Consider the following 72089-nt stretch of genomic DNA (forward strand, 5'->3'; position numbering starts at 1 on the left):
TTAAGATTGACTTCAATAAGTTCCTCCTAAACATTCTTTACGACATTATTCATAAACTCAGGGGCTTCCTTGATAGGTTCTTCAACCATGCACTCCCCTGCTGGCTGTTGAACGAGGCAAAAAGGGTTAGGCCCGCCATTCTCCCAACCCCCTTCCTTTAACCATTAGAATCCATAGATCACCTTGCCATTAGGCTTGGTGATCCTCCTGATCTTAGGAGGTCTCTTAGACTCTATGACTTCTCCATCGCCGCTTTCCTCCTACTCCAAAATTGTAGCATTGAAAGGAAGAACCTTGTTTTCTCCTTCAGGTTCAAATTCCTAATACAAGGCCGCCTTAGCATAGTGGAGCTCTGCCCTATCAAAAGGCATTTTAGTGGCTTCAATAGTCACTAGCCTTCCTCTCCAAACGGCCTTCACACATATTTGGAAGCTACTGCATGCATTGAGCCAAGGGTAGCCCAAAATAACATGATACGAGGTATCACCATCCATCACGTGCATGAGAGTGCGAGCCCTGATAGGTCCTACCCTCAAGTCCAAACACACATGTCCCAGGGTATGTTGCTACAGTGACCCTATCCCTACCACCTGGAGTGGTTCTCGAATAATCCTTTCTTGTGGAATACCCAATGCATCCAATGTCGGGAGGGGCAATATGTTGGTGGAAGCACCAGTGTCTACTAAAGCCCTCTTAATCTGAGAAGCTCCCAGGAAAGCAGTAACATATAAAGGCCTCTTGCCATCCACAGACCTGTTAGTTAAATCTCTGGGAGAGAAGGTCACTAACTCCCTAGTTTCTTGGTATGCCACCTGTAACTCACTTCCCTAGAAGGCAGCTACACCTTGTCTCCTCTCCATTACTCGAGTCAGGGCCTGAGCTACCTCTCTTCTGGCTAATGGCTTGAGACCCATCCCTTTAAGAAAGGCATGCACTTTGTCATCCTGTTGAATTCGTAGCGTCATTTCTTCATCCTGCAATGGCTCTAGTGCAACACTACTACTGGCCATATTCTCAGCTTCTTCCTTCATCAGGTCATCACATCCTATGAAGAAAGTCATTGCCACTTCAGGCCTGCACATTCTTTGATCTGTGCACTTTCCATTCTTGATGACCAAAATCACCCTTGGCCACCTTTTCATGGAATATGTTTTTCAAAGCATAACAGTCCATGGTGTGGTGGTCACTCCTCCTGTGATACTGACAATAAAGCGCTCCACGGTTTTCCTCTTCTGTTGGTTCACACTTACACTCAGGTAGGACCACCACGCCATCCTTCACCTAGGCTTCAAGGTTACTGTATGACTCATCTACTGAGACAAAAAAGGGAGGAGGAATACCACTTCTCTCTCTCTTTTTGCCTTCGGTGGTCTTTTTTAGCTCTTCCACCATAGCTACCTCCACCTTTTTGTTCTCCTGCTTCCAAGGTTGTCTAGGAGCACTTGTGGTTTGCAAAGTTGAGCCTTTAGATGGTCTCTTCACTAAAACACTAGTTCTCTTGATGCCTCTACCAACCTCGTAAAGCTTGGGATCTGTAAGTTCTCCAAGTAGGGCCAATATTCATGTAGTATGCTAGCAATACAAATGTCCTCCAATCTTTCTTCCTCTACAAGATCGTAGCACATCAAAGAGAGGTCTCTAAACCTACGGATGTAGTCCAGCAACCCTTTAAATATCCTTTGCCTTTCCTGCTACAGATCTGATAAGGTGAGCTTCTCATCTAATGCAAACTAGGTGGCCATATCATTCCAGCTTAGAACTGACCCTGGTGAAAGGCTAGTGTACCAAGTGAAAGCACAACCTTCCAAAGACTTAGAAAACTCCCTGAGCCTCAGCTCATGGTCATGGGAATGAGCTATCAAGGCATCCATGTACCTCCTAATATGCTCTCTGGCATTCCCCACCATGCCATCATACTTGGGGGAAATGGGAGGTGTGTAGTTGGTAGGGTAAGGCTTCCTAGACATATCTTCTAGATAAGGAGGCCTAGTATCAATGTAAGCAAAGCTCTCTGCTTTTCTAGCCTCTAGCGAGATGGCTGTGATATCTTCCCTAGTGAAGCTTGAGGTCCTTCGGGTTATGAAGGCACTCTTTGATTGAAAGGAGGCTCCAAATGTGACCTTTCGATCTCTTCTTGAGGTCCTTGGCCACCTTGTAGGGTCTGAGGGGTAGCTATCCTCTGGCGTAAGGATTGGATCTCCTCCCATATAGAGACCTGAGAAGGCTAGAGGTTCCTAATGGCTACCACGATATCTTTGTTATCTGGCTGTCTGACCTCTTCAAATGACTCTGAGCCCTCGGTATGCATAGAAACATGGTCTACACTCACTTCTGCTTGCTGGTTCTCTCCTAAACCAGCCTGAGCATCTGTGTTTTTCTACTTTGGAGGCATTGGATAGCTCAAAGAGAAGATGACTGAAAATAAGAATATAGGAGAACAGATGGTATACAACTAAAAGGAAGGATAACTAGAGATTCTACCCAGTGGAGTCACCAAATATGTATGTGCAAGTTAGATTTGTAAAACTCATATGGAACGTGTGTGAGATATCTAACAGTACATTTTGATGAAAAAGCTCAAAACAATAAAAATGGAAGCTTTAACACCATGATGTCAAGAAAAAAAGAAAGTAATGCAAGGAAAGTAAAGATGACAGTGGGATGTACGTGGAAAACCCTTTAAAAGGGAGAAAAAACCATGGGTGAGCAAGGATGAATATCTCTTGCTATGTCAAGCTTTGTGTTAGGTAAAAATGGAGGTTTCCTTTGTACAGTGGTGATATTCTCAATAAAGGAGGGATCTTTTCTCTACCTCACTTCCTTACAAACTTTCTACCCTTTTCCCTATTGTTTTACCCTGGTTTTTACCCTAATAGTCCAGCAACATGTTCCTCTTATAGTCTGAGGAATGTTTCTAGGTACAAGACAAATGTCACATTGTCATTCCCTCGTTTAAACCCTAATACAACTATTGTACTATGTAATGGCTGGAGGAGAGGAATGAGCATGCCGAGGCTAGTATAGCGACATGAAAAGTAACCCTAACACTATGTGGGGAGCAATCCTTGGACAAGGAAAGGGACATTAGGGGGCTTGAGAGCAACGCACATATCTCCAACAGTGGTCTAGCATAAGCACAGCCAATGGGAGGGAAGGATTTCACAACCTCTGACCAAAGAGAGTCACTATCCCCCTTTTTGTGAGTGCTGGGTGTCCATGTCAGGTGCAAATCTCACTTTCCTCAAGATGATCATGCTGCTGGCATGGACCAGAGATCCCTTATTTCAGCCAACGTACCTTTTCCCTACTCACAGCCATTCCACGTGTAGGGTCCAGATCCAGCCATGTCAACATTCTCCCATGCCTTGGCTAATGTACTGTACACTATCAATTTGGTTTGGTGTACAGGTTTGATGAACCCTACTTTTAATTGCTTTATGACCTCTTCTTTGATTTTAAGGAGCCATTGAGTTCTCATGCCTCTTAATTTCTACTTGACAAGAACCATGTGAGAAAGAGTATCAATGTAATACCATGCTATCTCGAGATCAATGCCAGGCATATCTTCATAAAACCATGCAAACACTTTTTGGAATTCAATAAGAAGTTCTTTGAGATCATTCCTTTCTTGTTCATTTAGTGTTGAGCCAATTTTAATTAAACGTGGATTCTTATCATTGCCCAAATTAAGAGTTTCAAAAGTTAGTTCCACAAGTTCAATTTTCTTTTCCAATTGTTTATTAATTTCATTTTCAAATTCATTGAAATCATTTAAGTGTAGAATTTCAATATTATGGGACACATCAAAATAAGCCAAATCAGAATTCATCTTATTAAAAATGTTGAAAAGTATATTGGAACTTGCATTACAAGGTATCTCCCCCATGTTATTAGAAAACCCAGCCAAGGTCCAATTGCTAAGGTGCCTATTAGTAGGCACGATGAATGTAGAAGGATCACTTGGCTCTTCATCGGTGATGGCGAGCACATCCCCCTCAACTTTCAACATTGCTTCCATTACTTCAGCATCCATGTAGTCCATCCAATCGACCTCTTCTCAAATCTCCTAAATTACCACATCAGGTTTCTCCTTGAAAATGAGCTTCTCCTCAAAGAAGATCTCCTAACCAGGATACACTTTTCCATCCTCGTTAAAGGTTGTGATGATGCTATGTATGACATTATGTATGACTTAATGTTGAAATTAATAAAATTGTTTTATTATTATCTAAAATAATGGTAACATGAATATTTGGGCATTATTATATAGTCCATGAGATGCATAGTATGTGATTTATATGATTTAGTTACAAAAGATATAAGTCACAAGTTCTTTATAAACTCAAAATTTTAGTTTGTAGTCAGTAATGAAATCGGGTGTTTCATCTGCGAAGACTATAACATATCAACTAAGATAATTTGTCTTCATCATGGAAGTGGAGACTTCTTGTTGGTATGTTGATATGTTTTAAGAGTTAAGACATATTGAACCGGATAACTGTGAGATTTATTATTCTCCTAACGGCTGTCAAATGAATAAAAAATCTCACGACTTCTATTTATATGAACTCTTAATCCTGAGAGAATAATGGACCTAATCATGAAGTGTAAGTTGCTTTGATATATCAGGAGTGAGATCTAAAGTCACGATCAAAACCTCAGTATGTTGGGCAGCCACATTTAGTGTTGATGAAACATATATTCTCAAAATGGAATTCATAATCTCTTAGCAGAAATATAAAATATTCCCTTGAGATAAGTTTAATGGGTTTGGTTATTCAGAGTGTTAGGTCTAACCACTTTAGTAAGGAGTTACTAAAGTATATATTTATAAAATTGGATTTCATAAATATATGATGAATAACTTAAAGGATTAAATCGGGTACTCAAGGATTAAGATGTAGTAATTTTCAAAGTGACAGTCAACATTCATGACTTTGTGTTACTACAAATATTTTATAAAGGGGTTGTATGTATAATAAAGTCTTGGGATATAATTTATTAATAAGACCTAGAGTGCAATTATATTTATATAGTGGTATTAAATATAATTAATGGTAACTTTGGACTTGTCAAGAGTTGACAGAAAAGCCCAAGGCCCATTGCAGCTAGTGTCTTATTTGTTCTCTTTTGGTCCCACTCCAAGCCACATACTAAAACCCAATTGGAATGGCCCAATAGGCTAGCCCAATTAGATAATTAGTTTTAAGGAGAGAAACATAAAGAATTCAAAAAAAAAAAAGAATGAAATGGTGTGTGTGTGAGTGTTGGACAATCTACTATTCTCCCTTGAACACATACATATAAACTGATTGAGAGACCACACTTCTTGGGCATAAGTGGAATTGAAGTGAAGATTAAGAGTGTTCCCAAGTTCTTCTAATCTTTGGTTTTGAATTTCACTGCACCAAGGTACACTCTCTTGTTCTTATATTTTGAACTTTGCATAGTACATGTTATCAATTACGAATGAAGAAGATCCATTAATTTTCCACTATGTATGTTTTGTATGCGATACAAACATGTGTTTTTCCAACAAATTCAGCCACCCCCTCTTATTTCTATCCCAAGACCCATACCAAGCATGTACCCCATATTCTTCATCATTGCAATCACCTCATGTCTACGATATGGGAGTTAATTCGTAGTGTACTTTAATTCGTAGTGTACTTATCATCCTTCTATCCATAATCAGCCATGTTCACAAATTCAAAGCCACTCATCTAAAGCTCATTATCATCTCCTTTAAGTCCACAAATAGGAGCTAGGATCTCACCATCTCCAAGTACCACAACAATTCCTCCCTTCCATTGAATTTTCATCTTTTAGTGCAGAGTAGAAGAAATAGCTCTAATGGGATGAAGCCATGCCTTTCCTAAAAGGAGGTTATAGTTAGGGGTGATGTCCATCACATGAAATTCCACAATTGTATTCAATGAACCAATTTTACGAGGAGCTTTGAAAGTTCCCATGACCTTCCTCAAGGTGTTATCAGATGCTCTAACAATCAAAGGAGAAGGGATGATTGTCTCCAAGTCTAGGCCAACCTTAAGAGCGATCCTAAATGGGCACACATTTAATGCAAATCCATTGGAACTTTAGCACCCATGCATTCAATAGTGATTTGCAAAGGTCTAGTATGAGTAGCTCCTTTAGGAGGAAGTTCTTCATCGGAAAAGGTAAGGAAAGGGTGAGTTGAGGCCTCAACCCCCATGAGAGATTGAACCTCTTAAGGCATAGTCTCTATAGGCACTTCTTTCCCATTCAAAGCTTTTAGGAGTGCGTTGTGATGCTTGTGAGAGGCCATTAGCAAGCCCCCAAACGGATAAGTGTGCTTGAGTTTTTTTTCAATTGGGTCGAGACCCTATCTTCTTCCTTTTCCTCCTTTCCATCAAGCCCAATAGGTTTTAACCCTTCCTCCAAATTCCTACCAAGGTGATCCTTCTCCAAAAAGGATGGTTTGTAATGCTTTCTACTCCTAGTGACATTTGCTACATCATCTTCTAGGATCCTCTTCTTCAACTCATACATTCCCTTAGGAACTATTCCGCACACGGCTATGGCACTTTTCAACTTCTCAGTTTCTTCGTCCCAAATTCCTTGGATTTCAACCATGTTAATCTCAACTACTTCTATCAATTGGGATCAATCCCTTCGAACTCAACAAAATTCTAAAATAGGGGGGGAGATCGGTGACAATTGAGCAAAGGATTCTTCCTAATGTTGGGCTTAGTGTTGATGTTTGGGTTTGACAAAGTTCCATTGTCTATCAAGTCTTGTATTTCATGCTTAAGGCAAAATCAATTGTCATTCTTATGGCCAAATTTCTTATGGAAGTGACAATACTCATTGAGTTTCCAAGTAGGAGGTACGGGTTTAGGCATTAGTGTGGGATTTAAAGGATTGAGAAATCACTAGGAAGTTAGGTTCTTATATGCTTGGGCAAGGGTCAGAAAATTCTTAGTGGGCTTTCTTTGTGAAGCTAGAGGTTTTTGGGGTATAATGGCACTCACATTCATGGGATTAAGTACTTTAGAAGTGGATACTCCTCCTCCATATGTCTTCTTCATTAAAGGCTTGTTTTCCCCTTTTTCCAATTGTACATTATTGATGGCATCCTCGATCCTAGTTCCACAATCACACAATTCCCCAAAAGAACTAATAGGTGATGACAAAAGCCTACTATTATATTCTGGAAGCAAGTTCTTGATAATCATGTTGATTTGGTCCTTCAAATTTGGCCTATTAACCATCTTGGAAGCTTTTCCCTTCCACCTTGTCATGTATTCGGAGAAAGTCTCCCTAACTCCTTGCTTAGTGATCTCCAAATCCCTTAAGGTTACATCAATCATGGTTTTTAAAATGAATTGATCCACAAACAATTCTACTAGCTCATTCCACACCTTGGTATTGCTTGGATCCAAGTTATAGTACCACCTTGATGCTCCGCCCATGAGTGACAGGGGAAATGCATGCAAGGTTTGCTTCTCATCCAACCTTTCATTTCGGCTATGCTTATGTACCTCCTAAAATGTTGCTTAGGGTCTCCAGTCCCATCAATCTTTTCCGCGTCAGAAATCTTGAACTTGGGAGGCAATGCAATAGAGCTTCAAAGTTTAGACCACCCATGTTGTAGAGACAATCATCCATCCCTTGAGCCTTGCGAAAGGCTAGTTGCATCTTTTCCTTCATAGCCACGATATCCATAGTAGGCTTCTCAAATTGTTTGTTCCTCTCATAATTAGCCTTATCCCTCTCAACCCATTCTTCCTTTTCTTCTTCCTCGTTTATCTCCACATGCATAGGCTTCTTGATCTTGCTCTCCCCTAGCTTAGAGAGACGACTTCCCATCTTTTTGAGAACCTCACTATGAACCTATAAAGCTTTGTATATCTTTTCCTCAAGTGAGTTATCAATTGGAGCAGCCATTTCTTCTCAAGGTATTTCTCCTTGAGGTATTTCTTCTTGAGGTACTTCTTCTTGAGGTATTTCTTCTTGAGGTATGATTTCAACCTTAACCAAGCACTTTTTGTTGAAAAGAAGTCCCATTTTTACTAAGCCCCCAATTAAAAGTTTCTTTTACTTAGATGTTCTTAGAAAGTCTTTAAGTCCAATTTAATGAAGGCTCAATTACAAAGTCACTCCCTTTCCTCTGATGAGCCTTGCCCTTTGTTTCATAGGGCTTGGTCTGTTTACAATAAAACTCTCATCTCACACTCATGGGCTTTCATTAGAAAGTGCTTAGAGATTTTCAACCCTTTGTCTCAAACATAGGCCACAATGTATTCGTCACCTTTGGGCTCCTCCCTTTTTTATATTCATTGTCAAATTTTTGAAGTAGCCTTCTAGCTAGAATATATTGTGGCCTTCCTCTCAAGGCTCATGAATCTCTCATCATTTTAAACCTTTACATGCAACAAGGACGCCCAAGATTAGGGAGATTCATATTGACTTTGTAGGATCTTGGACGCAGGTCCATAGCATATTTGTTACCTTTGGCCCAAGACTTTCTTTTTCAAGAAATCTTTTTATTTTGGGCTTATGATTGCAAAATAGGCTATGATCCTATGAACCTTTCAATTTAAGACATACCTTTGGATTTTGGGATAAGCCTCTTATATGTAAGAACTACTTTTCCTTTCATCCCAATATCTTAGGGTATACCAAAAACTTTTAAGTCATCCTTTTCAATTTTACATCTTTTATTTGTCTTTTAGAGGTAGGTGAACACATGATATAAGGTCGAACAAACAAGAGATATAAAGGGTACCCTCTTTAATAGGACCTAGGATCTCTTTATGTGTGAGTAAGCTCCTTAAAGCTAAAGGGATAAATCAATAGGTCACTCACAACTAGGTGGGCCATGATTCCAACCTTAGGCCTAAATTGACCATAATGGATTGGTGGCAAACCATTAATATACTCAAAGCCCATTATAGGCAATGGCACGGATTGGGAGTTGGTGGGATGAACTTCGGAAAGTCTTGGTCCGAATGGAGCCTCTACTGTCCCACTCATCACCAACCATGACAAAGGGACAAAAAAACCAAGTGAGAGTGTGTGCAAACAATACTAACAAGCCTTTATCAAAATTAGGAAAAAGAACACATTGGAGTCAAACTCTCTATCCCCAGTGGAGTCGCCACTGTGGGCGCAAGTGTCCACGACCACCTTCGTGGGAAGTACGCCTTAGCCTAGGGCGAACCATGGCAAAGGGTGTAAATGAAGTCGCCACCTAGATTAGGTCTAGGAACCATAAATATAGCGCCTTTGTGGAAGGATTTATCTTTACCAAAGTACGTGTCTGGAGTTTAGGTATGGGGATGGGAAGGTGTTAGGCACCCAACCCGACCTGACTTGTGGATCGACCTTCACTTATTGTGTTCCAAACCTTAATCTCGTTAAAGGTATATTTAACATGTTATTCTAATTCACACACAATCTAATATGCATCTAAAAGCAAACAACATGGCATAATCATCCCCAAGCCTAGCATTCATCTATCATGGTATTAAGCATACATTACCAAAGGCAGAAACATCGTAAAACATATTTGGATAAACATGTCTAAATAACCAAGCACCAGAACCATGGTATTCCACCAAGCATATTCATGTTCATCAACCATATCATGTTCATCATCCAAATCAAATGCATGTTCATGTAATTATGCATGACTTACCTCACTTACCTCGTTGCATCACAGCACCTATGCATCAATGCATGCTCATGGTATTCAAACAAACTAAAACCCTAATAAACATCCAAGAGATAAAACAAGACAAAAAGAAACAAAATAGATAGATAAATACTTAGAGATATGAAAACTAGGTTAAATAGAGGCTAAACATGTAAGGAAAACAAGGAAAGAACAAACATGAGCGAATTAAGGTTTCTAGGCATGAGTATGCGTGCGCATACAAAAGGTATGGGTGCACATCTCAACTATATGCGTACACGCACTTTGAGTATGCGTATGCATTCATAAAGCATGCACACGCATACACACCCGAAACCCTAACCCAGAAACTCAAGACAAAAACAGAAAGAAGACAAAAAATCTAACAACCTAACATGCTTCAAACATAAACACTATGTAAACCTAGACTAAACAAACATGTTAAAATATTAAAACATATATATACAACACAGAAAACAAAGAAAAGTGAAGAGCTAAAGTTAGAACCTTTACCTCAATACTAAAACTCTTTAGAGCTTGATTTTGACCATTTCCCTCAGTCAATCTATTCATAACCAAATCAAAATGGGTTAGCAAACTTCAGAACTAGAAAATCAAGATTAGAAAATGTCCTAATCAAGTAAAATTGGACTTAAGGGTTTTGTGAAAAATCCCTCTTTGATTCACTATTTTTTAGTGAATCTTGTGTGTTTTACCACTGTTTTCGTCATCCTTTGAAAAAGTGCCTTTTATGGGTATATATAGTCGAAAAATAGGGGTTTGAAGTAGATCCCAGACAATGCGGGATTCGTTCCAAACTAGAATTAAGTGCAAAAAACTTTTCATACATAGTTTCTGGAACCCTAGCTATGTACGCATGCCCGTGTATGCATGCACATGCTATAAGCATGCGTACGCATGGCTTAAGTATGTGTACGCATACATGTGTATGCATGCACACACTATAGGGTTTCCAGTGGCCTTTCTTTTCCAAAAAAAAGTTTTATTCTTCCAGAAATAAGTTATATTTTCCACAAATACTTTCCTCAAGTCAATTTTCATGAGATTGGGCCCTAAACCAACCTTGGACTTTAGAGTACTACCATCATCGAGGAATAGGGGCCCGAGTCGTAAGAGGTACAAAATGTGGTGTCTACAATGGCAATGAGGAAACCAACATGTAATTGCTGTTAGGATTAGTGCCCTTAAGTCCTATTGTTTGATGCTATATGTAATATTATGTATGACATTATGTATGCCATGATGTATGACTTAATATTGTAATTAATAAATTTGTTTTATTATTATCTGAAATAATGGTAACATGAATATTTGGACATTATCATATAGTCCATGAGATGCGTAGTATGTGATTTATGTTATTTAGTCACAGAAGATATAAGTCACAAGTTCTTTGTAAACTCAGAATTTTAGTTAGTAGTCGGTGATGAAATTGGGCATTTCATCTGCGAAGACTATAACATATCAACTAAGATGATTTGTCTTGATCATGGAAGTGGTGACTTCTAGTTGATATGTTGATATGTCTTAAGAGTTAAGACATATTGAACTGGACCGCTGTGAGATTTATTATTCTCGTAACAACTGTCAATTGAATAATGAATCTCACGACTTATATTAACATGAACTCTTAATCCTGAGAGAATAATGTACCTGATCATGGAATGTAAGTTGCTTTGATATATCAAGAGTGAGATCTAAAGTAACGTTCAAAACCTCAGTATGTTGAGCAGTCACATTTAGTGTTGATGGAACATATGTTCTCAAGATGGAATTCATAGTCTCTTAACGGAGATATAAAATATTCCCTTGAGATAAGTTTAATGGGTTCAGTTATTCAGAGAGTTAGGCCTAAACACTTTAGTAAGAAATTACTAAAGTATATATTTATGAAATTGGATTTTATAAATATATGGTGAATAACTTAAAAGGATTAAACCGGGTACTCAAGGATTAAGATGTAGTAATCTACAAAGTGGCAGTCTACATTTATGACTTTGTATTATTATGAATATTTTATGAAGGGGTTGCATGTACAATAAATTCTTGGGATATAATTTATAGATAAGGCCTAGAGTGCAACTATATTTATATAGTGGTATTAAATATAGTTAATGGTAATTTTGGACTTGTCAAGAGTTGACAAAAAAGTCCAAGGCCTGTTGGAGCTAGTGTCTTATTGGTCCCTTTTGGTCCCACTCCAAACCACATACTAGAGCCTAAAAAGCTAGCCCAATTAGATAATCAGTTATAAGGAGAGAAACATATAGAATTTTGTAACTAAAAACTTGCATGAAATGGTGTATGTGAGTATTGGACACTCTCTAATTCTCTCTTGAACAAATTCATATTACTGATTGAGAGACCACACATCTTGGGCATTAGTGGAATTGGAGTGAAGATTAAAAGTATTCCCAAGTGCTTACAATCTTTTTTTTGAAATTCATCACACCAAGGTACACTCTCTTGTTCTCATATTCTGAAATTTACATAGCACATGTTATCAATTTCGAATGAAGTAGATCCGTTAATTTTCCGCTGCGCACATGCATTTTTCCATGAATTGCTTCTCCACTTATTCCTTGATCTTCAGGATGGTTTCGGACTTTGTCCTTCTGAAAGCTTGCCGCACCTGAGGGCATTCAAGCTTAATCAGAATTCTATGGACAACAATCTCTGTATCTAAACCTGTCATGTCTTAATAAGACCAAGCAAAAATTTCCTTGAATTCCTAAACAGAGCTATAAGCTCATCTCTCATACCTTTGGGAAAGTTTATCCCGATCTTAACAGGTTTTTCCTTTTCACCTTCTTCAGCCAGGTTTACCATCTCTATCTCTTCTATATTAGGCTTGGACCATTCACCTTCCCTTTTTAGTGCTTCAAGAATGTCTCAAGGTAAACTCGGTATCTCTTCCAAACCTTCGATATCATGATCCAGGTCTATTGTTTCTTATCACATCATTTACATCCTCATGATGGCAAAAAGATGGTGTACCCACTTGGGAATCAAAACTTATCCTATAGAACAGACCAGATATAGAGAAACATAAGATAATTTGCACACACATTCATAATAAAGCGGTAAAAGAGTGATGCAAGAATTTTCCTGAGTAATACGCTGAATATTTCATTAATAGATTACATGTAAGGGGAGAACAAAGTTAATGCCTAACAATGATAAAAGGGAAATGCTTTTTCAGGAAAATAAACTGGGGAGAAAAAAGGGAATACAGATAAGCAAGAAATAAAGGGAATAATTAAGCATGCAAAATAAACTAGATATGTCATTCCAACCCTCTCGGGTGATTGGGAAATCCAACCACTCAAGGAAGGAATACTCCTTACTTAGCCAGTGCAATCATAAAGCAAGGATCAATGGTTTAAAGACCCATCATCTCGCTTGGTAGCCCTGGTCGGATAGTAGAAATTGAACCATCTTTAGAGGATATGATTTTGTTCACTAAGAATTCCTCAGGATAGAGCCAGATAATACAAGCTAGATCAAACTCTTCATCTTCCACTTTCTGGAAAGGTTCTTGTATGATGACTTCAATTGGAGCCAAAAAAGTGACATTGATGTGGGGAATAGACACCCCTAGGCTAGCAAGCCTCTTCTTCCCTCCTTTAGAAGCCTGAAAGAGTTGTTTATAAGTGGGCTTATATCCCAGATTGAATCCTGCCTTGTTATCTAAAAGCTCGATTAGAATAGGGATTCCATGACCTATGGCTCCAAGGTTCTGGCCTAACTTGTACCCAAACTTGAGCATCTCCTTGGTGGCCATTCAAACTGTTGCAGGCCATCCTGAATTAGCCTCAAAAGCATTGTGAATCATAGAAACTAGCTCGAAGCTATAGAAAGATGCTTCTGGAAAGGCATTAGCATCAATGTAGGGTATAGATAACTCCTAATAGATAGTCATGTGCTCCTCTGTAATGATGGTCACCAACTGATTCTCATATATGAACTTGAGTCTTCGGTGGAGGGTAGATGGAACTGCACATGCTGCATGCAACCAGGGTCTTCCCAAAAGCATGTTTTACAAAGAATCCACCTTAATCACTTGGAAGTTAACCATGAAAGATCTTGGGCCAACCTCAATCATTAAACTCAATCTTGCCTTGTATTTCTTAGTGTGTTCCATCAAAAGCTCTAATAATCATGGCACTAGACCGGATAAAGGATACATCCACTTTCAGGTGTTCTGGAGTAGCCATCGGGCAAACATTCAAAGCTAACCCATTGTCAATCAAAATCCTTGTAACGATCATGCCTTCGCATTTAACTACGATGTGCATGGCCAAAATATGCTCATTGCCTTCTAGAGGTAACAGGTCATCTAAAAAAGCAATCTAGTTAGTAGCCAACACCAACAACATCATACTCTCAAAGGAGGAATCAGTAATACCAGCAGGGACATGTGTTTCCTTCAACAATTTCAACAGGGCTTTACGGTGGACTTTAAAAGATGACAATAAAACCAAAATAGAAATTTGGGTTGGAGACTTGTTCAACTACTGGATCACACTATAGTCAGCCTTTTGAATAGTCCTTAAGAATTCCTCAGCCTCTTCAGTGGTGACCTTATTCCTAATTAGTTCGGTTGTACCCTTGCCAAGCTCTTTCCTTCTTTTCTCTAATTCCTCAAAAGTATAACATCAACCACTCCTAGTGAGCCCAACTAAACCCGAAGAGATGTTCGAGCAAACTTCTTCTTTCCCGATACGCCAGGTACGGGTAGAGATCATACTTATATCATAGTTCCATGGAACACAGTGATCATCCTCATAAGGAAAAGGTTTTGGCATACGAAGAATTAAGCCCTCTTAAGTTTGCAAATTAGGTGCCAAAGAAAAAGTTTTCGAACTGACAGTGACAGGACTAGGAAATAAAGTCTAATACCTTTAGCCAAATACCCCAGAACCTCATTAAATAGGCCTTGGTAAGATCAAAGAAGCGAAAACTCGGATGGTGGGAACAGTCTAGGCTTCTTTTGGAACAAGCCCTGGAGACAGCTCTATAATCTCCTCAGTAACAACTAAGGACGGAACAATTACCTCCTTCAAGCCAAACACCCTAGCATTCCCATGAACGGGCATTGGCAAGATTAGTGGGTAGAAACCTTAATGGCAAACAAAGCCTATTCCTTCTTTAGAGCTAACACTTCTGAATCTAGGGATGACTCCACCATTTCTTCAATAATGACCACAGTTTGGGGACCTGAAGGACTCATCCCTATAAGGACCTTGCAAACGTGTTCCTTCAAATACTCATCCTAATCCTTTCTTAAACCTGTAGATATAGCACTATGGCTAGTTCCTTCTTGTAATCCTAGAGGACATATGCAATCACCCTTGTGTACGACTTGTCTTTCTATGCCACAAGCGGCTAAACTTTAGACTTGAGCTCTAAGCATCTTACAATCAAACAGAGCATGTTTCTTCCCACTTTCACAAAATGAGCAAACTTCCCAATCAAATCCTAGGCTCCTATATTTTCCAAAGCAATATGGCTTTCCTAGGCTAAAGCCCTCAACGTACTTTCCAAGGAAACAATGGGGATGAGAAATCCAGAACCCTTTCTTCCACTATAGAGATGACACATTCACATTCCCTTATAGATAAGGAGGCAAGGGATTAGTGACAACATTTAGCCTTAGAAGGTCTTCAAATTGCAACAGCTTGTTGTTGATCAAGTCTTGGATTTGGAGTTTAAAAGGTATACACTCTTCCAAGGAATGCCCTTCGACCCCAAAATGGTTTTCACACTTCTTACACGGATCGAAACCGGGTAGAGGAGGACCATCCCTTTGTCTAGCGAAAAGGGGAGTCACCAACTTCTTTTCTAGCAAATAAGGATAAAGCTCTAACATGGACATCGATAAAAGGTGAAATTTCCGCATCTCTTTCCTAGGATACTGGGGTTGATCAAGTCTTCCCCTTCAGTTGAATGCTTTATGAGGTGTCTGAGCTAGCTAAGCCTGCTACAGAAATGACTGAACAATCAGAGCAACATAAGTAGAAGTAGAACCCTTTGATCAATCAAACGTCCTAGCAACCATATGGACATTGGCTTCCTTCCCCTTATGGCAAGATACCTTCTTTACCTATTGTTCTATCATGGAATGCAAAGCATCAGGATCGACTATCTTCTTGCTCCTAATTCCCCCTCAATATGCTTCCCAATGAGAATCAAGTTTTCAAAATGCGTGACTTGGGCACTAATCATCTTCTTATAGTAGGAAGGCTTAAGGTTGCCAATGAACCACTTGAACATCTCTTTTTCCATCATAGGAGGAAGCACCTGTGCAGCTAATTCACGCCTCCTCTAGGCATACTCTCAGAAAGATTCTCCACTTTTCTTTTCTGCTCTCTGAACTGTTGTACGATCAAGAACTATCTCAGTGTTGAAATGGTCATAACCCAAGAAGGCATTGGCCATTTCCCTCCAACTTAAGGTCTTTTACAATCTCAAATACCATGTGGTTGTAGGGCCAATTAAACTATCTAGAAAAACCTGACTAAGCAAAGGTGGATTATCCCCATGCATAGAGTACCATCTTTCTATAGAACATGCACACATGAGCATAAGGATAACCAGTGTCATCATACTTTACAAACTCAGGTGTCTTAAACTTAAGAGGCATGAAAACCTGGGGGAAGCTGGTCAAACTGTCAAAGTCAACACTCCCACGGGAACTAGAACCTAGATGATGTAAATCTTTTCCTCTAACGTTTCCATCTAACTCTTTACCTGACTATAACCAGATTTTGAGGTCTTATCCTTAGAATGATCAATTTCCTTGTTGCCTCCCTGCGGGCCGGTTAGTGGTACAATCTGATCATTATTCTGGTAAAGCGGTGGTGTCTCATTATCTAGTGGAGATATAAGATCTTGCCTTTCTGAAGTGCAAGCAGAATGGAAAGAACCTAGAGTAAAGCACAACTTTTCAACGTAAGCAAGACTTGCAAATGGAAACGGGACAGTTTCCCCTTGACTCATTTTTGAAAACAAACCTAACAAGGATATCCTACCTTAAGCTTGGATGTTCACTTGGCTTGGCTTTGCCTAATCCTTACTGGGAGAGTCTGACTACTCTAGGCCAACTATATGAGACATGGTCAAAAGGGTTTCTCCATCCTATCCCTATGAGGGACCTCAATCATCAAATCCTTCCCTTCATAGAAGTTGTGGGATAGAGCGGATCAAAGGGGGCCTTTTCAACAACTTCTGTCCACCCATTGACCCAAAAGTACCTACAATTCAATGTCCCAATAACTATCTAAGGTATGCAGGTCAAACATTGGCCTTGAGCACTAGGTCTGGGTTTGACCAAAAATGAGTGGTATGTTATGCATTTTGAAATGAAAGGAGAAAGACTTTCCAACAACACAATAGATATATAAATAGATAAAGGTGTAGCAGAAATTAAATCTTACTACCTTAATTTTGCACATTTGAAGGAAAGTTGTAAAGCATGCTTACAAAAGCAGGAAAGCTTACAACATGCACAAAAATATCTTAAAGCTAGTTTTGAAAACCAATTTTATGAAAATATATATATATATATATATTAGAAAATACTTTTTTTTTTGTTTTTGAAAATAGTTTACTAGATATAGTGAAAAAAATTTTCAAAAAGAAAGTCCCGAAGGCTAATAATGCCAGTTTCAAATTTTTTGAAAGCCAATGACCCAAGATTCAGAGCAAACCAAAAGCTCTAAAGGCTTTCTTTAATGGTATGTTTGGTAACTGTTTTTTCCCCTTATTTTATGTTTCCATAAACAATTTTTTATTTTTGAAACTAAAAAACTTGTTTGGCAACACAAAATGGACAAAAACAAAAACTGTTTTCAAAACTCAATTTGTGAAGGAAATTGAAAATAGGCAAAAGATTGTTTTCAGTATCAAGTTTCAAAAGCCAATGAAAACACGCACCTGATTTTATGAATCCGTCTCATTTAATGAGTTAGCACCAAAATTTGAATCTTAGTAACAACATATTTTAGTATTTTCTGTTTTTTTCTTCAGAAAAATATTTCTTTTTATTTCAACTAACCAAACATGTTTTTTGATTTCAAAAATACAAGAAAATTGTTGACCTTGTAGAGTTAAAGAGAGCATGCAATTGTTATCAAACAAAGAGAGCATGCAAAGAGACACACTAGCAAAGAGAGCCAAACGAGGGCAAACAAACATGTTATCAAATAAAAAAGGGTGTCCTAGGAGGACAAATGTAGGTTTGGATCAAGTGTCCATAGTTCCATTGGATTGGAGTACGGATGACACACATGCCATCAAGCAAAATTCCTAAAAGGGACTCGAGGTCTTTTGTATCAAAGACAGGTGTGAACTCGCACGAGATAACAGGAATTAGGCTTGATAACACAAGTAAGCAAGGACTCATCCATGAACATGTAGGCAAGCATGCAAAAATGCAAAGAAGCAAAGAAAGCCAAATGGGTGACACAAAGCAAGAAAGGAAAGCATAACATCATTGAGTAGAGTGGAGAAAGTTGTGTATCAAGCGCACCAACATCACGGAGATGTGTCTCACAAGCGGTCACATCCAAACCAACCACAAGAGAGATAGATGCACTACATAAGAAAATGGCCCTAAATACCGACAAGCACAAGCCCACGGGGGGCGCCAAGCATGGAAAAACCTAGATTTAAGCTGGCAAACATGGATATAAAGTGGGAAGCAAACAAGCATACATGCATAAAGGAAATTATCCAAACCCTTTGATGTAGGCCTAGACCACAAGATCTAGATCTACACCTTACCTAAAGGGCCAAAACACAAGAAAGAGATATATCAAGAGACAAAAAGGCTATGGAAGCACATGGCATAGCAACCAACATGTAGATCTAGACATATGAACATGGCACGGAGCACACAAAGATATAGATCCCAGCATAAACATGGCAAAGAGAAAATAAACATGTAGATCTAAGCATGAATATGGCAAAAAGAACCTAGGCATATCTAAGCACAAACATAGTATTTAGGCATATCCTAGCCCAAGAAGGCTAGGCCAGTATCATCAAAGCAATAAAACAGTTAAAAAGCAAGTAGACATGCTAGGAAAGCAATAAATCATGCTAGGAAGCAAGATAAAGCAAAGATATACTAAGGAAAACAATAAAGCATGTTATGAAGCAAGATAAAGAAAATGGTGTAGATTGTAGCTAAAAAGCTACATCTACACCCTTAAAACCTCAAATCTAAGGCCCTAAGACCAAGGAGAGGAAAAAGAGTGCAAGAACACTACCTTTTGATTGTTGAGAAAAGAGATGAATCAAAGTTTTTTGGATGTGTTTGGGAGAGAATTTAGAGAGGAAAAAAGAAAGGATCTACCTAGAAAAGTGCTCCAAAACCCAAAATCATTTTTTTCTTATCTGGGGGCCTCTAGGGGTATTTATAGCTAAAAATGACCCTTCGGCTTCTGGCAACCACTAAGTAATTGTTGGTTGGGTCCGGTGGCCCTTTAGGTGTTGTCAGGCCTAATGCAAACATTAGCAATCCTAGCTTATTCCCTGCTTTGACTTTGGATGCATATTTGAAGGCCTTTCCAAACTCCGATTGAGCTTATCTTAGTGTTCCTGGCAAGATTTGGATGTCTAGTTTCCAAAACACTAAAGCAAATGAAATTTTGACGGTCAGATCAAAAGTTATGGCCTTGGAAAGCAAGCTGATGCGCTTTGCAAGATTTTCAAGATATCTCAACCATTTTAACTCTGATTTCAACCCATGAATAGTTGTTTGAAAAGGAATTCAGTAATCTTCGCACTGACACTAGTTTCAACCCATTCTGACGGTCAGATCAAAATTAGGATTTTTGGTGCCTTTGGGGGTCACCCTCGAGTCAAACTTGGTCAAAGATGACAAAAATCATCAAGTTGCTCGGGTTTGATGTAGAAACATGAAAAAAAAAAATTTGGGATTATTTTGACCAGATTTGACTTTCAGTTAACCTAAGGTTAACAAAGGGCATTTTGGTCAATTTGACTTGAAATGGCATTTCGAGTGCTCCAATGCCCGAACGGGTTGTGCCACGTCAGTCTAGATTTTTTTATGATCTTGTGGAAGAAAGTTAATATTTTTAGAATTTTCTGGGTTCGGCTTGCAAATTGAGGGTGGACAAAATACGGTATCTACAACAAGTTTTCGTAGCTATGTATACGACATGTGTCAGTATGTTTATACTAAGGCAGGCCATGGCTCACTGAAGTATCAAAACATTGATGTGTGTTGCATACACAGGGAAACCAATGTCACTAGCTAACATGGATAGGGGCAATCACACCGTGATAGTCATACACACAATGTAGCATGAATATGCATTTGCAGCATAAGCCTTGAATGCATACCCACACTCCAAGGTCAAGAGCGCCCGTGATCAGGAAGGGGTTGCCTTCCTAACCACATGCATTCATCATACAAAGTGCAAACACACCAAACAGAAAAGTAAATCAGATATTGCTAACATCCAAAGGGAATGGCCCAAGCAAGGTACTGGAAAAAGAACTTGAATCTAGAAAGCTATAGACATGGTTCTAAAAGAAAAGGCTAAGAAAGAGAGAGAGGACCCCACGGAGAGGCTAAGCCTACTAATCTACTAATCTTTGCCCTTTTTTCTTGCATTTAGAAGTTGCGCCTGTGCTTTGTGCATACATGCAACAAACAAAGGAAACACAAGCAACAAACAAGCCAAAAGATAACAAAGAAGTATGGAAAGCATGAAGCAAACAAACAAGGAAAACGAACAAAGGAAAGAAGATATGCTAACAAGCAAGCAAGGAAAGAACTATGCTTAAGAAGGATTATGCTTAGATTGGAGTACAGACAATACCTATGCCATCAAGCAAAGTTCTTAAGAAGGACTTAAAATTTCGTGTATAAAGACGGGTGTAAACTTGCACGAAATCATGGGTATGAACTATGCTTAATGACACAAACAAACAAGCAAGCAAAGACATGCATGAACATGCAAACAAAGATGCAAGGATGCAAAAAAAAAAAAGCAAGGGAACCAAACGAGGTGGCACAAAGCAAGCAAGCTAAAAGAGTCAAAGCATGTTATCACACAAGGATAAAGCTAATCATGTTATAAGGCACATACAAGGCTAACATGAGAAACCCTAACATGCAAAGCTAAACAAAGGAGAGAAAGGCATGCAACAAGCATGCTGACATAACTAAGATGCAATCTCACCACCTGGTTGCATCCAAACAAGCCATAAAAGGGGAAAGGATGCAACCAAACAAACAAAACAGCAATAAAGGTGCAAATACACATACAAAAAGGGAAACAAAAGCATGTGAAGCAAAGCAAGTATGCAAAGCCTAGATCTAAGCATACAAGCGTGGATCTAAAGACAAAGGCATGGATCTAAACATGGAACATGCAAACAAGGCATCACAAGGATGGATCTAAGGAAAGGAACACACAAAAATCATGTAAAAGAGTAAACAAAGCATAAGCATGAAAGAAGGAACTAATCCAAACCACTTTATTGTACTTGGGAGTATGGATGTAGGCCTAGACCACTAGATCTAGATCTACACCCTACCCAAAGGCAAAACACAAGAAAAATGCATAGGCAAAACATTTAAAGCTATAAAAGCACTATGCATAGCATCCAAACAAAGCATTTAAACACATAAACATAGCAAAGAGCACAAGGAAAGATATTTAGATATATCCTCGCCTAAGAAGGCCAACAACATCAAAGCAATAAAACAAGCTGAGAAAGCCTTAAAACATGCTAGGAAAGCAATAAAAAATGCTAAAAAGCAATAGAGATGCTAGGAAAACAATAGACATGCTAGGAAAGCAATAAAGAGCTATAAATTAAATAGGTGTAGAATGTAGCTAAAAAGCTACATCTACATCCCCAAACTTCAAAACCAAGGTTTATGGACTAAGGAGGAGGAGAAGGGAACAAGAACTCTACCTCTTGATGTATAGAAAAAGGGAGAATCAAAGATTTATTTGTGTGTGTTTAAGAGATAATTTAGGAGAAAAGAGAGAGAGAGAGAGAGAGAGATGCTCCAAAAAATTTCTTTGAATGCCAAAATTTCATTTTTTCAATTCTGGGAGCTGGGGGACTTACATTTTTTTTTTTATGTGACTGTTCAGCTGTCGGCGTGCACTAAGTGCATGTCGTCCGTACCTAGCATGCACTTAGTGCACGCTAGTCACTTTTGCTAACATCAGCAGTCTTGTCCCTTCCAACTCATTCTGACGGTCAAATCAAAATTAGGGTTTTGGTCGTTCTTGGGAGTCAACCTCGGATCAAACTTGGTCAAAATAGACAAAAATTTTCGATAACCTCAGGTTTGATGTAAAAACATGGAAAATGTTGTTTTGGTGTGGTTTTGACCAATTTTGACCTTCGGTCAACCCTGGGTTAACCAAGGGCATTTTGGTCATTTTGACCTAAAATGGTACTTTGAGTGCTTCGACACTTGAATGAGTTAAACCATGCCAATCTAGATGATCCCATGGTCCCCCCCAGTAAAAAAGTGATATTTTTGAAATTTTCAATGTCTAGTACACAAATCAAGAGTGGACAAAATACAATATCCACTGTCTATCTAGGAATTTATAAAAACAGTAAGGAAAAAGCTTATAAGAACAATTACACTGTTGTTTCTATATAATAATAAATAAATAAATGCTGAAATTTGATGCAATTACTTGGAAAATAAATCTAGGACAGACAAAATACAATATCCACAGCGGCTATCCAAAGAATTGATAAAAACATTAAAGAAAAGCTTATAAGAACAATTACGATGTTGTTTCTAAAAACATGCTGAAATTTGATGCAATTACTTGGCAAATTTAAACATGATATGCATTTGGCACAACTACAACTTCTTAGCCATATTTTTTATTATACGGCATATGATTTGAAGTTTTGAACTAATAAAATTTACGTTTTTAATTAAATTTTAATTTAAGATTTTACTCCTATGAAATAAAATACCAAACAGTCTTTCTTCTGAAAAAATTAAAATTAAAATTATCTTTTATTGGTTTAATTAAAATTAATAAAAGTATTCATGTCATGCAAGCCTATTGAAACATCTTTTAACCAATAAAAATTACTATTATCTTGGTTAGAGTTCTGATTTAGACTGTTACAAAAGGACCATCCACAAACAATCACAGGTCCCTGATATATCACACAACAGATAAAGGCGCATGAACTATGAATCATGAGCTAACGATTGAACCTCGCAATTGTTCCCCAGCTGGATCTTAAATTGATGTATCGCACTTTTTAGTTTCACACTTGTCCTCCTGTTTAGTTTAGGTTTAGTGCCTAGCGTCTCTTACTGCCCTAAAATGGTCAAAACAGTTTTTTTTTTTTTTTGAAAGGAAAACAGGTTTATACTGATATGATAAATTTTGTAATTTTTGATCAATTATCAATAAAGTATTATACGTTTTACCCCAAAAAAAAAAAAAATCTCATATGATAATCATGAGTTAATTTTGAAAATATTCGAGATCTCATATGATAATTATGAGTTCATTTTGAAAATCTTCACCTATGTTAAATTAGCATTGAGTGCTAAAAAAATGAAATTTTCATTCTCCAAAGTAAGGTACTAGACGTTTCAAATCTAAAAGGTCGTGAAATCCACAAATCTAAATCCTTTATCACTTCAAAATTCAAACTATAAACAAAATATTTAGTTTTAGGAGAAATTACACTTTATTACCTTAAACTATACATCAGATTACACTTTGCACCATAAATTATTTAAATGCACACTTTGCACCCTAAATTATCACACTAATAATGACACTTTACACCCTGATGTTAGTTTCACAGTTAAGTTATACAGAAATAAATAGCACAGGATTTACACATGATTTTCATTCAGGTGGAACAAAATTATAAAAATTATAAGATAAAGACGCCCTTTTCACAGACAATTAGGCTGCGTTTGGTTCAATGTAAATCGAATTCCAAGTGTAAAATGAATGCAGGGGAAAATGAATTCCAATAAAGAAATTAAAATCCGGGCGTTTGGGTGTGCAATGGAAAATAGTTCTGAAAACGATTTTCAGTGTTTGGTAACATTCTGAAAATACTATTTTCCTACAAATTTTTCACATTTTCTCAGCCATTTTCTCAGTTTCCAAATAAATTTTATATTAGAAAATCCACTACCACCCACAGAAAATTCACCACTATCCGCACAAAACCCAAAACCACACAATACGAAAACCACCAAAACACCACCACAACAACAACAAAAAAATCAAAGATCAAAGAGAGAAAGCAAATCGACGACTGGCAGACAACGAGATCGAGACAAGGCAATCTAATCCAGAGGGCGGCAATGATTTGACCCAGAGGAAGACGCAGCGATCTCGACGACGCAATCTTGACGACGCGATCTCGCCGACATGTCTGGGGTTGGGGCGCGATCTCTAGCTCACTCTCTACTCTCTCTCTCTCTCTCTCTCTTTGCGCGTCTGAGTCCGAAAATGGTTTGAAGTGAAAATAGAAATGTAAAACAAATATTTACAGTCAAATGAAATTGTTTTCTGAAAAATTCTATTTTTCATGCGCAATCAAACACACAGTGAGATATAAAATGATTTCCTAAAATAATTTTACGCCAAAACAAACGCAGCCTTAACACAAAAACTTTTCCTTATTTTTTCCACAACTTTCGCTTGCGTGCATGCGTGCGTATCCAGCCCTCTCCCTAAATCAAGTCTCTGTAACCCTAAAATCCCCAAATCAAAAATATGTTTACACCACTCCACCATTGCTCCACCACCTTGGTACCACTGTTCTCTATGGTTTCATTCTCTACTTGGAAGGACCCTAACCTCGCATACTGCTACCACCTGATTTGCCGGAGAAATTTATGCTCTGCCTCGAGCTCCGACACCTTAGTAGCCGAAAAAGATGGGAAACCAAATAATTGAGAAGTTGTGAGCAAGAAAGAGGAGGAAGAGGAAGACTTGAAATCTTGGATGCACAAGAATGGCCTCCCACCTTGCAAGGTTTTGCCTAAGGAAAAGCCCTCTCCCGATGAGAAGCACCGTCCAATACATCACGTAGCTGCTGATCATAATATGTGACTCTTTCTTTGATGGGTTTGGTTTGGTTTCTTTTATTAGTATTGCTATTTTAGGTGGGCAATGTTGCATTCTCTGTTCAGAGGTGGGACCATTGTAGGCAAGGTGCACTTTTTGTTATGAGAGCATTTGTTCTTCTTCTTGTTTCCAATCTTGGATTTTGACTAGTTGAGATGTTGTTAATTCTTGGAGTTAGAGCCTGTTGAAAGACGAAGAATGTGAGTTAAAGTTGGATTTTTGGTTTGACGGTAGAGACAGTAATAAATTGGAGCTTATTAGGAATAATGTGCAGTGTTGTTATTAAGCACAATGCGAGAAATTAAAGGCTCTGAAGGTGTCGGAGCGCTTTACCCGTATCGCTCTACACACACGAGAGAGAGAGGGAGCTGGAAAATAGAAGAAAGAAATAAGCTTTTGTTTTTTAATAGTTTATGAAGAGGGTGTTTTTGTCTTTTAATTTTATTCACCTAAGTTAAAATTATGTGTAAGTCATGGACTATTAATTTCCATTTAACTTAACAGTGAAACAAACAAATTGGATGCAAAGTGTTATAAGTGTGATAGTTTAGGGTGCAAAATATACATTCGAATAGTTTAAGGTATAAAGTGTAATCTAATATATAATTTAGGAAAGTTAAATGTAATTTCCTCTTAGTTTTAAGCATTAGAATCCAAAATTCTTGTGGGCCCAAATTCTGTTCTCCAAGCATACCAAAAAGGACTTTTAGAAGTGTGGAGTTGTGGTGTGTTTTTGTATTAGAACATTTTTCCCTCTCTCCTGTGTGTGTTTGTTTCTCAAAAAAAAAAAAAAAATGGATAATAGTCTCACATTGCTTAAAAGAGTGTTATGTATAATATAATTTGTCTCACCCTCCCTTAAAAGTTACCATGACTTTTGAGTGGAGTTGTGATATACTTTTGTGTTAAAACCTCTTTCACTCTCCCATATGTGTGTTTGTTTCTCAAAATTTTAATAATAAAAAAATAAAAAATAAAAGACTTCTAGAAGTGTGATTTAAGAGCTTAGACAGAAAATCTTTTTTAACCAAATTACACCTAAGCAAAAGATCCTAATTTCTACCGAACTAAGCTCTCATACATTGATTGCCTGTAACAAAATGGGCAATTTATCAGTGTGCAAATAAATAGATAACTTGTGGGCTAGATTTGGCACGCGCCAATCTTTTCGGATAGGGCTTTTTATTTATTTTTATGATTTAATGATATTATTTACTGTAATATTTATGTATGTAGTTTTAGGTGTGAAAAAAATATGTATTTGTCACGTGCCATTTATTTCGGAGATAGCTTCCCACGTGCCCTTCTAACCGCAAATAGATTGTATACAAATCTAACCTCTCCATCAAGATTTTCCGGCTAGCCATTAACGAAGCAAATCCCACGCTGAAAAGAGAACTTTAACCAAAATAATTTAAAGCAAAAAAACAAAGAAAGAAAAACTTAAAAATACACTTACATGAAATTAAAAATAAGACAAAAATAGTTATCTTTATCTTTAAAAATAAATAAATAAATAAATAATGGTAAGTTTAACTGATTTTAGAAATTTAGGCAAGTATTTTATGACCTCCTTAACTTATTTGGTAAGTGTACTTTTTTTTTTTTTTTGGAGAAAGTATTACTGTAGTTTTTATTTATTTATTTGAGAAACACACACATATATAGAGGAAGGAAAACGAGATAAGGAAATACACTCACAAAAAAAAAATAATACTGTAGTTTTAGAGTAACTAACGTGACAAAAATAGTGTTCTCATTGGTCGATAGTTAAATAAACCATATGATATGTATTATTGTATTTAATTGGAGAAGTTAAGATTCATTGCATTGAATTTTAATGATCTAGATTTTATCATATTATTGATATTTAAATAAATATTACTTAGAGGCTAAAAGAAATAAATAAATATTACTTATCATGATTGACAATGCAAGAAAATCTGAACCATGCATTATCTATGAGTGATTAAGATTTTAAAAGTTTATGATTAAGTTTTTCTAAAATCTCTTATTATATTTCCTAGTGTACATTATTTCAAATTTGTTTTCAAAATAAAGAGAAATTCTCTTTAGTAAAAAAATAATGGAAAAACTTAAAGAATGACCTAAAAATATCGATTTAAAATGTATATTTAAAAGATTTTAATGGGAAGAAATAATTAATTTTTTTGATGATTTTTTATATTTTCTATAAAAATAATGTTGAAATTTTTCTAAAATGATTTATTAATAATTGTTTTAAGGACATCCATTAATATAATCCAAAAACAATTCTCCTGTATTTAAACTTAGATATATCACTATATTATTTAAAAATAGTTACATTTCTTTTTATCATTTTTAAAATCAATAAAAATTTAAATAGTAATAGATAAAGTGACATTATATTCAAAAAAAAAAAATTAAATGGATTTAAACTCAAAAGAATGAAGAATCTTGTTCAGTCTACTATGTGACATTTCATAAAAAAACAAGCTAATTAACTTATGAAATAGGTCACTAAAAGTACACGTGCATAATTTTATCAGTTATCACGGGAATAGCACACAATCGAATTCTGTTTGGAGTTATTTTTTTAAAATATAAATTAATTTAAAAAAAAAAAAAAAAAAAAAAAAAAAAAAAAAAAAAAACCTCTCTTCAAAACTCTGTCTTCTCATTTTTAAGGAAAGAAAATAAAGTAGTGTCATGAAGTGTCTTTTAAGGCCTTATTAGCTCATCTTTATCTGTCTCTCACAAAACTCTCTCATTTGATTTCCATGCCAAACCCTCTCTTCAAACAACAACCCAGGAATCCAAAACCAATTCAAATTGAATCACTGAGTGAATGAGTGAGTTTCAGTGAGTGAGGTTTTTATATGGAGGAAGAGGAATGCAAAAGTGGGAGTAAAAGCATTGCGGAAAGGAGGGCAGAAAAGTGTGGATTCAATGCGCAGAGTCTCAACAAAACTGCGCTTTTTCGGACTGCTACTCCGTTGGCTTCTTCTTCGCCAGCTGCTCGCTCACCCAGGCTCACTATTCCACCTGGGATTAGCCCAGCCGCGTTGCTTGACTCCCCTATCATGCTCCCAAACACCCAGGTTTCTTTCCTTTCCTTATTATTATTATTTTTTAATTCATCTTTCTATCTCTTTTTTCACTCTGCAAGTTCTTTATTATTTATTATTTTTAAATGTAGTTTGGTTATTAATTTGTGGGGTCTGGTTTAGCTGTGAAATTTTGATTGTTTTCTGGGTTTTTATTTTATTTTATTTTAACTCATTAATGTATATTTGTTTTCACACTTTTATTTATGCTGCTTTAGATGGTTCAGTTGTGAAATTTTGGTTGTTTTCTGTTTTTTTTTTTTTTTTTAATTTAAATTAATTAATTCTTTTTTTTTGAATACTTTTTCTTGTGAAATTTGGATATATATATATATAGACACACACAATTCAATATATTTTGGTTATTAATTATTGTTGATTTTGATGGTTTAGTTGTAAAGTATGGGTTGTTTTTCCGGGTGATTATTATTATTATTATTATTATTATTATTATTATTATTATGTTATAATTTGAGGGTGGAAGTATGGAAATGTATGTGGGTGGGTTCAAGAGTTGATTTGTTTATATTATGTTCAACGAGAGAGAGAGAGAGAGAGAGAGAGGAGAGAGAGAGAGAGAGAGAGAGAGAGAGAGAGAGAGAGAGAGAGAGAGAGAGAGAGAGAGAGAGAGAGAGAGGGTTGGGTTCAAGTTAAACCTGATGTAACTCTAAGCAATGTTACACCATCCAATAACTTGTTATAAAATTCACTTATCAAAAAAAAAAAAAAAAAACTTGTTATAAAATTCATATTTTGAAAATCCCACTGCTCTATTTTTATTTATTTTTTTGATAAATAACGGAATTGTATTAAAAAGAAGTCTAGGAACACTGGGGGGAACATGGTACATGTTCTATATGTACTTAACATTCATTTCAATTTTTATATCAATTGGATGTTATTTATCATTCGATCCGTAAACTCATTTTTTATGCATTATTTTAAACTACAAAAACTTAAATTTAAATAATTGATTGATGACATGGCTATTAATCTTTGAACACCTTAAAATTTTGCAAGTGTCTCATATACAAAGATAATGTAATCTAACAGTGGATTTGTCAAAATTTACATCCAATTAAAAAATATTGAATGATATAATATTACTTAGAGTTATACCAGGTGTAACTTAAATTCAAACCTTATATATATATATATAGACACACACACACAAATAAAGCATCAAAAAATAAAATCACCACAATATATATATATATATATATATATATATATTGTTTTGAGGGTTTTGTTTGTGAAAGTTCTTTGTTTTGTTTTGCAAGGTGGAATTATGGAAATGTATGTGGTTGCAAGTTTTGACTTGATTTATTTTACGATTTATTTCAAATGTATTGTGTTATTAAATTGTGGTTTAGTTTTGAATTTTGATTGTTTTCCAGGTTTCTTGTATGATTTTATTTTTAATTATTGGTTTTGATTTGAGGCTGGAAGTGTAGAATTCTATGTGGGTGCAACTTTTTCTTTTATTTTTTTAATATATTAAGCCATTAACTTGTGTTTATTTTATGGTTTAATCGTGAATTCGGTTGTTTTGAGGGTCTTCTTGTGATTTTATTTTATTTTATTTGTGGCTAAAAGTGTGGAATTGTATATGAATGCAAGCTTTTATTTAATAATTTTTTTCTTCATATATAGTGTTATTAATTTGTGGTTATTTTGATGGTTCAATTTTGAATGTTGTTTGCTTTGAGGGTTTTCTTCATTTCTTGTGATTTTTTATTGTATTTGTGGATGTAGGTTTTTATTTTTCTTTATTTTTTTTTCAATTTTATTTTCTAATGGGAGACAGAAGCGGGGCTGTGCTCTTTGTGTGTTGCCGTTATTTTGATGGTTCAGTTGTGAATTTTTGGTTGTTTTGAGAGTTTTCCTGTTGATTTTTTTGAGGTTGAAAGTATGGAATTGTATGTGGGTCATCCTGAAAATATTTTCTGGTTGACTGTAAAATTTGGATCATTCTGGCATAAAATGATTTATGCCTCTATTTACGGGAAAAACATTTTATGCCTCACCTACAAAGCATGAGTTTCATATTGGTTGCGTGGATTGTTGTAATACTGTTGGTGATGAACATTGCAGAAGGTCTTCACTGGTCTTCAAAAGTCAGTCAACATTTTGTTAGCTGTTTTGATGTTATTACTCTTCTCAAAATGAGAGACCAAATTTTTTAGAGTGAATATTTTGAGTACCGATCGAGTTGGCATGATGGTTAGAAGCCAAAAAAAAAAGAGGCATTAGGCAGAAGGAAAATATGAATAATGTCCATGTTTGTGGTTACAAATGCTGATAAGTTCTTTTCCCTCGCAAATTTAAATCTTTTCTTGGCTATTTTTGTTCTTATGTCAACCTATCTTATTTCAATATATGTTTTCTGAATGATATATTCTTTTAGGTGCTGCCATCTCCTACCACTGGAACTTTTCCATTGGTTCCTCTCAACCATGATAGTTCAATGCTGAGCTCGTTGACTGCTGAAGATGGTGGTAGGTGCAGTGACGTTGGTTCCTCCTTTAAATTCATGCCTTATGGGGATCCTAATTTTCCTTCACGCTTTTCTAGCTTTCAAGAGCAGGTAAACTGTCTACTTTTGTTTATATTATATGTTTGTTGTCATAGATTATGTAGTCCTGCTGTTAGATTGGAAATGGTTGACATATATACAGACATGTGGTGTTGGGTTCAAGTTACACCACTTAATAACTTTCTATCGAATGTAATTTTTGAAAATCCACATTTGGATTATGTTGTTTCACTGTACTCTCATTGCTTGAAAAATATAAAGATGATCAGATGACTTTTTCTTTTCCCGCGCCGGGGGGGGGGGGGGTGGGGGAAGTGATGAAGACGTATCCAAAGGCCATCTTGGGGGAAAAATCAAAAGCGACCATGTGATATTTAATTCAGCCTGATTGGATTTCACGGATTTTAAACTCGATTCCCAATCAGAACTTCAAAATTCTGTAAGTGTTGGGACCTATTCCAATGAGTGAAACTGCCCAAGCCTTGGGCTGATTTGCTTTATCATCTCATCGGTTGGATGATCAGCCCTATTAATAAGGTCCACTTCAAAATTCTGTAAGTGTTGGGACCTATTCCGATGAGTGAAACTGCCCAAACCTTGGGCTGATTTGCTTTATCATCTCATTGGTTGGATGATCAGCCCTATTAATAAGGTCCAACAAGTTTATCAATCTTAGGGGTGCTGATTCATAATCGACATATATAAATTATTGTGCATCAAATGACATAAAAAAATGTTGGTTCTAGAAGAAGGAATGTCAATGTTTTATCAGCTAGAGAATTAATTGAATTGTTGCGGGTGGAATGAATTGGGCATGTTTTGGAAAAGTGAATTCTTACCAAGTCATCTTGTTGGGAATAGCGAAATTTTCTCTGAATGCTCAAAAGTTTCATATCTGAAGTGAGTTTTCATGAAATTGCTTCAGTTCTATGAAAAGACACCCTCTGAAGTCATGTTGATTGGTTGAAAAATCTGAAAGAGAAATTATATATGAATACTATAAGCTACACAAGGTACTGATTTTGAGTTATCTTCCATTGTTGTAACTGTATAGATGAATAGAAATAACTTTGTTATTCTCAGTAATATTGATTCCTAGTAGTACCCATTTTTATTCCGGGTCTATTTTGATTATGTGTACAAAATATGCTCTAAGGGATAAACTACTTAACACAAAGGCCCGATACCACCAAATTTTTCTAAAATAAGATTCATAGGCCAAAATTAAAGCCCATTTCTGAAAAATTTTGAAATGACAAAAGCTTCAAATATGAAACTGCTAAAATTAAAGAAAACCAATAGAAACTAAATAAGCAATTTGCTAATGCAAAGAAATATAAAATAAGACTTCATAGTAACTAGGCTTGCCTAAAGTAATGGCAATTAGGCCTCTCTCTATTTTTCTTTTTGATAATGTAGGGAACCTTTCTACAAAATAGCCCATTGGACTTTTGACTCTAGCTTGTAAAACTTACGAGCAACTGACTCCATTTGCCAGAATCATGCCCAGGGCATTCACCTCTAATGGGCTAAGCAATTTATACTCGTGCCCAGGAGCAAGCAATTAGGCCTCTTATCAAAATTGAATGTAATTTCAAGGTTTCCTTGGCATTCAAACTTGCTTTTCTTTTGCTACTTGTAGCCTAATCAAGAGTCTTTTTTTCCTCTTGCCTCTAGTAAGGAAGATATAGAAGGGAAGAAATGATTTCTTTATGTGGTCATTCTATCTAGATGCATGAAGATCATTTGGTAAATTTTGTATCCCTGGCTATGAGATCTATATGGTACCTTGTTTAAGTATCACTGGTTTTTCTTTTTTCTCGTTTTTTCCCTTTTTTTGTTTTTTTCCTTCTTCTTTAGTGGAATCTTTCTTGTCTCATTTGTAATCTGCTGAACGTCTTTTGGGTTTCTAGAGATGATGGATTTCTTTTCCATGTGTTGGAGAGAATTTAAGAGGAGCAAGAAGCACAAAGCTTGTAATGTGCTTTTACCATCTGGTGTGACTGACATGATATTGACTTTGAAGGAAACTATGAGTTTGAAGGAAATTTAGAAATTCAGAAGTTGTTTCTATCTTGGTAAACAATGTTTAACACTTTTTTTTTTCCATGTGATTTTTTTTCTTAGCTTTATTCTTTAAATTATAGAAGCCATTGGGTTTTAGCTTAAATCACAATTAGTCCTGGCACAATAATGGGATGGATGGTATTGTCATGGATTTAAGCTCCATCGGATGCACGTGTAATTTACCAATAAAAACATTTCTTTAAATGAAAAGAACTATATAAAAACTTTTCATCTACACCACCCCCCCCCCCCCCCGGCACGCGGGGTTGATTTATAGGATAGTACATTGATATTGTAATGCCTTTCATTTCTATCTGCCTTTTATTCAATTAGAGTTTCATGCACATCAATATATTTAGTTTTTTTATTTTTTATTTTTAATGTTAGGAACAATATTCCACAACTTTTACTTTTATTAACACTTTTTTATGGTTATTCCATAAAGACCTGCTCTGGCAGATTTATTCTAAATCATATATGATGCAGCACAAAGTTTGCAAAAGGAACATGTGCAAAAGATAAGAAATAACAGAACAAACTGTTTCAACCGTAGGCTGAACCCTAGAGCTGGCTGAACCCTAGTCTTCAACAGCAAGCGTTACCTAAGATCAACACCAAGAAATGAGAAAATTTTCCAATGATTTTTAATAAAAGAAAATTCTAGATACCCAATAGTGTTTTCAGGAGCGTCTAAGTAGGGCTTCTAGAGTTTATCAAATAAAGAAAATAATAAAATTGTAATCGATTACATCAGATATGAAAATATTCCCATAATCGATTACATTTAGTGCAAAAATAAAATCAAAACATTCAGCATCAATCAGTCTTTCATCCAACCACAAGGTCACTGGGTGGGCCCATCCCATGTTGACGTTCATAAACATGCTTGATCGTGGCCCATACCTGGTGTTGGCACCAATGTATGCTAAAATAGGGCACTTGTCTTGACACCAGCTCTGTATAAATTAAGTTTTCTAAGTAACTGATATGTCAATGTGTGATATGTTTGAATTAATCAGGTTTCTATCGATTGCAATATTGTGCAGGGAGCTTCTGTTGACTATCAAGCTCTTGTCTCAATGCAAACACCAATGGATTTTGAGTTCCCAGCAGAGCTGCCAAAAGCAGATGTCACCAAGAACTGTGCTGCAGATTTGCCTACTGAGATGAAAATGGTCAAAAACATGATTATGAATGCCAATTCGAAAATTCATCGTTCTGAAGTAGCTGGTGACCAAAAATCTCTACCCAAAGAACCTATTCATGGAGAGGTTATTGGGACAAATCATCTTGTGGAAGGAGACCAGAAAGGGCCATGCCCTTCAACAGGAACAGAAAGGACATCAGAAGATGTATATAATTGGAGAAAGTATGGGCAGAAACAAGTAAAAGGTAGTGAATATCCTAGAAGTTACTATAAATGTACCCATCCAAACTGTCAGGTGAAGAAAAAGGTGGAACGATCTTATGATGGACAAATAACAGAAATCATCTATAAGGGAACTCATAATCATGCAAAACCCCAGCCTAATCGCCGAGTATTTCCTGGGTCGGCATTTTCAATAGATGAAACATCAATGATGGGTGAAGGAAGTGGAACCTGTAAAGTTGAAGGTGGGTCCATTTGGAGGAATATTCAATCAGGGTCAAAGGATATTAAACTTGGTTCCGATTGGAGGAATGATGGGGTGGAAGGGACATCCTCGGTGTCTGTTGTATCTGAGCTTTCAGACCCAATATCAACCACCCATGGAAGATCTGTGGGTGTATTTGAATCAGCAGATACTCCAGATCTTTCTTCCACAATTGCCAGTCATGATGATCATGAAGATGGAGCCACCCAGGGAAGCATCTCACTTGGAGAGCATGCTGAGGATGATGAGTCTGAGTCCAAAAGAAGGTATTATTCTATGCTTAGTTGCTATTACTTACAGGCCACAGCAATTTCATATATGTTCATGGAGTCCATTTATTTATTGCAGGAAGACAGATAGCTGCTTGATTGAAACAAATTTGGCATCCAGGGCTGTTCGTGAACCAAGAGTCGTTGTCCAAATAGAGAGTGATGTGGACATACTTGATGATGGTTACCGCTGGCGAAAATATGGGCAAAAGGTTGTCAAAGGAAATCCAAACCCTAGGTATTGATATACAAATGCTGTGTGTGTTTACCACTTGAAATAAAGAAAGTAATGGGAGTTGCGTAGTCTATGACTTCAGGTTACACGACTTTATGCCGTGTTTTACTTGTTTAATGAGGTTGCATTTTGGGTATTTAAACTTATTCTCCAAGTTGGCAAAGACAAGCATCTTTTTCTTCTGGTTAATATATGCTTTGAATTCTTGTTGTAATACTTTTCTCCTCAGGAGCTATTACAAATGCACGAGTGCTGGATGTTCAGTGCGGAAGCATGTGGAAAGGGCTGCTCACAATCTGAAATGTGTAATTACAACTTATGAGGGGAAACACAACCATGAAGTGCCTGCAGCCAGAAACAGTGGTCAAATAAACTCGAACGGTGGTAATGTACCTCCTGCTGCTGCTAATGCTCAACCTGCCCTTACATTACCCAGACACCCCAATGTCCTAAAGTCTGAAACCCAAGTTCAAGATCTTGCACCTCATTTTGATAGAAAACCTGAATTCAATAATGACTATCTGAGCTCCAGTTTTCTTGGAAACTTCAATAATGACATGAAATTTGGGGCTTCCTCCATTTACCAAATGAAGTTTTCACCCCTACAAAATAACATGCCTTATGCGTCTCTTGGACTCAATTCCAATTGCAATGTAACCCATCAAGCTGGTTCTATTGCCTCTGTTCTCCCAAACTTCCCAATTTCACTGCCATTGAATCTTCCCCAAGCTGGGATGGCTGGTTTTGATTTTAAAAATGGAAAACCTATTGGTTCAGTCAAGTCTTTCCTTTCAGGGCAGCAGCTGAAGGAAAATGATGTAAGGATTCTCAGGCCTAAGCAGGAGAAAAAGGATGATGATCTTTATGATGCCTGCCTACCCATTGTTGATCATGGAAATGCATTATCATCATCATCATCATCTTCATCATCTTTATATCACCAGGTCATGGGAAGTTTTCCATCTTGAGTTTTATTCTCTTTTTGCTTCTATAGTAGTCAACAACAAAGAGAAACTTGCTTGTCTTTTTGTGGTGCCGTTTTATTGCCAATTCATTGTTTTTTTTTTTTTTTTTCATATATATGTATATATATATATATATATCTATATATTATAAACGCATATTATGAAAAATTCTTATACAAAATGCATACAAAAATATATGTAATAGTCCTTCATAGTTCTTTATTTTATAATCATTGTTGGGTTATAGATTGACCCCAGTTAATTAATTCAATTACTTAAGTTGATTAATTAGGTCAAATTATATGCAATATCGTAGAGTCATGAACAAATCGCAAATTAATCTAGAGTGCAGTGGCACATAAGAATGCAATAGCTTCATAAGAAGTTTATAGATTTTCTATGTGTGTCCATGTTTGATGACGGCGGTAAAATAATGTTTTTATATGATCTAGTAGATTAGAGAATAAAACCCTAGAAAAGCCACATTATTATGGGCTGAAAAGTAGATTTGGAAAATCTGGACGAAACTTGATAGATCAAGAGGCATTGAGAGGTATCAAGGTTCATTAATTCTCGATAGATACGTATTGAGCCAGGTGTCGAGCCACCAATTTTTAGCTTTTCACACTTGTTTCTTTGTGTTGTCTTCATGCCTTCAATGCTTCATGATATTCTTCAATCCACTTAAAACTACTCAAATACAATTAAAGTGTATTTTGTCAAAGGATATGCCAAATAAATAAAAATATGACCCTAACAAGCGAAAACTTATATTTTCTAGAGTGTGAATTTGTTATGCTCTCTCTCTCTCTCTCAAACAAAAAACTTGTCAAACCAATTATTTATTTAGGTTGAATAACTTGTCAGAGTCAAGCCATCTCATAAGAATAGATGATTATCTGTCTTGTTCGTTGAAGTACCTAAAAGGCTGAAATTGATAAGATGGTAAATCATGTTTACTACATTTACCAGGAGGGAGACAACCATTTAACACCTTTAGCCTGGACCATCTAACAAACCAATAAGATGTCAGCTAGTTTCTCTCTCTCTCTCTCTCTCTCTCTCTCATACACACAAAACTTGTCAAACCATTTATTTATTTAGGCTGAATAGCTTGTCAAAGTCAGGCCATCTCATAAGAATAGATGATTATCTATCTTGTTTGTTGAAGAACCTAAAAAGCTGAAATTGATAAGATCGTAAATCATGTTTACTAAATTTACCAAGAGGGAGACAACCATTTAACACCTTTAGCCTTGACCATCTAACAAACCAATAAGATGCTAGCTAATTTGTCTCTTTTGTTTCCCCCATGTAGCAAGTAAATTGAAAAGGAGAGAAGTAAAGTAGAGTTGAAAACGAATAGTTGAGTATTAAAAGTTGAGAATTGTTCATTTAATTTTATACAAGTTGAGCTTAAACTCATTTATGGGGGCCGTTTTTCGGTGCACAACCACATGTTTTCTACTAGAAGGGTGACCTTGCTAGACCCAGATTTGTATAGGGAGTTGCATCTAGAACTCGACATTGGGCCAAGTAGTCCAATGGCTTCTGGCATATTTTTAGGCCTACAAAATGGGTAAAGCCCAAAGTCTAAGAATCATGATAGTGGTTGAATAAATAAATAACATATGTTTGATATAATAGCTTTGATTAATAGTTGTAATAGTAGTTGAAATAAAATAATATGTATTTAAACGTAAAGTAATCATGTATTCAATAATGTAGATTTAGAGATATGGAAACATAGTGACTTATATTTGTATGGTTTGTAGCTCCATCTATATAACATCAGTGAGTTGATAGCACTCTAATAGAATGACTCCAACGGAAGGGAGGTAGTATGCCATGATAACTAGAGGGAGAGAGAGTATGTCTAGTTGTATGTAGAGGCTAGTCAAGTTTGTCCCCTTTATCATGCACTTAAATGAATTTCCCTTTGATAATGCTCTTTTAGATATTGTGAAGTTATGAATAGTATTTCATTCCATGGGAAGGGCTTTTGTAAGATACGTTTGTGCCTTCCATGAGAAGGACTTTTGTAAGAAGTATTTCTGTCTTCTAGGAGAAGGGTTTTAGTATGAGTGTTTGATATCTCTTGAGAAGTATGGAGATGATAGAAGATATAGATGCTTTGTGGGATGTAGTAGTTATAATTTGTATGAGTAATAAGTATGGGTATTTGGTGAGAAATGAGTTTGTAATATATATGAGAAATATGTATGGAAAAGTTGTAAGAGATATAATTTGTAAGATGTATGAGAGATATATTAGATGGTAAATGAATGATATCAGAGCTGCTAGAAAGATTATAGTGATAGCTTTTGTTACTTTCCAAGATATGGGATTTTATATGAGAAGTGGAGAAAGAGATGTTTAGAGATATGAGTAACAAGATAGATGTATTTTATGAATATGGAGAGTGAGAAAATGAGCATAAGATAAGTAATGATGTAATAGAGTATTTAGCAATGTTGCTGGGATTTTCTACTGGAGGTGGATAAAGGGCTTATAAGTAGTGATATGAGGGGCATTTATGAGCTAAGGGCTGAAGAGCTTAGTTTCTAATTCATAAACTAAGAACTCAAAAATTCAGAACCTCATTAAAGAGCTAAGAAGATAATTAGAGAGAGAGAGAAAAAAAAAAAAATAGAGAAGTTATGAAAGGTTAGTTCTTCTCTATTAGTGTGTTGAAGAGGGGTTCTATTTATAGCTGAGTTTAAGGGGTAACTTAGCAAAGAATCTCAGACAAAATTTGTCCCAATCAGTAATAAATCTTTAGAAAATCCATCATAGGATTTGGCCAAAAATGGTATGTTCAACTTTAAGGGATTTTTGCTGTTTTGAGTAATATCAGCTAGAGGAAAGACCAGCAAAAAAGGAAAGGATTTTGTAAGAAAAAGATGGTTTCTTTAGTTGGTTTTGGTTTTTAGCCAAATAAGGAAATTTTGTAATGTTAAGGTTGCTAGGTGAGCTGTCCCATCAGTTCTGAAACAAGTGTCCCAGCAGTTCTGAAACAAGTGTCCCAGCTGCTTAAAAAAGCTGTCACAACAATCTGAAAAAGCTATCACAGTTGTCATAAGATAGCTGTTGCTTGGGGTTAAAGTAGATGAGGTCAGTTGGATAATGTCAGGCTGCTGGAGAGAATATTCAAATTTTATTTCATGGATTTGGCTGAAAATGGTAATATCTCTTTTAAGGGTATCTTGTTGTTTTTGGTATAACAACTAACTGCTAGGATTGAGCATTAAATGGCTAGTGATATCACTTTTAGCCAAGTGTTAAGTGCTAAACACACTACTGGTGTTTTGCTAGAAAAGGTTCCTCTTTTGGGTATTTATATTTTTGGTCCAAGATTTTATTACAATACATTTTTAGTAAGTAATAGAATAATGGGTTGATAGTTAATGAAACTTTAGAGAACTAGTTAAGGTCTAGTGTTGTGACTTAATCTTGGTGAGGAAGAAGAGCATTTAATGCTCTGCTGTAGCAACTGGCAGGGAAATATTTGGTCTGATTATGGTAGATGGTGTGGGGTCACCACTGTTGGCGTAAGGGAAAAAAGTGTCAGAGTCACCCCCTAGTTATGGTCTAGGAACCATGAATATAGTGTCATTTTAAGGAAAGACCTTTGGTCTTACTACCAGGGTATGGGTTTAAAGTTTAGATACGCTCTTGGGAAGGTGTTAGACACCCAAGATCACTCAACCCTAAGATTGGCCCCCCATCATTGTGTCTTACATCCTAATCTTATTAAAAACATGTTTAACACTTGTATCTATACTCACACACACACTAGCATACATCTAAGTATACAATCATTACATCATTTATCCCAAAACACATACCTATCTACCTTTAAACAAAAGAGAGCCAAATACAAAAGAAACCCTAGCATTCATCTAACATATGAAAATCCTATTATGCATCTAAAACAAGGCAGCAAGGCATTAACATATTACAAATCCTAATCAAACGTCAAAGCATGTTCCATCATATCATCAAAGTAAAACCCTAACACAAATGCATGGACATTTGCTAATGTATGACCCTTTACTTACCTTTCAACAACACAACACTTATGACATCAATACATGAGCATGTGAATGAATGACATTAAAACTAAGAAAACCTTAATCTAAACCCTAATCTAAACATATGATAACAAACAAACATATTAAAAGGCGGACAAGCAATTATGGGGCCTAAAACATGTGAAAAATAGGCTACACAGAACAAACATGTGAAAGCCAAAAAAAAAAAAAAAAAAACAAACAAACAAACAAGAATTTAGGGTTTCTTGGTAATGGCATCACGCACACTAGAACAGGTCTACATACACATGAATTCAGCCTGCGTGTGCATCCTAGATCATGCATACGCATCTTACCCAAAAAACCTAAAAACACAAAAATAGAGTGGGACTTCCAGGCTAGGAAAGGCCGAAAAAGAGATAAAAAATTTTCATTCCCAATACTGTTTCTCCCCAACCCAGGCTAAAGCATTCCCAAAAAAATAGTAAAAAATTTCAAAAAAAAAAAAAGTGTCATTTTGGCTTCATTTCTAAACAATTTGAGCCAGGACAAGCCAAAAAGAGAGAGAGAGAAAATTTTCGTTCCTAGTACTGTTTTTACATGACCCGGGCGGCATTACCAAAAAAATAGTAAAAAAATTCAAAAATTCAAAAACGTCATTCTGGCTACATTTCAAGCCAAATCGGGCAAGGACATGCTGAAAAAGAGATAAAAAATAAAATAAAACAAAATAAAAAAAATTTGATCTGGGTACCATTTCTCCCGAACCAAGCAAGAGCAATCCAAAAAATAATAGTAAAAAAATTCATAAAACCTCATTCTGGCTTCATTTCTAGCCAAACCGGAATGGGAAAGTCTAAAAAAGAGATTAAAAAATTTTGTTCCGAGTACCATTTCAACCCGACCCAGGCTGGAGCATTCCAAAAAAAAAAAAGAAAAAAAATTCAAAAAACTAAAAAATGTTATTCTGGTATCATTTCTAACCAAACCGGGCTAGGACAAGTCGAAAAAGAGATTTAAAAAAAATAAAAATAAAAAATCTTCATTCCAGGAACCATTTCTACTTGACCTAGGCTGGAGTATTCCCAAAAAAAAATCCAAAACAAATAGTAAAATAATTCAAAAAATTAAAAACGTCATTTTAGCATTATTTCTAGCCAAACCAAGCCAAGGCCTGAAGAAAAAGAGATTAAAAAAAAAAAAAAAATCGTTTTGAGTGTCATTTCTACCCGACTTGGGCTGGAGCATTCCCAAAAAAATAATAAAAAAATCGAAAAATTAAAAAACGTTATTCTGGCTTCATTTCTAGCCAAACTAGGCCGTCACAAGCTAAAAAATAAATTAAAAAAAATTTCGATCTGAGTACCGTTTCTACCCGACCTGGAATGGAGCATTCCCAAAAAAATGGAAAAGAGATTCAAAAAAAATTCATTCTAGCTACATTTCTGGACAAATCGAGCTGGGACAGGACAAAAAGAGATTAAAAAAAAAAAAAATCGTTTCGCGAACCGTTTTTGCTGGACCTAGGCAGGAAAATTCCAAAAAAATAGTAAAATAATTCAAAAAAATTTAAAAAAAAAAAAAAAAAAAAAAAAAAAAAAACGTCATTATGGCTACATCTAAAGCCAATCTAGGCTAGGACAGGCAGAAAAAGAGAAGAAAAAAAAAATTGTTCCGAGTACCATTTCTACCCGACTCAGGCTGGAGCATTCCCAAAAAAATAGATAAAAAATTCAAGAAATTAAAATACGTCATTCTCGCTTTTCATTTCTAGACAAATCAGGCCGGGACAGGCCGAAAAAGAGATTAAAAAAAAAAAAAACGTTCCAGGAACTATTTCTGCCGGACCTAGGCTGGAAAATTCTGGAAAAAAAATAGTAAAGAAATTCAAAAAAAATTTAAAACACCATTCTGGCTTCATTTAAAGCCAATCTGCGCCGAGACCGGCCGAAAAAGAGAAAAAAAATTTAAAAATTAAAATTTAAAAAAAAAAAAAATCATCTCCGGGTACCGTTTCTCCCGACCCAAGCTAGAGCATTCCCAATATAATAGTAAAAAAATTAAAAACGTCATCCTAACTTCATTTCTAGCCAAACCAGGCTAGGACATGCCGAAAAAGGGGCAAATAATTTCGTTCTGAGTACCATTTCTACTCGACCCGGGCTGGAGCATTCCCAAAAAAATAGTAAAAGGATTCAAAAAAAAAAAAATCATTTTGACTTCATTTCTGGATAAATCGGGCCGGGACAGGCCAAAAAAGAGATAAAAAAATTTTCGTTTTGGGAACCATTTCTGCCAGACCTAGACTAGAAAATTCCCAAAAAAAAAAAAAAGTAAAAAAATTAAAAATTATATACGTCATTCTGGCTTCATTAAAAGCCAATCCAGAATGGGAAAGTCTGAAAAAGAGATATAAATTATTTCGTGTTTTTTAATTTTTTGAATTTTTATGCTATTTTTTGGGAATTTTCTAGACGGGGTTGGGTAGGAACAAACTTGGAACAAAAAAAAAAAAAAAAATTCTTCACTTTCTTAGCCTATCCCAGCCCGGTTTGGCTAGAAATAAAGCTAGAATGATGTTTTTTTAATTTTTTTAATTTTTATACTATTTTTTGGGAATTTTCTAGACTAGGTTGAGTAGGAACAGACTCGGAACAGAGAAAAAAAAAATTCTTCTCTTCTCAGCCTTTCCCGGGCCAGTTTGGCTAGAAATAAAGCCAAAATGACGTTTTTGAATTTTTATACTATTTTTTGGGAATTTTCTAGACCGGTTTAGGCAGGAACGGACTCAGAACGAAATTTTTTTTTCTTCTCTTTCTCAGCCTTTCCCGGCCTGGTTTGGCTAGAAATAAAGCCAGAATGATGTTTTTTACTTTTTTGAATTTTTATACTATTTTTTGGGAATTTTCTAGACCGGGTTGGGTAGGAACGGACTTGGAACGAAAAAAATTTTCTTCTCTTTCTCGGCCTTTCCCTACCTGGTTTGGATAGAAATAAAGCAGGAATGATTTTTTTTTTTTTAATTTTTTGAACTTTCATACTATTTTTTGGGAATTTTCTAGACTACGTTGGGTAGGAACGGACTCAGAACCAAAAAAAAAAAACTTCTCTGTCTTGACCTTTCCCGGCCCAGTTTGGTTAAAAATAAAGCCGAAATGATGTTTTTTAATTTTTTTTAATTTTTATACTATTTTTTGGGAATTTTCCAGATCGGGTTGGATATGAACGGACTTGGAACGAAATTTTTTTTCTTCTTCTCTCTCTCGGCCTTTTCCAGCCCGGTTTGGCTAGAAATAAAGGTGGAATAATGTTTTTTAATTTTTTGAATTTTTATACTATTTTTTGGGAATTTTCTAAACTGCGTTGGGTAGGATTGGACTCAGAACAATTTTCTTTTTCTTTTTCTCGGCCTATCCCAGTTTTGTTTGGCTAGAAATAAAGCCAGAATGATTTTTTTAATTTTTGGAATTTTTATACTATTTTTTGGGAATTTTTTAGATGAGGTTAGGTAGGAATGGACTTAGACCAGAAATTTTTTTTTCTTCTCTTCCTCAACCTTTCCCTGCCCAGTTTGGCTAGAAATAAAGTCAGAAAGATGTTTTTTAATTTTTTAAAATTTTATACTATTTCTTGAGAATTTTTTAGACGGGGGTGGGCAGCGTTGACTTGGAACGGGTCCTTGGCAGCGTTGGGACTGGAACGAATTTTTTTTTGCCCAGTTTGGCTAGAAATAAAGCCGGTCTTTCCTTGCCCAGTTTGGCTAGAAATAAATGCCAGAATGATGAAGTTTTTTGAATTTTCCGCGTTTTAGGAATTTTCACCGCGTTGGGTAGGAATGGACTCAGGACGATTTTTTTTTTTTTCTTTTTCTCGGCCTATCCCAACCCGATTTGGCTAGAAATAAAGCCGGAATGATGTTTTTTAATTTTTGGAATTTTTATACTATTTTTTGGGAATTTTTTAGAGCGGGTTGGGTAGGAATGGACTCGAAATGAAAGAAATTTTTCTTCTCTTTCTCGACCTTTCCCTACCCGGTTTGGCTAGAAATAAAGTCAGAATGATGTTTTTTAATTTTTTAAAACTTTATACTATTTCTTGAGAATTTTCTAGGTCGAGTTGGGTAGGAACCGACTTGGAACAAATTTTTTTTTTCTCTTTCTCAGTCTTTCCCTGCCAGGTTTGGCTAGAAATAAAGCCAGAATGATATTTTTTTAATTTTTATACAATTTCTTGGGAATTTTCTAAACTGGGTTGGGTAGGAACTGACTCGGAAGGAAATTTTTTTTTCTTCCCTTTCTCAGCCTATCCTAGCCCAGTTTGGCTAGAAATAAAGTAGGAATGAGGTTTTTTAATTTTTTGAAATTTTATACTATTTTTTTGGAATTTTCTAGACTGGGTTGGGTAAGAACGGACTCGGAACGAGAAAAAAAAAAAAAAATCTTCTCTTTCTCGGCCTAGTTTGGCTAGAAATAAAGCCAGAATGATGTTTTGTAATTTTTTGAATTTTTATACTATTTCTTGGGAATTTTCTAGACCAGGTTGGGGAACGAAATATATATATATATATATATATTTTTTTTTTCCTCTCTTTCTTGGTCTTTCCCTCCTCGATTTGGCTAGAAATAAAGCCAAAATGATGTTTTTTAATTTTTTTTTTTAATTTTTATACTATTTTTTGGGAATTTTCTAGATCGGGTTGAGTAGGAACGGACTCGAAACGAAATTTTTTTCTTCTTCCCTTTCTCAACCTTTCCTAGGCCAGTTTGGCTAGAAATAAAGCAAGAATGAGGTTTTTTATTTTTTTTTTAAATTTTATACTATATTTTGGGAATTTTCTAGAGTGGTTTGGGTAAGAACGGACTCGGAACGAAAAAAAAAATTCTTCTCTTTCTCGGCCTTTCTCGAACCAGTTTAGCTAGAAATAAAGCCAGAATGATGTTTTTTTAAATTTTTTAATTTTTATACTATTTCTTGGGAATTTTCTAGACCGGGTTGGGTAGGAAAGTACTTGGAACGAAATTTTTTTTTTCTCTCTTGGTCTTTCCCTCCCCGGTTTGGCTAGAAATAAAGTCGGAATGATGTTTTTTAATTTTTTTTTTTTAATTTTTATACTATTTTTTAGACTGGGTTGAGTAGGACCGGATTCGAAATGAAATTTTTTTTTCTTTTTTTTCTCAGCCTTTCCTAGGCCGAGTTCGCTAGAAACAAAGCCGAAATGACTTTTTTTAATTTTTTTAATTTTTATACTATTTTTTAGGAATTTTCTAGATCGAGTCGGGTAGGAACGGACTTGGAACGAAATTTTTTTTTCTTCTCTTTCTCAGCCTTTCCCAGCCTGGTTTGGCTAGAAATAAAATTGGAATGATGTTTTTAAATTTTTTGAAATTTTATACTATTTTTGGGAATTTTCTAGACCGGGTTGGGTAGGAACAGACTTGAAATGAAAAAAAAATTCATCTCTTTCTTGGCCTTTCCCTGCCCAGTTTGGATAGAAATAAAGCAGGAATGATGTTTTTTAATTTTTTGAATTTTTATACTATTTTTTGGGAATTTTCTAGACTGGGTTGGGTAGGAATGGACTCGAAACGAAAAAAAAAAAAAAAAATTCTCTTTCTCGGCCCTGTTTGGCTACAAATAAAGCCGGAATGATGTTTTTTAATTTTTTGAATTTTTATACTATTTTTGGAAATTTTCTAAACCGTGTTGGGTAGGAACGAATTCAAAATGAATTTTTTTTTTCTTTCTCTAGGCCTATCCCGATCCGGTTTGACTAGAAATAAAGCCGGAATGATTTTTTTTTTTAATTTTTGGAATTTTTATACTATTTTTTGGGAATTTTTTTGATCGAGTTGGGTAGGAATGGACTCGGAACGATTTTTTCTTTTCTTTCTCTTTCTCAATCTTTCCCTACCCAGTTTGGCTAAAAATAAAGCCGAAATGATATTTTTTAGTTTTTTGAATTTTTATAATATTTTTTGGGAATTTTTCTGATCGAGTTGGGTAGGAATGGACTTAGAACGATTTTTTTTTCTTTTTCTCAGCCACCTGGTTTGGCTAGAAATAAAGCTGGAATGATGTTTTTGAATTTTTGGAATTTTTATACTATTTTTTGGGAATTTTTTAGACCGGGTTCGGTCGAAATGGACTTGGAACGAAATTTTTTTTCTTCTTCTCTTTCTCGGACTTTCCTAGCCCGGTTTGGCAAAAAATAAAGCCTGAATGATGTTTTTTAATTTTTAAAAAATTTTATACTATTTCTTGAGAATTTTCTAGACTGAGTTGGGTAGGAACGAACTTGGAATGATTTTTTTTTTTTCTTTCTCAGTCCTTCACTGCCCGGTTTGGCTTGAAATAAAGCCGGAATGATGTTTTTTAATTTATTGAATTTTTATACAATTTCTTGGGAATTTTCTAGAATGGGTTGGGTAGGAAAAGACTTGGAACGAAATTTTTTTTTCTTCTCCTTCTCAGCGTATCCCAGCCTGGTTTGGCTAGAAATAAAGCTGAAACGATGTTTTTAATTTTTTAAATTTTTATACTATTTTTTGGGAATTTTCTAGACCGGATTGAGTACAAACGGACTCGGAACAAAAAAAAAATTTCTTCTCTTTCTCAGCCTTTCCAACTCGGGTTGGCTAGAAATAAAGCCAAAATGTCGTTTTTTAATTTTTAAAATTTTTATACTATTTCTTGGGAATGTTCTAGAATGGGTTGGGTAGGAACGGACTTGGAACAAATTTTTTTTTTTCTTCTCCTTCTCAGCGTATCTCAGCCTGGTTTGGCTAGAAATAAAGCCGAAATGATATTTTTAATTTTTAAAATTTTTATACTATTTTTTGGGAATTTTCTAGACCAAACTGAGTAGAAACGGACTCAGAACGAAATTTTTTTTTCTTCTCCTTCTCTGCCTGTCCAGGTCGGGCTGGTTAGAAATAAATCCAGAATGATGTTTTTTAATTTTTAAAATTTTTATACTATTTTTTTGGGAATTTTCTAGATCGGGTTGGGTAGGAACGAAATCGGAAAAAAAAAAAATTTCTTCTCTTTCTCAGCCTTACCCGGCCTGATTTTGCTAGAAATAAAGCCGGAATGATGTTTTCAATTTTTTGAATTTTTATGAGTTTTTGAGAATTTTGTAGACCGGTTTGGGTAGGAAAAGACTCAAAACGAAATTTTTTTTTCTTCTCTTTCTCGGCCTTTCCTTCCTCGGTTTTGATAGAAATATTGTCGGAATGGTGTTTTTTAGTTTTCTGAATTTTTATGCTATTTTTTTTGGGAATTTTCTATCTCGAGTCGGGTAGGAAAGGATTCGATATGAATTTTCTTTTCTTCTCTTTCTTAGCCTATCTCAGCTCGTTTTGGATAGAAATATTGCTGGAATGATGTTTTTTAATTTCTTCCTATTTTTTTAAATTTTCTAGCCTGGGTCAAGTAGGAATAGAATTCGGAACTAAAACATTTTTTTCACTTTCGTGGCCTTTCTCATCCCGGTTTGGATAGAAAAAATGCCAGATTGATTTTTTTTTTTTTAATTTTTTGAATTTTTTGCTATTTTTTTGGGAATTCCCTATTTCGGGTCGGGTAGGAACAGAATTCGAAACAGAAATTTTCTTCTCTCTTTCTCAGCCTATCTCAACCTGGTTTGGATAGAAATAATGTCAAAATGATGTTTTTTAATTTTTTGAAATTTTTTTTGCTATTTTTTTTGGAATTCTCAATTCCGAGTCGTGAAGGAGCGAAATTCGGAACTAAATTTTTTTTTTTCTCTCTTTCTTGGCCTATCTCAGCCTGGTTTGGATAGAAATAATGCCAGAATTATGTTTTTTAATTTTTTGAATTTTTTTGCTATTTTTTTGGGAATTCTCTATTCCGAGTCGGGTAGGAACGGAATTCAAAACGAATTTTTTTTTCTCTTTCTCGGCCTATCTTTGCCCGATTTGGACAAAAATAATGCCAGAACAATGTTTTTTTAATTTTTTGAATTTTTTTGGGAATTCTCAATTCTAGGTCATGTAGGAACAGAATTCGGAATGAAATTTGTTTTCTCTTTCTCGATCTATTTCAGCCCGGTTTGGATAGAAAAAAAAATGTTGGAATGATGTTTTTTAATTTTTTGAATTTGTTTGCCACTTTTTTGGAATTTTCTAGCTAGGTTCGGGTAGGAACAAAATTCAGAACAATTTTTTTTTTTTTTTTTCTCTTTCATGGCCTATCTCAGCCTGGTTTGGATAGAAATAAAGTTAGAATGATGTTTTTTTAATTTTTTTTTAATTTTTGGCTTTTTTTTGGGAATTCTCTATTCCGGGTCGGGTAGGAATGGAATTAGAAACGATTTTTTTTTTTCTCTTTCTCGGCCTATCTCAGCCCAGTTTGGATAGATTTAATGACGGAATGATGTTTTAAATTTTTTGATTTTTTTTGCTATTTTTTTGGGAATTCTCAATTCCGGTTCATGAAAGAACGGAATTTGGAACGAAAATTATTTTCTCTCTTTCTCAGCCTATCTCAGCCCGATTTGGATAGAAGCATTGCCAGAAATATGTTTTTTAATTTTTTGAATTTTTTTGCTATTTTTTTGGGAATTCTCAATTCCGGGTTGAGCAGGAACAGAATTCAGAACGAAAATTTTTTTTTTTCTCTCCTTCTCAGCCTATCTCAACCCAGTTTGGATAGAAATAATGTCAGAATGATGTTTTTTTTTTTATTTTTTAAATTTTTTTGCTATTTTTTTTTTTTGTGAATTCTCTATCCCGAGTCGGGTAGGAACGAAATTCGAAACGAAATTTTTTTTTTCTCTTTCTCGGCCTATCTCTGCCTAGTTTGATAGAAATATTACTGGAATGACATTTTTTTAATTTTGTTGAATTTTTTTTGTTATTTTTTTTGGAATCTTCTTGCTGGGGTCGGGTAGGAACGGAATTTGAAACGAAATTTTTTTTTTCTCTTTCTCAGTCTATCTTTGCCCGGTTTGGACAGAAATAATGCCAGAATGATGTTTTTTAATTTTTTGAATTTTTTTGCCATTTTTTAGGAATTCTCAATTCCAGGTCGTATAGGAACGGAATTCAAAATGAAATTTTTTTCTCTTTCTCGGCCTATCTCATCCTAGTTTGGATAGAAATAATGCCGGAATGATATTTTTGAATAATTTTGCTTTTTTTTTTTTGGGAATTCTCTATCCCGAGTTGGGTAGGAACGAAAAACATCATTGCTTTTTTTTTTTCCCCTCTTTCTCAACCTATCTCAGCCTAGTTTGGATAAAAATAATGCCAGAATGATGTTTTTTAATTTTTCGAATTTTCTTGCTATTTTTTTGGGAATTCTCAATTTTGGGTCGTGTAGGAACAAAATTCGGAACGAAAATTTTTTTCTCTTCTTCTCAACCTATCTCAGCCCGGTTCGGATAGAAATAATGCCAGAATGATGTTTTTTAATTTCATGAATTTTTTTTCTATTTTTTCTCGGCCTATCTATTTGGACAGAGATAATGCCTGAATGATGTTTTTTAATTTTTTTAATTTTTTTGGGAACTCTAAATTCTTGTTTGTGAAGGAACGAAATTCGGAACGAAATTTTTTTTCTCTCTTTCTCGGCCTATCTCAGCCCGGTTTGGATAGAATGTTTTTTAATTTTTTTTAATTTTTTTTGGGAATTCTCTATCCTGGGTTGGGTAGGAACGGATTTCGAAACGAAAATTTTTTTTTCTCATTCACGGCCTATCTCAGCCCGGTTTGGATAGAAATAATGCCCGAATGATGTTTTTTAATATTTTGAATTTTTTTGGGAATTCTCTATCGCGGGTCAGGTAGGAATGGAATTCGAAACGAAGATTTTTTTTTTCTCTTTCTCGGCCTATCTCTACCCAGTTTGGATAGAAATAATGCCAGAATGATGTTTTTTAATTTTTTGAATTTTTTTGCTATTTTTTTGGGAATTCTCAATTCCGGGTCGTGTATGAACAAAATTCGGAACGAAATTTTTTTTTCTCTTTCTCGACCTATCTCTGCCCGGTTTGGATAGATACAATGCCAGAATGTTTTTTTTTTTTTTTTTTTTTTTAATTTTTTGTCAATTCTCTATACCGGTTACGGAATTCGAAACAAAATTTTTTTTCTCTCTTTCTCGGCCTATCACTGCCTGGTTTGATAGAATATTTACCGAAATGACGTTTTTTAATTTTTTTTAATTTTTTTATTATTTTTTTTGGAATTTTCTTCCCCGGGTCGGGTAGGAACATAATTCAAAACGAATAATGCCAGAACAATGTTTTGGAATTTTTTTGCTTTTTTTTTTTTTTGGGAATTCTCAATTCCGGGTTGTATAGGAACGGAATTCGAAATGAAATTTTTTTTTTCCCTCTTTCTCAGCCTATCTCAACATAGTTTGGATAGAAATAATGCCAGAATGATGTTTTTTTATTTTTTGAATTTTTATACTATTTTTTTTTTTTTGGAATTTTCTAGCCCGAGTCTGGAAGGAACGGAATTTGGGACTTAATTTTTTTTTTTTCTCTTTCTCAGCCTATCTCTGCCTGGTTTGGATAGAAATATTGACGAAATGGTGTATTTTAATTTTTGTATTTTTTTACTATTTTTTTTGGAAATTTTCTATCCCCGGTTGGGTAGGAACAGATTTCGACAAGAGAAATTTGTTCTCTCTTTTTCAGCCTATCTCAGCCCGGTTTGGATAGAAATAATGTCGGAATGGTGTTTTTGAATTTTTCTGCTATTTTTTTGGAAATTTTCTTGCCCGGGTCAGGTATGAACGAAATTCGAAAAGAAATTTTTTTTTCTCTCATTCTCGGCCTATAACAACTCGGTTTGGATAGAAATATTGCTGAAATGATGTTTTTTAAAATTTTGAGCTATTTTTTTTGGAATTTTCAAGCCCGGGTAGGGTAGGAACGAAATTTGGTACGAAATTTTTTTTTTCCCTTTCACTGCCTTTCTCAGCCCGATTTGGATAGAAATTTTATCAGAATTATGTTTTTAAATTTTTGAATTTTTTTGCTATTTTTTTTTTTAATTTTCTAGCCCGTGTCGGGTAGGAACGAAATTAGGGACAAAATGTTTTTTTTTTTCTCTTTCGCCTATCTCAGCCCGGTTTGGATAGAAATAATGTCGGAATGGTGGTTTTTAATTTTTTCAATTTTTATGCTATTTTTTTGGAAATTTTCTTTGTTGGGTTGGAACGGAATTCAGGACGAAAATTTTTTTCCCTCCGTACCCCAATCTTAGCTCAGTTTTGAAATTTTTGGCTATTTTTTTGGAAATTTTCAATCCCGGGACGGGTTAGAATGGAATTGATGCAGCGTAGGCGTGTAGAAGCAGAATCTGTAACACACAATTACTACAATTCTTCCACGAAACCTAAGTTCTACAAGAACACTAGGCTAGTAGGCAAAATAATTGAGAAAACCTCTCTAACAAGCTTTTATTAATCAACACATAACAACAATAATCAACCCTTCTATAAAGAGTATTTATAGGAATAGAATTTCTTCTACTCCTTTTAGGAAAAGAAATAATAAACCTACTACTACTTGAGAAAGGAAAAACAATTTAACTAGGAAAAGAAAAACAATTAAAATCCTAATTCAATAAGGAAAAAGAAAACAACATAAAATATTAAAATATTTTATTCTTCCTTAACCAATATGTATCATTCTCTCAGGGTTGGGGAAAACTCGTCCTTGAGTTTTATGGCAATTTTCCATGATCAATTGGAACCCCGAATAATCCTCTCCATCATATTCGTGTGTGCAAGACAAGACGAATCAATACGCTACTAATCAATCTTTTCTCACTCATAATAAATCTTGTTGTACGAATTTTTATTCTTGACCTCTTTTGCCATGGTAGGATATAAGAAGTAGGTACTAAAAAAGAATCCATGCACACATCCATAAACTTCATATTTCCTCCTTGACAAAGATTACTTAGAATCACTCGTTCACGCCTCTTGTTGACCTCTATCAATTCTTGTTCAATAAAATCCTCCCAAAAGGGATCAATAAGCTTTTGTTTTTGAATGTCGAAAGTCTCATCAATGATGTGAGTTATGGACTCATCTCGTATGTATATTACTTTATTTTTATCAAGCTTAATCTTTTCTCCTTGACTAAAATCTTCAGGATAGTCATCATAAATTGGTGGAGAATCCCAATCTACTGGACAAACTCTTTCAATACATTCATCATCCTCTTTGATATCGCAGCCCTCCTGCTCGATATCAAGATCCTCCTCCTCCTCCACGAAACATGGATTTGGATGGTAGTTTTGAGGTTGACTTCCAACGACTAAGGCGATGAGCTGCTTTGAAAGTGCATCAAACCACTCCTCTATTCGTTGAAAGAATGCCTCTAATTCCGCGTCGCGTGCAACCTCATCGCATTCATACACATCATCTATGGCAATAGGTCTTCCCCCACATGCTCCTCTTTGTGCCATGGTAGGAACCTAACCTGGCTCTGATACCAACTAATGCAGCGTAGGCGTGTAGAAGCAGAATCTGTAACACACAATTACTACAATTCTTCCACGAAACCTAAGTTCTACAAGAACACTAGGCTAGTAGGCAAAATAATAGAGAAAACCACTCTAACAAGCTTTTATTAATCAACACATAACAACAATAATCAACCCTTCTAAAAAGAGTATTTATAGGAATAGAATTTCTTCTACTCCTTTTAGGAAAAGAAATAATAAACCTACTACTACTTGAGAAAGGAAAAACAATTTAACTAGGAAAAGAAAAACAATTAAAATCCTAATTCAATAAGGAAAAAGAAAACAACATAAAATATTAAAATATTTTATTCTTCCTTACCCAATTTGCATCAGGAATTCAAAAATAAATTTTTTTTTCCCTCTTTCTCAGCCTATCATAGCTCGATTTGGGTAGAAATATTGCCGGAATGATGTTTTTTAATTTTTTGAATTATTTTGCTATTTTTTTTGGAATTTTCTAGCTGGGGTCGGGTAGGAACGGAATTCGGGACGAAATTTTTTTCCTCTTCCTCATCCTTTGTAAGCCCGGTTTGGATTGAAATATTTCCATAGAGATGTTTTTAAATTTTTTGAATTTTTTTGCTATTTTTTTTTTAATTTTCTTGCCCGGGTTAGGTATTTATGGAATTCCGGACGATTTTTTTTTTGTTCTCTTTCTCAGCCCATCTCAGCCCGGTTTCGATAGAAATATTTCTAGAGTGAGGTTTTTGAATTTTTTGAATTTTTTTGCTATTTTTTTGGAATTTTTTAGCTTGGGTCGGGTAGGAAAGGAATTCAGGACGAAATTTTTTTTCTCTTTTTCTCCGCCTATCTCTGCCCCCGTTTTGGATAGAAAAAATGTAGGAATGGTGTTTTTTAATATTTTTGAATATTTTTGTTATTTTTTTGGAAATTTTCTATCCTGGTCAGGTAGGAACCGAATTCGAAATGAAAATTTTTTTTTCTCTTTCTCGGCCTATCACTGCTCGATTTGAATAGAAATATTGTCGGAATGATTTTATTAATTTTTTAAATATTTTAGCTATTTTTTTTGGAATTTTCTAGCCTAGGTCTAGTACGAACGGAATTCGGGACGAAATTTTTTTTTTCTCGGCCTATCTCAGCCTAGTTTGGATTGAAATATTGCCGGAATTTTTTTTTTTAATTTTTCGGAATTTTTTTTCTATTTATTTTGGAATTTTATAGCCCGGGTCGGGTAGGGACGGAATTCGAAAAGAATTTTTTTTTTTCTCTCTTTCTCAGCCTATCTCAGCCCGGTTTGGATAGAAATATTGCTGGAATGGTGCTTTTTAATTTTTTTGAATTTTCTATCCTGGATCGGGTAGGAACGGAATTCGAAAAGAAAATTTCTTTCTCTCTTTCTCAGCCTATCTCAGCCCGGTTTGGATTGAAATAATGTCGGAATGGTATTTTTCAATTTTTTGAATTTTTTTGCTACTTTTTGGAAATTTTCTATCTGGGGTTGGCTAGGAAAGAAATTTGGGACGAAAATTTTTTTCTCTCTTTCTTGGCCTATATCAGCCCGGTCTGGATAGAAATATTCCTGGAATTATGTTTTTTAATTTTTTGAATTTTTGTACTTTTTTTTTTTGGTATTTTCTAGCCCAGGTCGGGTAGGAATGGAATTTAGGGCTTAATTTTTTTTTTCTCTTTCTCAGCCCAATTTGGATAGAAATATTGCCGGAATGGTTTTTTTTTTTTTTTTGGAATTTTCTTGCCCAGGTCGGGTAGGAACGGAATTAGAAAAGAAATTTTTTTTCCCTCTCCTTCTTGGCCTATGACAGCCTGGTTTGGATAGAAATATTTCCGAAATAGTGTTTTTTAATTTTTTAGCTATTTTTTTGGGAATTTTCAAGCCCTTGTTGGGTAGGAATGAAATTCGGTACGAAATTTTTTTTTATTATCATTTCATGGCCTTTCTCAGCCCGGTTTGGATAGAAATTTTGCCAGAATGATGTTTTTTAATTTTTAGAATTTTTTTGCTATTTTTTTGGAATTTTCTTGCCTGTGTCGAGTATGATCGAAATTCCGAACGAAAATTTCTTTCCCTCAGTCTCTGCCTATCACAGCCCGGTTTGGATAGAAATAATGTCAAAATGGTTTTTTCTAATTTTCTCTATTTTTTGGAAATTTACTTTCCCCGGTTGGGTAGGTATGGAATTCGAAAGGAAATTTCTTTTCTCCCTTTGTCGACCTATCTCAGCTCGGTTTACATAGTACTATTGCCGATATGATGTTATTTAATTTTTTGAATTTATACTAGTTTTTTTGGAATTTTCTAGCCCGGGTCGGGTAGGAACGAAATTCGAGGTGAAAATTTTTCTCTCTCTTTCTCCGCCTATCTCTGCCCGTTTTGGATTGAAATTGTGTCAGAATGGTGTTTTTTTATTTTTTGAATTTTTATGGAAATTTTCTGTCCTGTGTCGGGTAGGAACGGAATTCGAAAAGAAAATTTTTTTTTCTCTCTTTCTTGGCATATCACAGCCCGGTTTGGATAGAAATATTACCGGAATGATATTTTTTTAATTTTTTAAATATTTTAGAAATTTTTTTTTTTGGAATTTTCTAGTCCGGGTCGGGTAGGAACAGAATTTGGGACAAAAATTTTTTTTTTTTCTCTTTCTCGGCCTATCTCAGCCCGGATTAGATAGAAATATTGCCAGAGTGATGTTTTTTAATTTTTTTGGTTTTTTTATTGGAATTTTCTAGCCCGGATTTGGTTGGAACGGAATTCGGGACGAAATTTTTTTTTTTCTCTTTCTCGGTCTATCTCAGCCTGGTTTGGATCGAAATTTTACCCTAATGATGTTTTTGAATTTTTTTTCTTTTTTTTTTGGAATTTTCTATCCTAGGTCGATTAGGAACGGAATTCGGGATGGAAATTTTTTTCTCTCATTCTCCACCTATCTCAGCCCGGTTCGGATTGAAATAATGTTGGAATGTTGTTTTTTAATTTTTTGAATTTTTTTGCTTTTTTTTTTTAGAATTTCCGGGCCCCGGTCAGTTAGGAACGGAATTCGGAACTATTATTTGTTTTCCTCTTTCATGGTCTATCTCAGCCCTGTTTGGATAGAAATAATGGCTGAATGATATTTTTTAATTTTCTAAATTTTTTTGATATTTTCTTGTGAATTCTCTATTAAGGGACGGGTTGGAATGAAATTCGAAACAAAAATTATTTTCTCACTTTCTCGGCCTATTTCAGCATGGTTTGGATAGAAATACTGCCGGAATGATGTTTTTTAATATTTTGACTTTTTTTTTTCTATTTTTTTGGAATTTTCTAGCCCAGGTCAGGTATGAACGGAATTCGGAACTAAAATTTTTTTTCCCTTTCTCGGCCTATCACAACCCGGTTTGGATAGAAATATTTCCTGAATGATTTTTTTAATTTTTTGAATATTTTTGCAATTTTTTTGAAATTTTCTAGCTGGGGACGGGTGGGAACGGAATTTGGGACAAAAATTCGGGGAAATTTTTTTTTTCTCTATTTCTCAGCCTATCTCAGCCCGGTTTGGATAGAAATAATGTCAGAATGGTGATTTTTAATTTTTTGAAAATTTTTGTTATTTTTTTGGAAATTTTCTATCCCAGGTCGGGTTGGAACAGAATTCGGGAAATTTTTTTTTCTCTACTTCTCAGCCCATCTCAACCCGGTTTGGCTAGAAATTATGTCGGAATGGTGTTTTTTAAATTTTGTAATTTTTTTGCTATTTTTTTTTGGAAATTTTCTATCCCGGGTTAGATAGGAACGGAATTTGAAAAGAATTTTTTTTTTTGTCTTTCTCAGAATATCTCAAGCCGATTTGGATTGCAATATTGCCGCAATGATGTTTTTGAATTTTTGAATTTTTTTTACAACTTTTTTTTGAATTTTCTAGCCAAGGTCGGGTTGGAATGGAATTCGGGGCGAAAAATTTTTTGTTCGCTTTCTCGGCTTATCTCAGCCCGATTTGGATAGAAATATGGCCGGAATTATGTTTTTTAATTTTTAGTATTTTTTTGGAATTTTCTATGCCCGGTCGGCAGAATGGTTTTTTTTTTTTTTTTTTTTTTTTAATTTTCTCAATTTTTTGGCTATATTTTTTGGAAATTTACTTTCCCCGGTTGGGTAGGTACGGAATTCGAAAAGAAATTTTTTTTCTCCCTTTCTCGGCCTATCTCAGCTCGGTTTACATAGTACTATTGCCGAAATGATGTTATTTAAGTTTTTGAATTTTTATACTATTTTTTTTGGAATTTTCTAGCCCGGGTCGAGTAGGAACGAAATTCGATACAAAAATTTTTCTCTCCCTTTCTCCACCTATCTCTGCTCATTTTGGATAGAAATAGTGTCAGAATGGTGTTTTTTAATTTTTTGAATTTTTTTGGAAATTTTCTGTACCGGGTCGGGTAGGAATGGAATTCGAAAAGAAATTTTTTTTTTCTCTCTTTCTCGGCATATCATAGCCCGGTTTTGATAGAAATTTTGCCGAAATGATATTTTTTTAATTTTTAAAATATTTTAGATATTTTTTTGGAATTTTCTAGTCTGGGTCAGGTAGGAACGGAATTCGGGACGAAAATTTTTTTCTCTCTTTCTCGGCCTCTCTCAGCCTGGACTGGATTGAAATATTGCCAGAGTGATGTTTTTTAATTTTTTGAATTTTTCGCTATTTTTTTTTTGGAATTTTCTTGCCCGGGTTGGGTTGGAACAGAATTCTCCACCTATCTCAGCCCGATTCGAATTGAAATAATGTTGGAATGGTGTTTTTAATTTTTTGAATTTTTTTGCTATTTTTTTGGAAATTCTCTATCCCAGGTCGGGTTGGAACAGAATTCGGGAATTTTTTTTTTCTCTATTTCTCAGCCCATCTCAACCCGGTTTGGATAGAAATTATGTCGGAATGGTGTTTTTTAAATCTTGTAATTTTTTTGCTATTTTTTTTTGGAAATTTTCTATCCCAGGTTATACAGGAACGGAATTTGAAAAGAAATTTTTTTTTTTGTCTTTCTTAGAATATCTCAGGCCCGTTTGGATTACAATATTGCCGCAATGATGTTTTTTAATTTTTGAATTTTTTTTTACAACTTTTTTTGGAATTTTCTAGCCAAGGTTAAATTTTTTTGCCATTTTTTTGGAAATTTTCTATCCCAGGTCGGGTTGGAACAGAATTCGGGAAAATTTGTTTTTCTCTATTTCTCAGCCCATCTCAACCCGATTTGGCTAGAAATTACGTCGGAATGGTGTTTTTTAAATTTTGTAATTTTTTTGCTATTTTTTTTTTTTGGAAATTTTCTATCCCGGGTTAGACAGGAACGGAATTTGAAAAGAAATTTTTTTTTGTCTCTCTCAGAATATCTCAGGCTGGTTTGGATTGCAATATTGCCACAATGATGTTTTTTAATTTTTGAATTTTTTTTGCAACGTTTTTTGGAATTTTCTAGCCAAGATCGGGTTGGAACGGAATTCGGGGCGAAAATTTTTTTGTTCGCTTTCTCGGCTTATCTCAGCCCGATTTGGATAGAAATATGGCCGGAATTATGTTTTTTAATTTTTAGAATTTTTTTGCTATTTTTTTGGAATTTTCTATGCCGGGTCTGGTACGAACGAAATTCCGAACGAATATTTTTTTTCTCTCAGTCTCTACCGATCTCAGCTTGGTTTGGATAGAAATAATGTCAGAATGGTTTTTTTTTTTTAATTTTCTCAATTTTTTGGCTATATTTTTTGGAAATTTACTTTCCCCGGTTGGGTAGGTATGGAATTCGAAATAAAATTTTTTTTCTCCCTTTCTCGACCTATCTCAGCTCGGTTTACATAGTACTATTGCCGAAATGATGTTATTTAATTTTTTGAATTTTTATACTCTTTTTTTTGGAATTTTCTAGCCCGGGTAGGGTAGGAACGAAATTCGATACAACAATTTTTCTCTCCCTTTCTCCACCTATCTCTGCCCGTTTTGGATAGAAATAGTGTCAGAATGGTGTCTTTTAATTTTTTGAATTTTTTTGGAAATTTTCTGTACCGGGTCGGGTAGGAATGGAATTCAAAAAGAAAATTTTTTTTTCTCTCTTTCTCGGCATATCACAGCCCGGTTTAGATAGAAATTTTGCCGGAATGATATTTTTTTAATTTTTAAAATATTTTAGATATTTTTTTTTGGAATTTTCTTGTCTGGGTCAGGTAGGACCGGAATTCGGGACGAAATTTTTTTTCTCTTTCTCGGCCTCTCTCAGCCTGGATTGGATTGAAATATTGCCAGAGTGATGTTTTTTAATTTTTTGAATTTTTTGCTATTTTTTTTTTGGAATTTTCTTGCCCGGGTTGGGTTGGAACAGAATTCTCCACCTATCTCAGCCCGATTCGAATTGAAATAATGTTGGAATGGTGTTTTTAATTTTTTGAATTTTTTTGCTATGTTTTTGGAAATTTTCTATCCCAGGTCGGGTTGGAACAGAATTCAGGAATTTTTTTTTTCTGTATTTCTCAGCCCATCTCAACCCGGTTTGGCTAGAAATTATGTCGGAATGGTGTTTTTTAATTTTTGTAATTTTTTTGCTATTTTTTTTTAGAAATTTTCTATCCCGGGTTAGACAGGAACGGAATTTGAAAAGAATTTTTTTTTTGTCTTTCTCAGAATATCTCAGGCCAATTTGGATTGCAATATTGCCGCAATGATGTTTTTTAATTTTTGAATTTTTTTTTGGAATTTTCTAGCCAAGATTGGGTTGGAACGGAATTCGGGGCGAAAAATTTTTTGTTCGCTTTCTCGGCTTATCTCAGCCCGATGTGGATAGAAATATGGCCGGAATTATGTTTTTTAATTTTTAGAATTTTTTTGCTATTTTTTTGGAATTTTCTATACCGGGTCGGGTACGAACGGAATTCCGAACGAATATTTTTTTCTCTCAGTCTCTACCGATCTCAGCTCGGTTTGGATAGAAATAATGTCAGAATTTTTTTTTTTTTTTTTTTTTTTTTTTTTTTTTTTTTTTAATTTTCTCAATTTTTTGGCTAAATTTTTTGGAAATTTACTTTCCTAGTTGGGTAGGTACGGAATTCGAAAAGAAATTTTTTTTTCTCCCTTTCTCGGCCTATCTCAGATCGGTTTACATAGTACTATTGCCGAAATGATGTTATTTAATTTTTTGAATTTTTGTACTATTTTTTTTGGAATTTTCTAGCCCGGGTCGGGTAGGAACGAAATTCGATACAAAAATTTTTCTCTCCCTTTCTCCACCTATCTCTGCTCGTTTTGGATAGAAATAGTGTCAGAATGGTGTTTTTTAATTTTTTTAATTTTTTTGGAAATTTTCTGTACCGGGTCGGGTAAGAATGGAATTCGAAAAGAAAATTTTTTTTCTCTCTTTCTCGGCATATCACAGCCCGGTTTTGATAGAAATTTTGCCGGAATGATATTTTTTTAATTTTGAAAATATTTTAGATATTGTTTTTGGAATTTTCTAGTCTGGGTCAGGTAGGAACGGAATTCGGGACGAAAATTTTTTTCTCTCTTTCTCGACCTCTCTCAGCCTGGACTGGATTGAAATATTGCTATCAGTATTTTAATTTTTTGAATTTTTTCGCTATTTTTTTTTTGGAATTTTCTTGCCCGGGTTGGGTTGGAACAGAATTCTCCACCTATCTCAGCCCGATTCGAATTGAAATAATGTTGGAATAGTGTTTTTAATTTTTTGAATTTTTTTGCTATTTTTTTTGGAAATTTTCTATCCTAGGTCGGGCTGGAACAGAATTCGGGAATTTTTTTTTTCTCTATTTCTCAGCCCATCTCAACCTGGTTTGGCTAGAAATTATGTCGGAATGGTGTTTTTTAAATCTTGTAATTTTTTTGCTATTTTTTTTTTGGAAATTTTCTCTCCCAGGTTAGACAGGAACGGAATTTGAAAAGAAATTTTTTTTTGTCTTTCTCAGAATATCTCAGGCCTATTTGGATTGCAATATTGCCGCAATGATGTTTTTTAATTTTTGAATTTTTTTTGCAACTTTTTTTGGAACTTTCTAGCCAAGGTTAAATTCTTTTGCCATTTTTTTGGAAATTTTCTATCCCAAGTCAGGTTGGAACAGAATTCGGGAAATTTTTTTTTTCTCTATTTCTCAGTCCATCTCAACCCGATTTGGCTAGAAATTATGTCGGAATGGTGTTTTTTAAATTTTGTAATTTTTTTGCTATTTTTTTTTTGGAAATTTTCTATCCCGGGTTAGACAGGAACGGAATTTGAAAAGAAATTTTGTTTTCTCTTTCTAAGAATATCTCAGGCTGGTTTGGATTGCAATATTGCCGCAATGATGTTTTTTAATTTTTGAATTTTTTTTGCAACTTTTTTTGGAATTTTCTAGCCAAGGTCGGGTTGGAACGAAATTCGGGGCGAAAATTTTTTTGTTCGCTTTCTCGGCTTATCTCAGCCCGATTTGGATAGAAATATGGCCGGAATTATGTTTTTTAATTTTTAGAATTTTTTTGCTATTTTTTTGGAATTTTCTATGCCGGGTCGGGTACGAATGAAATTCCGAACGAATACTTTTTTCTCTCAGTCTCTACCGATCTCAGCTTGGTTTGGATAGAAATAATGTCAGAATGGTTTTTTTTTTTTAATTTTCTCAATTTTTTGGCTATATTTTTTGTAAATTTACTTTCCCCGGTTGGGTAGGTACGGAATTCGAAAAGAAATTTTTTTTTCTCCCTTTCTCGACCTATCTCAGCTCGGTTTACATAGTACTATTGCCGAAATGATGTTATTTAATTTTTTGAATTTTTATACTCTTTTTTTTGGAATTTTCTAGCCCGGGTCGGGTAGGAACGAAATTCGATACAAAAATTTTTCTCTCCCTTTCTCCACCTATCTCTACCCGTTTTGGATAGAAATAGTGTCAGAATGGTGTTTTTTAATTTTTTGAATTTTTTTGGAAATTTTCTGTACCGGGTCGGGTAGGAATGGAATTCAAAAAGAAAAATTTTTTTTCTCTCTTTCTCGGCATATCACAGCCCGGTTTAGATAGAAATTTTGCCGGAATGATATTTTTTTAATTTTTAAAATATTTTAGATATTTTTTTTTGGAATTTTCTAGTCTGGGTCAGGTAGGAACGGAATTCGGGACGAAAATTTTTTCTCTTTCTCGGCCTCTCTCAGCCTGGATTGGATTGAAATATTGCCAGAGTGATGTTTTTTAATTTTTTGAATTTTTTGCTATTTTTTTTTTTGGAATTTTCTTGCCCGGGTTGGGTTGGAACAAAATTCTCCATCTATCCAGCTCGATTCGAATTGAAATAATGTTGGAATGGTGTTTTTAATTTTTTGAATTTTTTTGCTGTTTTTTTGGAAATTTTCTATCCCAGGTCGGGTTGGAACAGAATTCGGGAATTTTTTTTTTTCTCTATTTCTCAGCCCATCTCAACCCGGTTTGGCTAGAAATTATGTCGGAATGGTGTTTTTTAAATTTTGTAATTTTTTTGCTATTTTTTTTTAGAAATTTTCTATCCCGGGTTAGACAGGAACGGAATTTGAAAAGAAATTTTTTTTTGTCTTTCTCAGAATATCTCAGGCCAATTTGGATTGCAATATTGCCGCAATGATGTTTTTTAATTTTTGAATTTTTTTTTGGAATTTTCTAGCCAAGATTGGGTTGGAACGGAATTCGGGGCGAAAATTTTTTTGTTCGCTTTCTCGGCTTATCTCAACCCGATTTGGATAGAAATATGGCCGGAATTATGTTTTTTAATTTTTAGAATTTTTTTGCTATTTTTTTGGAATTTTCTATACCGGGTCGGGTATGAACGAAATTCCGAACGAATATTTTTTTCTCTCAGTCTCTACCAATCTCAGCTCGGTTTGGATAGAAATAATGTCAGAATGGTTTTTTTTTTTTTTTTTTTTTTAATTTTCTCAATTTTTTGGCTATATTTTTTGGAAAATTACTTTCCCAGTTGGGTAGGTACGAAATTCGAAAAGAAATTTTTTTTTCTCCCTTTCTCGACCTATCTCAGCTCGGTTTACATAGTACTATTGCCAAATGATATTGCCGAAATGATGTTATTTAATTTTTTGAATTTTTATACTATTTTTTTTGGAATTTTCTAGCCCGGGTCGGGTAGGAACGAAATTCGATACAAAAATTTTTCTCTCCCTTTCTCCACCTATCTCTGCCTGTTTTGGATAGAAATAGTGTCAGAATAGTGTTTTTTAATTTTTTGAATTTTTTTGGAAATTTTCTGTACCGGGTCGGGTAGGAATGGAAGTCGAAAAGAAAATTTTTTTTCTCTCTTTCTCGGCATATCACAGCCTGGTTTAGATAGAAATTTTGCCGGAATGATATTTTTTTAATTTTTAAAATATTTTAGATATTTTTTTTTGGAATTTTCTAGTCTGGGTCAGGTAGGAACGGAATTCAGGACGAAATTTTTTTTCTCTCTTTCTCGGCCTCTCTCAGCCTGGATTGGATTGAAATATAGCCAGAGTGATGTTTTTTAATCTTTTGAATTTTTTTGCTATTTTTTTTTTTGGAATTTTCTTGCCCGGGTTGGGTTGGAACAGAATTCTCCCCCTATCTCAGCCCGATTCGAATTGAAATAATGTTGGAATGGTGTTTTTAAGTTTTTGAATTTTTTTGCTATTTTTTTGGAATTTTCGGGCCCTGGTCGGGCAGGAACGGAATTCGGAACTATTATTTGTTTTCCTCTTTCATGGCGTATCTCAGCCTTTTTTGGATAGAAATAATACCTGAATGACGTTTTTTAATTTTCTAAAAATTTTTGATATTTTTTTGCGAATTCTCTATTAAGGGTTGGGTTGAAATGGAATTTTAAACAAAAATTATTTTCTCACTTTCTCGGCCTATCTCAGCACGGTTTGGATAGAAATACTGCCGTAATGATGTTTTTTAATTTTTTTAATTTTTTTAATATTTTTTTGCGAATTTTCTAGTCCGGGTCAGGTAGGAATGAAATTTGGAACTAAATTTTTTTTCCCCTTTCTCGGCCTATCACAGCCCGGTTTGGATAGAAATATTGCCGGAATGATTTGTTTTGAATTTGTTTGCTATTTTTTTTTGGAATTTTCTAGGTGAGGTCGGTTAGGAACGGAATTCGAGACGAAATTTTTTTTTTCTCTTTCTCGGCCAATCTCAGCCCAGTTTGGATAGAACTATTACCAGAATGATGTCTTTTAATTTTTTGGATTTTTTTGCTCCTTTTCTTTTAATTTTCTAGCCCATCTCGGGGTACGAATGAAATCCGGGATGAAATTTTTGTTGTCTCTTTCTCCGCCTATCTCAGCCCCGTTTGGATGGAAATAATGTCGGAATGGAGTTTTTGAATTTTTTTGATATTTTATTGGAAATTTTTATCCTGGGTCTGGTTGGAATGGAATTCGAAAAGGAATTTTTTTTCTCTCCATCTCGACCTATCTCAGCCCGGTTTGAATAAAAATATTGTCGGAATGGTGTTTTCTAGTTTTGTTTGCTATTTTTTTTTGGAATTTTCTTGCCCGAGTCGGGTAGGAACGAAATTCGAAAAGAAAATTTTTTTTATCTCTTTCTCAGCCTATCTCAGTCCGGTTCGGATAGAAATAATGTCAGAATGGTGTTTTTTAAATTTTTTTGTATTTTTTTCAATTTTTTTGGAAATTTTCAATCCCCGGTTCGGTAGGAACGGATTTCGAAAAGAAATTTTTTTTCACTCTTTCTAGGCCTGTCTTAGCCCGGTTTGGATAGGAATATTATCGGAATGATGTTTTTAAATTTTTTTTCCTCTTTGTTTTGGAATTCTCTAGCCCGAGTTGGGTACGAACGGAATTCGGGACAAAATTTTTTTTCTCTCTTTCTTGGTCTATCACAGCCCGGTTTGTTTAGAAATACTGCCGTAATGATGTTTTTTAATTATTAAAATTTTTAGCTATTTTTTTTGGAATTTTCTAACCCTGGTTGGGTAGGAACGAAATTTGGGACGAAAATTGTTATCTCTCTTTCTCCACCTATCTCTGCCCGGTTTTGATTGAAATAATGTTGGAATGCTGTTTTTTTATTTTTTGAATTTTTTGGCTTTTTTTTAGGAATTTCCTGGCCCGGGTCGGGTAGAAATGGAATTTGGAAATATTTTTTTTTCCTCTTTCATGGCCTATCTCAGCCCGGTTTAGATAGAAATAATGCCTAAATTATGATTTTTACTTTTTTTAAATTTTTTTTTTTTTTTTTTTTTTGCGAATTCTCTATTAAGGGTCAGGTAGGAACGAAAATTATTTTCTCACTTTCTCGGCCTATCTCAGCATGGTTTGGATAGAAATAATGCTGGAATGATATATTTTTATTTTTTGAATTTTTTTGCTATTTTTTTGGAAATTTTCTCTCCCAAGTTGGGTAGGAATGGAATTCGAAACGAAAATTTTTTTCTCACTTTCTTGGCCTATCTCAACCCAGTTTGGATAGAAATAATGTCGGAACTCTTTCTCAGTCTATCTCAGCCCAGTTTGGATAGAAATAATGTCAGAATGGTGTTTTTTAATTTTTTTTGCTATTTTTTTGGAAAATTTCTATCCCGGGTCGGGTAGGAACGGAATTCAGGATGAAATTTTTTTTCTCTCTTTCTCAGCCTATCTCAGGGTTTGGATTGAAATATTGCTGGAATGATGTTTTTGAATTTTTTTGCTATTTTTTTAAAGAATTTTCTAGATCGGGTCGGAATTCAGGTAGAAATTTTTTTTTTCTTTTTTTCGTCCTACCTCAGCTCGGTTTGGATAGAAATATTGACAGAATGATGTTTTTTTTAATTTTTTTGCTAATTTTTTTGGAATTTTCTAGCCCGGGTCGGGTTGGAACGGAATTCAGGATGAAATTTTTTTTTCTCTCTTTCTCCGCCTATCTCAGCCCGGTTTGGATTGAAATAATGTTGGAATGGTGTTTTTTAATTTTTTGAGTTTTTTTGCTATTTTTTTTGGAATTTCCTAGCCCAGGTCGGGTTGGAGCGGAATTCAGAACTAATATTTTTTTCCTCTTTCATGGCCTATCTCAGCCCGGTTTTCATAGAAATAATGCCAGAATTAGGGGTGTGCGCATTTCAGTAAGGGCCGTTTTTTTATGAATTTATTACCGAACCGATAAAGATCGGTTTTTTCATAATTGGAACCAAAGCACACCGTCTAGGGTCAGTTTTTCGGCCTATAGCTGTGCGGTTTTTGCGGTGCGGTTTAGTCGGTCTGGTCGGTTTGAAATATTAAAAAAAAAACTACCTTTTTAATAGTAAAAAAATTGGGCTTTCAAACCCAATATCAATATATCAACCTGTTCAAGAAACATGTGCCAAATAATGTATTTTTCATTTCATAATCACATAATGATCCAAAATTTCAAACCTGTGCAAAATTTCACATAATAATCCATATTGATCCAAAATTTCAAAAATGAATTTTTTATTTCAAACCTATGCAAAACCTGTACAAAATATATGTTTACATAATGATCTAAATTTTTTCATTTCATTCACCATGCAAAAATATTTTGAAATTGCCTCAATAAGAGTTCAACTTCCAAAATACTATCATGTAGCATATAATATCATTAGTGTCATTGTGTGTGTCAATGTCAATAATAATAAGCATTAATGTATCTACTTAATAACGTATTACAAAACCATCTGTCATTGTCCACAAATGCCAAAAGAAAGATATACAAATTAAATTAGCATTTAGGCAAAAGAATGCTAATTGCTTGTATCCCCAATAATAATCCCACCCATGAATACCTAAATAACTATCATTAGTGAAAGTCCACTACCAATAACATGTACCTCTATAATTAGCATATAGGCAAAAGAATGCTAATTCTTGTAAGTCCTTTGTCCAGTAAGTCTATGCACTATGCATCATTCTAGTACTCCTTCAAAATACTAAAACAAAACAAAATAAACACATGTTAATAACAATAAAACGTTTATGAACAATAGAATATTTATAATTAACACAAACGAATGAGAATAGCAAGTATACTTACATAATACTAACTACTAACTAACTCTAAGCAAAGAGTAGCACATCACTCATCATCATCCAACACAACGGTGCTTGGATCCTCCTCCATAGGCATTGGGCAAACCGATGCAATTTCTACAATCCCATTCAAAATAAAATGATTCGTAAGCATTGAGCAAATAAATAAAAAATTAAAATATACAACAAACAAAATGAACATATATTTACCAGTGTCAATCTCAAAACCATTCACATCCTCCACATTATCCATGCACTCCCGAAAATTTATTGGTCTATTTTTCTTTGCATCCTTCAACCAATTTTGGGTACAAATAAGGGCTTTAACTGTATTAGGAGATAGTGAACTACGAAACGAATCCAAAACACGCCCCCCCCCCCCCCCCCGTATTAAAAGCAGACTCTGATGCAACTATAGAGACAGGAATAGCTAACACATCACGGGCAATTTGGGAAAGGACTCGATATCTAGAAGAATTCATTTTCCACCACATTAAGATGTCAAAATCTTCCACATCAAGGTCCTCAGAAGATTCCAACAAATACCTATCCAACTCAGATTTGCTTTCCACACTATCCTCGTCCGCCAAGTGTTGCTTAAACCTATTATTATAACTTTTAATGCGATCAGACAATGAAGCATTGCCAACACCTGGCCTGGAGTCCCTAGACAATGAAGCACCACTACCACTAGAACTCGAAGCTCCATTTTGACCCACTCTCTCCACATACAACCTTTTCAATGCATCCCGAACCTTAGAGCTCATCGCATCCCCCTTGTCCTTTCCATACCACTCCCTAAACCAAAACTTTACATACACTTCAATCTATACCTTGTGTACAACAAAAACAAAAAGCATCAAATTGATATTATCCATACTTCCCCAATACTTATCATTTTTTTTTTCATCTTTACCGCCACTCTTCAAAAGTGGATCCCCATCAACATTACACAACTGTTACAATTGATCTTCAATGCTAATTAACTCATGGAAGTATGTATTAGAAGTGACATCAAGGGAAAACAAACATTTGGCTTTGATTTTCTCATTTTTAATACATTCTTGAAACTTCTCAAACCTAACGGGAGAGGCTCTCACATATCGCACCGCATTCTGAACTTTGGCAATTGATTCATGAAAACCCACTTTGCACAATCAAATTCAAGATATGCGCACAACAACGCATATACATGAACTCACCACCCAATATGCTACTATCTATTTCTTTTGTTTTTTTCTTCACATAATCAATTGCCAACTCATTAGAACTAGCATTGTCCGCGGTGATTGTAAACAACCGGTCTATACCCCACTTCAACGAACATGACTCAACCGCTCTACCTATGGTGTCCCCTTTGTGATTAGCTATAGGGCAAAAGTTCAAGATTTTCTTTTGGCAAGTCCAATCCCCATCAATGAAGTGTGCGATGACTACCATGTAGTTCAAGTTTTGAATGGATGTTTAAGTATCCGTTGTCACACAAACCCGTTGCCCAACAAAAGCTCTTCTCAAAACATCCACCTCACTAGAATAAATCTTCATACAAGCCCTTGCAATGGTAGTGCGATGGGGAATAGGAAACCTAGGCTTAACTATTTCAATAAATTCTTGAAAGCCTTGAGGCTCCACAAATTTAAAAGGCAATTCATCAATGACAATCATCCTTGCCAATGCCAACCTTATCCTCTCTTCACTATAATTTGCAACCACTAACACATTTGAACCACTTTCCCCTTCTCTCTTCGCTTGGAAAGACAAAGTTTTTTGCTTATCATCACGGGGAAAAGGCCACTTCTTACACACCTTCATGTGTTGCAACATGCTTGAAGTACCATTTTTCTTACCATGACATTTATATTGATTTTTACAGTACTTGCATTAAGATCTAGGATTTTTGGGATCAAAACCAGCCAACTTAATGAAGTGTTGCCATACTATAGACGGGTCCTTACCATCTTGTTTAGGTGATAGTGGGGGAAGTGATGCATCAAGTCCAATTGGTGCTGCAAGTTTAGGTAGGTTAGGGTTAGCACTACCAAGACTAGAAGGAGGTAGGTTAGGGTCCCCACGTACACCAAATCCAGGTGGAGCATCGACATCCATCTAATAAAAAAATTTCCAAACAACAAAAAACCAAAGTTCCCACAACAATATCAAATTATAATTTTTCCAGCAAATGTAGTATCAAATAGCTCACTCTCAATCAATGAATGTCATAACTAGATTCAATAATAGCAATAACTAATCAATTTAGTTACAACAAGGCAACAAACAATAACAGACTAACAATTATTAATCATTAGTCATTACTCAACAATTAATGTCACTAATATTAACAACAATTCAGAACTAGAGAATTAGCTTTTATTTTATATTTATATTGAATAAATATAAAATAAAAGCTAATTTTATATATAATTATATATAAACTTAAAGCAGTTGTTACTAAGTACTAAAAATTTAAAATCATAATGTTGAATAAAGTGAGTGTTTATTGATTACCTCTCGGTGAAGGATTGAAAGCGTGAACTCTCTCAATCTCGTTTCCCTCAAAAATTAAAATGCTGAAGAAAAAAAAAACGTTAGTGCTTACTACTTAGTAGACTGAGTCAACTGACTAAATAAATAAATAACTAAAAACTAACTAAATAAATTAACTAAACTGAGTCACTAAATAACTAAAAACTAACTAAATAAATTAACTAAACTGAGTCAACACACCAAAAAGTAAAAACTAAATTAAATAAATAAATAACTAACTAAATAAAAACTCAATAAATAAAATAACTACAAACAACTCACACTCACACCGTCACAGACTCACACGCACAAGTTGTTGACTAAATAAATAACTAAATAAATTTAATAACTAACTCACACTCACACGCATAAATAACTCACACAGACTCAACACTAAATAAATTAACTGAGTTAACAGACTCAACACACTCAAACGCACGCTTTGTCCAATCTCCATCTCTAACTCTAACTCTCTAAGTCTCTAACTCACTTCTGACTTCCCTACTGAACATTGAACAACAACAAGTCAAGTTAGTTAACAACTCACACAATCACACACTCACACTCACACGCACAACTACAAACAGTCAAACACAATTTCTCTCACTCCGTTTCCATTAAAACCAAAAGAAAGGGTTTGATGGCTTACCGTGATTTTTCGCGGGAAGCTGCTGCTGCTGCTGTGAGGCGCAACTAAGGCCGGCGAGACTGTGAGTGAGAGGCTAGAGGAGAGGCGATTGGGCGAGAGAGAGAGAGAGAGAGTTAAGGGTCCCAGGTCTTGAATAGGATGAATTTATAGTGAGGTAACTCAGGTAAGTGTCTGAAAACCTACACAAAACTGTGCCGTTTTGTGTTTTTTATTTTTTTTATTTTTATTTTTATAATAACCCAATACAACAACGTTTTACTAAAAAAAATTAAAATAGATACACACCTAAAAGATGTCGTTCCCTGATCTGAACTGAAAATATTTTTCTCTGTTTATATTGGTTCGGTTCGGCTCTACTCGGTGCGTGCTTTGCGTCTCCGATGTCCTCACCGCACCAGCATCGGAGCTCCATTCACGATCCGATCACCGGCATCGGCTTTGTCGGTCGGTGCCAATGGCGGTGCGGGAGGGTCGGTTCCGGTCGGTGTTGTCGGCTCTGGTGCTAGTTTGCACACCCCTAGCCAGAATGATGTTTTTTAATTTTTTGAATTTTTTTGATATTTTTTTTGCGAATTCTCTATTAAGGGCCGGGTAGGAACGAAATTCGGAACGAAATTTTTTTCTCTCTTTCTCGTCCTACCTCAGCTCAGTTTGGATAGAAATATTGTCGGAATGATGTTATTTAATTTTTTGAATTTTTTTGCTATTTTTTTTGGAATTTTCTCGCCTGGGTCAGGTAGGAACGGAATTCGGGACGAAATTTTTTTCCCTCTTTCTCCGCCTATCTCAACCCCGATTGGATAAAAATAATGTCGGAATAGTGTTTTTAATATTTTGAATTTTGCTATTGTTTTTCGAAATTTTCTATCTCAGGTCGAGTAGAACGGAATTCGAAAAGAAAATTTTCTTCTCTCTTTCTCGGCCTATCACAGCCCGGTTTGGATAGAAATATTACTAGAATGATGTTTTTAAATTTTTTGAATTTTTTTTTGCTATTTTTTTTGGAATTTTCTTGCCTGGGTCGGGTAGGAACGGAATTCGGGATGAAATTTTTTTTCACTCTTTCTCGTCCTATCTCAACCCTGTTTGGATAGAAATATTGCCAGAATGATGTTTTTCAAATTTTTGAATTTTTTTGATTTTTTTTTTGAATTTTCTAGCCCGGGTCGGGTAGGAACGGAATTTGGGATGAAAATTTTTTTCTCTCTTTCTCCGTCTATCTCAGCCCGGTTTGGATTGAAATAACGTTGGAATGGTGTTTTTTGATTTTTTTTGCTATTTTTTTTTTGTATTTCCTAATTCGGGTCGGGTAGGAATGGAATTCGGAACTAATATTTTTTTTCCTCTTTCATGGCATATCTCAGCCGGTTTGGATGGAAATACTGCCAGAATGATGTTTTTTAATTTTTTGATTTTTTTTTGCGAATTCTCTATTAAGGGTCGGGTAGGAGCGGAATTCGAAACGAAAATTATTTTCTCACTTTCTCGGTCTATCTCCGCACAGTTTGGATAGAAATAATGCTAGAATGATGTTTTTCAATTTTTTGATTTTTTTTCCTATTTTTTTGGGTATTTTCTAGCTTGGGGCAGGTAGGAACGGAATTCGGGACGAAAATTTTTCTCTTTCTTGGCCTATCTCAGCCCAGTTTGGATAGAAATATTGCTTGAATGAAGATTTTTAATTTTTGAATTTTTTTGCTTTTTTTTTTTTTGGAATTTTCTAGCCCGGGTCGGGTAGGAACGGAATTCAGGACGAAATTTTTTTTTCTTTCTCGGCCTATCTCTGCCCGGTTTGGATAGAAATATTGTTGGAATGATGTTTTTTAATTATTTTTAATTCTTTTGCTATTTTTTTGGAATTTTCTAGCTCGGGTTGTGTAGGAACGGAATTCGGGACGAAAATTTTTTTCTCTCTTTCTCTGCCTATCTTAGCCCGGTTTGGATTGAAATAATGTTGGAATGGTGTTTTTTATTTTATTTTTTGAATTTTTTTGCTATTTTTTTTTTTGGTATTTCCTAGCTTAGGTCGGGTAGGAATGGAATTTGGAACTAATATTTTTTTTCCTCTTTCATGGCCTATCTCAGCCCGGTTTGGATAGAAATAATGCCAGAATGATGTTTTTTAATTTTTTGATATATTTTTGCAAATTCTCTATTAAGGATCGGGTAGGAATGGAATTCGGAACGAAAATTGTTTTCTCACTTTCTCAGCCTATCTCAGCACGGTTTGGATAGAAATAATGCTAAAATGATGTTTTTTAATTTTTTGAATTTTTTTGCTATTTTTTTGGAAAATTTCTATCCCGGGTCGGGTAGGAACGAAATTCGAGAGGAATTTTTTTTTCACTTTCTTGGCCTGTCTCTGCACGGTTTGGATAGAAATATTGCAGGAATGTTGTTTTTAAATTTTTTGAATGTTTTTGCTATTTTTTTTGAAATTTTCTAGCCCAAGTCGAGTAGGAATGGAATTCGGGACGAAATTTTTTTTTCTCTCTTTCTCCACCTATCTCAGCCCCGATTGGATAGAAATAATGTCGGAATGGTGTTTTTTAATTTCCTGAATTTTTTTGCTATTTTTTTGGAAATTTTCTATACAAGGTCCCTACAATTGGCGCCGTCTGTGGGAAGGACTCGTGTGTTAGTAAGGTCAACAATCAAGCATGGTAGGATCAACCTTCATCAAGCAAGCTCTCATCAGCCCGAACCGGCTAGATCCTAACAAGAGGGTAACTTTCCTAACCCTGAGCGTAATCGAAATGAAGAGA

The 72089-nt window shown here is 35.0% G+C and overlaps 1 protein-coding gene across 1 annotated transcript; it reads left to right on the forward strand.

The window, feature by feature from the left end:
* Window positions 1–27474: 27474 nt before the first annotated feature.
* LOC115991226 (probable WRKY transcription factor 2) lies at window positions 27475–35801 on the forward strand. Its single transcript, XM_031114963.1, has 5 exons — window positions 27475–27920; window positions 30334–30513; window positions 33576–34429; window positions 34512–34670; window positions 34897–35801. Exons 1-5 carry the CDS (start codon window positions 27699–27701, stop codon window positions 35633–35635), a joined length of 2154 nt encoding a protein of 717 aa, XP_030970823.1. The 5' UTR covers window positions 27475–27698; the 3' UTR covers window positions 35636–35801.
* Window positions 35802–72089: the final 36288 nt, after the last annotated feature.

The sequence above is a fragment of the Quercus lobata genome, chromosome 1 (genome assembly GCF_001633185.2).
Source record: "Quercus lobata isolate SW786 chromosome 1, ValleyOak3.0 Primary Assembly, whole genome shotgun sequence".
Taxonomy (NCBI): domain Eukaryota; kingdom Viridiplantae; phylum Streptophyta; class Magnoliopsida; order Fagales; family Fagaceae; genus Quercus; species Quercus lobata.

Bases quoted from the DNA above. Each gene is read 5' to 3' on its own strand.
- LOC115991226 (XM_031114963.1), top strand. From the start codon at position 27,699: ATGGAGGAAGAGGAATGCAAAAGTGGGAGTAAAAGCATTGCGGAAAGG. The intron at 30,514-33,575 runs GTAAACTGTCTA...AATATTGTGCAG, and splicing joins TTTCTAGCTTTCAAGAGCAG to GGAGCTTCTGTTGACTATCA. The intron at 34,671-34,896 runs GTATTGATATAC...TTTTCTCCTCAG, and splicing joins AAAGGAAATCCAAACCCTAG to GAGCTATTACAAATGCACGA.